Source organism: Delphinapterus leucas, chromosome 17 (genome assembly GCF_059928025.1).
Source record: "Delphinapterus leucas isolate spDelLeu-1000000601 "Yukka" chromosome 17, BTC_Dleu_Yukka2, whole genome shotgun sequence".
In the NCBI taxonomy this organism is placed as follows: Eukaryota; Metazoa; Chordata; class Mammalia; order Artiodactyla; family Monodontidae; genus Delphinapterus; species Delphinapterus leucas.
The window spans coordinates 50,235,349-50,307,437 of NC_143145.1; the positions used below are offsets into that span (position 1 = coordinate 50,235,349).

Consider the following 72,089-nt stretch of genomic DNA (forward strand, 5'->3'; position numbering starts at 1 on the left):
ATACAACTCCTCAGGTACCAGCTAAAGAGTAGATGATAAGAAGCATTCAGATTTATTAAAACTCATTAAGAATATCAGTAGCCTGACTGTTGTTTCTAAAAATATAAAATATTTATCCTTCTGTTGTCAAACAACCATATTTCATGAAAAGAAGTATAAATCTTTTTTTGCTTGCAATAGAAGAACGATAATTGAAGACATTCTTCATTTGGACCAAATACCTTCTCTGAAAATATAAGTTAAAATAGGAGTTGAAATTTCCAAAATATTCTTTAGGAAATAAAACTCCACATATAATTTCAAATTATAATTTAGCTTTACCTTAAATTTAAATATCTATATTGAATTTAATTTAAGGAAGGAAGGAAGGAAGAAAGAAAGAAGAAAAGAAGGAAAGAAGGAAAGAAAGAAAGGATGGAGGGAGGGAGGGACGGTGGGAGGAAGGAAGGAAGGGAGGAGGGAAGGAAGGAAAAAGGAAAGAAAGAAAGAAGATAAAGTAAAATAAAATATAATAAAGTTATTAAATTAAAAATTACTTATTAAGAAAAAAAAACGAACGGATAGAACCTTTGGATAAATGGTGGAAGCAAAGCTATACAGACAAAATCTCATACAGAAGCATACACTTACAAACTCACAAAAAGAGGAATAGGGGGAAAAAATCATAAATCTTGCTCTCAAAGTCCACCTCCTCAATTTGGGATGATTCTTTGTCTAAATGAGGGAAGGAAAGAAGGAAGGAAGGAAGGAAGGAAGGAAAGAAAGAAAGAAAGAAAGAAAGAGAGAAAGAGAGAAAGAAAGAAAGAAAGAAGATAAAGTAATATAAAATAAAGTTATTAAAATAAAAATAATTATTAAGAAAAAAATTTTTTAAAAAACAGAACCCTAGAACAAATGGTGGAAGCAAAGCTATACAGGCAAAATCTCACAGAGAAGCATACACATACACACTCACAAAAAGAGGTAAAGGGGAAAAAATGATAAATCTTGCTCTCAAAGTCCACCTCCTCAATTTGGGATGATTCGTTGTCTATTCATGTATTGCACAGATGCAGGGTACATCAAGTTGATTGTGGAGCTTTAATCCGCTGCTTCTGAGGCTGCTGGGAGAGATTTCCCTTTCTGTTCTTTGTTTGCACCGCTCCCAGGGGCTCAGCTTTGGATTTGGCCCCGCCTCTGCGTGTAGGTCGCTGGAGGGCGTCTGTTTCTCACTCAGACAAGACGGGGTTAAAGGAGCCGCTGATTCGGGGGCTCTGGCTCACTCAGGCCGGGGGGAGGGAGGGGCACGGAGTGCGGGGCGAGCCTGCGGCGCCACGGGCCGGCGTGACTTTGCACCAGCCTGAGGCTCACCGTGCGTTCTCCCGGGGAAGTTGTCCCTGGATCCCGGGAACCTGGCAGTGGCGGGCTGCACAGGCTCCACGGAAGCGGGGTGTGGATAGTGACCTGTGCTCGCACACAGCCTTCTTGGTGGCGGCAGCAGCAGCCTTAGCGTGTCATGCCCGTCTCTGGGGTCCGCGCTTTTAGCCACGACTCGCGCCCGTCTCTGGAGCTCCTTTAAGCAGCGCTCTTAATCCCCTCTCCTCGCGCAGTAGGAAACAAAGAGGGAAGAAAATGTCTCTTGCCTCTTCGGCAGCTCCAGCTCTTTTCCCGGACTCCCTCCCGGCTAGCCGTGGTGCACTAACCCCTTCAGGCTATGTTCACGCCACCAACCCCAGTCCTCTCCCTGCGCTCCGACTAAAGCCCGATCCTCAGCTTGCAGCCCCGCCCACCCCCGCGGCTGAGCAGACAAACCTCTCGGGCTGGTGAGTGCCAGTTGGCACCTATCCTCTGTGCGGGAATCTCTCCGCTTTCCCTCCGCACCCCTGTGGCTGTGCTCTCCTCCGCGGCTCCTAAGCTTCCCCCCTCCGCCACGCGCACTCTCCTCCCGCGAAGGGGCTTCCTAGTGTGTGGAATCCTTTCCTCCTTCACAGCTCCCTCCCACTGGTGCAGGTCCCGTCCCTATTCTTTTGTCTCTGTTTTTTCTTTGGCCCTACCCAGGTATGTGGGGAGTTTCTTGCCTTTTGGGAGGTCTGAGGTCTTCTGCCAGCGTTCAGTAGGTGTTCTGTAGGAGTTGTTCCACGTGTAGAGGTATTTCTGGTGTATCTGTGGGGAGGAAGGTGATCTCCGCGTCTTACTCTTCCGCCATCTTCCCCTCCCAGGTATCCGTTTTTTCTAGACTTTTCTTTCTTCAGCTCACAAAGGGGCCCCTGAGGATTAAGCAGAGGAACGTCAGGGTTTCTTCCAGGCCAGCTTCAGCCCTGGGATGTTCAGGGCAGACTCTCATTACAAACCTCAGTTTCTGAGGCTCCTGGCTTATGGCCATTTAGTATAGAAGGAGGCTCCTGGCTGGGGAAGGCTCAGACAAAACGATGCAGGTTCTAATCTGTGGCAGTGGGCAGTGGGGGGCGGGGGGTGTCAGTGCAGGAAGAGGCATTCGCTGCCTTAGGCATTTAAACCATTGCCTTCTCTTCAGGATGACTCACCTGCAAGATTCTGTGGGGTCCGCCTCCTGCCACCATGCTACAATTGCCGGATTTTGGGTCTGGAGCAACCCAGGTCTTCGTCCGGCATTTCCGGAGAGTGCTTTCTCTTCGGAGCACGTCTGGGGACTGGCTTCTCTGCTTCCACCTTGGCTGGCGAGGCCAAAGGAGCATCTTCCATGGGGAAGAGAGGGAAGACATTCCAGTTTGGAAGAACAAAAGCAAAGACACACTCTTCTCTACCTTGTCCTGCCCCAAATATAAATTCATAGCACCTTCACATTTGTATAACTATGGACTTAAAAAGACCAAGAGATTAAGGGGCCTACCCAGTGTTACACAGGTAGTGGAGAGGTGTTCTGCTCAATGGTTAGGTTCATGGTGGGGCTCCGGATTTACAGCTGATAGGAATGTGAGGGCAAGCTCATGCCATTTCAAACATTTCCAAGTGGTACTGAGAGAGATGTTGAAGGTGCAAAATGAGGGTGCTGAATGACCTCACAAAGTGGGGATGGTGGGCCCATTTTAACATGAAATTGAAAATAAATTCATGACAAAAGGACATAATAGAAAATGACAACATAATCATAACACTCCCCTCTCCCCTGGAAGTAAAATTCATTAGAATCCTCTCTCTCTCCACCATGAAAGGATGAGATAAAGTCTCAGCAGCAGCCCCCGTGAAAAACATGGTCAACAGGGTGAAGAGGTGTCACTAAGACCATATGGTGCGACTCAGAGAAGCAAAGAGACAGCTCTGCCCTTAGCCTGATGAGGCCCACAGGAAGGAACATGTGTGGCAACCTTGGATAGTGTGGCAATGAGAGAGAACCTTCTTTAGGAGGGGACTCCCTGCTGCCACCTTGAAAAAGCAAATATGGGACATTCGTTTACTGTGGCTCTTGCAGAGGCGATGTGCCCAGAGGTTGGGCCACCCTGCTTGACAGTCAAAGCACCTTGTATTCCTGTGCTGCTTGAAAGCTCCAATCGCCGGATTTTGGGTCTGGGGCAACCCAGGTCTTCGTCCGACCATTCCAGAGAGTGCTTTCTCTTCGGAGCACGTCTGGGGACTGGCTTCTCTGCTTCTACCTTAGCTGGCGTGGCCAAAGGAACATCCCCGTAGAGCCGGTAGCCACCAACCAGGCAGTATGTCTCCCCATGCCAGCCCAACTGCGTTTCTCCACACCCGCGGTACAGGACATGGTAGTGACCAGGTGTAGGATGAGAAGCGGGAGCCACTGCTGCTGCAAAGAAAATCAGAACTGATCAGTCACTTCTGCTGTGCACAGTCTCCTGCCAGAATTTCCCTCTCTCATGTCTCTCCCAGTTTCTGGCTGAAGACCTTTTAATCTACTTGACGTCCAAAACACAGCCTTGGCGCATCATCTCTATGAGTCCCTAGAGAAGGGACACTGGCTGCAAAAGCAATCCCTAGAGCCTAGGGCTGCAGCACATGAGGAAGTCTCTTCACCATTCCCAGGGAAAACAGTAGAACCCGAAAGTAATTGCAATCATGATCCTCTCCATCTCTCCCTTCCACAACAGAGAAAACATTTCTTGCAGTCTGTCACTTCTGAGGCTTTCATGGAAATGTCTTTCAAGTTTTGGAAAAAAATAATCTAATATAAATTGGTTAAGAGCCCCGCCCACCTTGGCAACCCCTCTTGGGCCCCATTTATACTGCCTATTTCAACCACACTGAACTCTAGCTGTCTAATACTTTTATGTCGATTAGAACAAGGCCAAATACTGAGGCAGAGTGATCAGGAGACTCAGAACCGGGTTCTGGGTACCAAGTCTAGGCTCACATCAACCCAGCCTCCTGGGACACCATCTCCTCAGCCCTCCAGTCTCATTAGCACTTCATCACCGCCCCCCCTTCGTTCTTACGGTCTTCCCATCAATATGGCAACACCCTCTCCCCTAGTACTCAGCAACTCAGTAAGGGATGTGTCTGAGGGGACCGATATAGATGTCTACATGATAGCACAGTGGTGCCTGGGTTTGAAGGTGCGGTTCAAGAGTGGCCCTGTTCCTCAAACCGCTCCATTTGCAACTTGCCAACAAAAATGCGCTTGTCTTTTGTTAAGAGGCCAATCAGGAAAGGGTCTGAATGGAAGCATCCTGTAGCCCAAAGGGTAAGGCTACATTTATAAAGCTCAGAACCGTCCTGCACACTTGTCCAGGGATGAGCTCTCACTTGTCCTCAGCAGTGAGAACTGGGCGTCCCTGAAGGCGTCCCAGGTCACTGGTATTACTTACATTTGGGGGGAAAGTGCTCAGCTGTACGTAGTTGGCAACCCCCACAGGAACATGTGCCAGCCGGGTGAGGTTGTGTGTATATCACACCTCCTGTAGAGTTGCCCTGTCTGGGTGTACCTGCTGCACTGCCCACCCAGGGAACAGAGCACAGGTTAGAGTACACATACACTACCCGGTCACACATTCTCACACAGACAGCCAAAAAGATTGGTATCTGGTGGAGAACGGGTAGAGTAGTTTCTCTGAGCGCAGCCCGTTTGCACAGTTATGCTGCCATGGAAACCCTGAGAACGCCTGTGAGGGCATCACTACCCAGTGACGTCATATATGGAACCTTTGACTTGAGGGGCAGGCTTGAGGAGGAGGGGCAGTTTTGTGGAGGAGAACAGGGTAGAGGCAAAGGTACTCTGCCTCGCCCCTCACCCCTGGGCCTCCCCACCCACGCCCCAGCCTAGTAGACACCCCACGTGGGGCGTGCCGGTGGGCTGGCACAGCCGCAGGGGCCACAGGAGGGCAAGAGACACCCATATTCTGAGTTTGGCTTGAGAGACAAGATTAACGTAAGAGACAGCTAGGTTGTATGGCACTGACCCTAAGAGGCAGAGATTTGTGTGGCCTGGGGAATCAGGGAAGGCTCCTTGGCAGTCGGCCTGAAGGACAAGTGAGATTTGGACCCATGCGGAAGAGAGGGAAGACATTCCAGTTTGGAAGAATAAAGGAAAAGACACACTCTTCTCGACCTTGTCGTGCCCCAAATATAAATCCATAGCACCCTCACATTTTTACAACTGAGGACTTAAAAAAACCAAGAGGCTACGGGGCCTACCCAGTGTTACACAGGTAGTGGAGAGGTGTTCTGCTCAATGGTTAGGTTCATGTCGGGGCTCCAGGTTTACAGCTAATAGGAATGTGAGGACAAGCTCATGCCATTTCAAATATTTCCAAGTGATACCGAGAGAGATGTTAAAGGAGCAAAAGGAGGGTGCTGAATGACCTCACAAAGTGGAAATGGTGGGCCCATTTTAACATGAAATTGAAAACAAATTCATGACACAAGGACATAATAGAAAATGACAACATGATCATTACACTCCCCTCTCCCCTAGAAGTAAAACTCATTAGAATCCTCTTTCTCTCCACCATGAAAGGATGAGAGAAAGACTCAGCAGCAGCTCCCATGAAAAACATGGTCAACAGTGTGAAGAGGTGTTTCTAAGACGATTTGGTCCGACTCAGAGAAGGAAAGAGACAACTCTGCCCTTAGCCTGATCAAGCCTACGGGAAGGAACATTTGCGGCAGGCTTTGATAGTGTGGCAATGAGAGACAACCTTCTTTAGGAGGGGACTCCCTGTTGCCGACCTCGAAAAAGCAAAGGTGGGACATTCGTTCACTGGGGCTGTTGCAGAGGCGATGTGCCCGGGAGGTAGAGACTGCTTCGACCACCATTTTAGAGGTTGGACCACCCTGGTTGAAAACCACAGCACCTTCTATTCCTAAACTGCTTGAATCAGCGGGTGCACGTTAGGACACACGAAGTCAGGCCCCATTTGGAGCAGATTGCCTTTGGGAGTGGTAGAATGTAAAATGTGAAGGGGAATGCTCTGGAGGAGGTTTGTCATGGCAGGTGGGCCAGCATGAGACCATTCAGATTCTCCAAGGCTCCAGAGATTACTTGGCTGGGAGCATCCCTCTGATGTGGTGGGGGAACTTCTACCTTAATAGGACCTGGCTGGGCATCTGGGGGAGGCAGAATAAATGGTTTATTAACTACGAGAGCGAGAGACTCACCTGGGGGGTTCCACAAAAGCACTTAAAAAGACTTGTACCTGGATTCTTGAGCCAACCCCAAGAAAACTTATCTAGATGTGGAGTAGGGCTCAGGAAGCTGCACTTTTAATAAGCTTCCTGGGCAGTCCCACCACAGTGGTCCATGGATAGAATGACCAAATTATTGTGTATTCTCGGTTGCTTTTGGGAGTCAAAGTGGGCAATATGAGAAACCGCAGCAGCCCTACGTATAAACAGGGAATATTCAAGGCAAACAGAGGTGTTTAGTTATTCTATGCATGAATCAGATTTGAGAAAAGCTAGCCTGCTGGTTAAAGAACACAACCCTTACGACAGACAGACCAGATTCTGTCCTACTTACTTGTGTGATTTTGACCAAGTTCTTTTATCCTTCTGACTGTTTCTTCATATGGAAAAGAGCTATGGCTGTACATTTAGCACAATATTCTCTTTTGGCAAAAGTTGCTCTGGGTCCATGTGTGCTCTCTGCAACGTAATCCTTTACAGTGCGCAAGCATTTTTAAGTTGTTTGGTGAAGTACTACACTTGACTTTTAACTGTTCATTACTTCGGGCAAAGCTTATGTAGTGCTGCAGAGACTAGAACCTATGCAGAGATAGTGAGAGGATGTTATAAGCTTATTCTGCCGGTTTATGAAAAACTTTAACCTTTTCTCCTCTTCCTCAACCTGCCACCAAGAGATGAGAAAGAAGGCAGAGCCTGGAAATGCACACCAAGCGATACTTCTGGGGAGTTAGTTGGAGCGGGAGGGCTGACGCCTGAGCCCAGCTCCGCTTAGCCGTGCGGGTCCGCGGCGTGTCCAGCGGCTGTGGCGGAACCCGAGGGTGGTGGGCGTGGGCCCGTGTCGCGGCTGCACTGGAGCGGTGAGTGAGGGCCATGGGCCGTTCTTGCGCGGCCGCCACATTCCCAGACCGCCCGCCAGCCCTCCTGGTTCCTTCGCCGCTCCCCGCCGCCGGGAGCCGGGAGCCCAGAGAAGCCCGCAAACGGGCACCTGCGCCCTCCGCCCGGAGATACACCAGAAATACATCTACACGAGGAACAACTCCTACATAACACCTACTGAACTCTGGCAGAAGACCTCAGACCTCCCAAAAGGGAAGAAAGTCCCCACGTACCTGGACGTGTGGATGAAAGGCTCTTGGTGCTGCAGCCAGGAGGCAGTGCTGTGCCTCTGAGGTGGGAGAGTCAACTGCAGGACACTGGTCCACAAGAGACCTCCCAGCTCCACGTAATATCAAATGGCGAAAATCTCCCAGAGATCTCCATCTCAACAACAGCACGCAGAATCACTCAACGACCAGCAAGCTACAGTGCTGGACACCCTATGGCAAACAACTAGCAAGACAGGAACACAACCCCACCCATTAGCAGAGAGGCTGCCGAAAATCATAATAAGTCCACAGACACCCCAAAACACACCAACAGACGTGGACCTGCCCACCAGAAAGACAAGATCCAGCCTCATCCACCAGAACACAGGCACTACTGCCCTCCACCTGGAAGCCTACACAACCCACGGAAACAACTTTAGCCACTGGGGACAGACACCAAAAACAAAGGGAACTACGAACGTGCAGCCTGCAAAAAGGAGACCCAAAACACAGTAAGAGAAGCAAAATGAGAAGACAGAAAAACACACATCAGATGAAGGAGCAAGATAAAAACACACCAGACCTAACAAATGAAGAGGAAATAGGCAGTCTACCTGAAAGAGAATTCAGAATAATGATAGTAGAGAGGATCCAATATCTTGGAAATAGAATAGACAAAATGCAAGAAACATTTAACAAGGACCTAAAAGAACTAAAGATGAAACAAACAATGATGAACAATGCAAGAAATGAAAATAAAAATACTCTAGATGGGATTAATAGCAGAATAACAGGCAGAAGAACGGATAAGTGACCTGGAAGATAAAATAGTGGAAATAACTACTGCAGAGCAGAATAAAGAAAAAAGAATGAAAAGAACTGAGGACAGTCTCAGAGGCATCTGGGACAACATTAGACGCACCAACGTTCAAATTATAGGGGTTCCAGAAGAAGAAGAGAAAAACAAAGGGACTGAGAAAATATTTGAAGAGATGATAGTTGAAAACTTCCCTAATATGGGAAAGGAAATAGTTAATCAACTCCAGGAAGCACAGAGTCTCATACAGGATAAATCCAAGGAGAAATACGCCAAGACACATATTAATGAAACTGTCAAAAATTAAATTCAAAGAAAACATATTAAAAGCAGCAAGGGAAAAACAACAAATAACACACAAGGGAATCCCCATAAGGTTAAAAGCTGATCTTTCAGCAGAAACTCTGCAAGCCAGAAGGGACTGGCAGGACATATTTCAAGTGATGAAGCAGAAGAACCTATAACCAAGATTACTCTACCCAGCAAGGATCTCATTCAGATTTGATGGAGCAATTAAAAGCTTTAGAGACAAGCAAAATTTGAGAGCGCTCAGCACCACCAAACCAGCTTTACAACAAAGGCTAAAGGAACTTCTCTAGGAAAGAAACCCAACAGAAGGAAAAGACCTACAATAACGAACCCAAAACAATTAAGAAAATGGGAATAGGGACATACATATAGAAAATTACCTTAAATGTAAATACACTAAATGCTCCCACCAAAAGACACAGATTGGCTGAATGGATACAAAAACAAGACCCATATAGATGCTGTCTACAAGAGACCCGCTTCAGACCTAGAGACACATACAGACTAAAAGTAAGGGGATGGAAAAAGATATTCCATGCAAATGGAAACCAAAAGAAAGCTGGAGTAGCAATTCTCATATCAGTCAAAATAGACTTTAAAATAAAGACTATTAGAAGAGACAAAGGACACTACATAATGATCAAGGGATCGATCCAAGAAGAAGATATAACAATTGTAAATATTTATGCACCCAACATAGGAGCACCTCAATACACAAGGCAAATACTAATAGCCATAAAAGGAGAAATCGACAGTAACACATTCATAGTAGGGGACTTTAACACCCCACTTTCACCAATGGACAGATCATCCAAAATGAAAATAAATAAGGAAACACAAGCTTTAAATGATACGTTAAACAAGATGGACTTAATTGCTATTTATAGGACATTCAATCCAAAAACAACAGAATACACATTTTTCTCAAGTGCTCGTGGAACATTCTCCAGGATAGATCATATCTTGGGTCACAAATCAAGCCTTGGTAAATTTAAGGAAATTGAAATTGTATCAAGTACCTTTTCCGACCAAAATGCTATGAGACTAGACATCAATTACAGGAAAAGATCTGTAAAAACTACAATCACGTGGAGGCTAAACAATACACTACTGAATAACGAAGTGATCACTGAAGAAGTCAAAGAGGAAATCAAAAAATACCTAGAAGCAAATGACAATGGAGACACGACGACCCAAAACTTATGGGATGCAGCAAAAGCGCTTCTAAGAGGGAAGTTTATAGCAATACAATCCTACCTTAAGAAACAGGAAACATCTCGAATAAACAACCTAAACTTGCATCTAAAGCAATTAGAGAAAGAAGAAGAAAAAAAGCCCAAAGTTAGCAGAAGGACAGAAATCATAAAGATCAGATCAGAAATAAATGAAAAAGAAATGAAGGAAACGATAGCAAAGATCAATAAAACTAAAAGCTGGTTCTCTGAGCAGATAAACAAAATTGATAAACCATTAGCCAGATTCATCAAGAAAAAAAGGGAGAAGAGTCAAATCAATAGAATCAGAAATGAAAAAGGAGAAGTAACAACTGACACTGCAGAAATACAAAAGATCATGAGAGATTACTACAGGCAACTCTATGCCAATAAAATGGACAACATGGAAGAAGTGGACAAGTTCTTAGAAATGCACAAGGTGCCAAGACTGAATCAGGAAAAAACGGAAAATATGAACAGAACAATCACAAGCACTGAAATTGAAACTGTGCTTAAAAATCTTCCAACAATCAAAAACCCAGGACCAGATGGCTTCACAGGCGAATTCTATCAAACGTTTAGAGAAGAGCTAACAGCTATCCTTCTCAAACCCTTCCAAAATATAGCAGAGGGAGGAACACTCCCAAACTCATTCTACGAGGCCACCATCACCCTGATACCAAAACCAGACAAGGATGTCACAAAGAAAGGAAACTACAGGCCAATATAACTGATGAACATAGATGCAAAAATCCTGAACAAAATACTAGCAAACAGAATCCAAGAGCACATTCAAAGGATCATACACCATGATCAAGTGGGGTTTATTCCAGGAATGCAAGGATTCTTCAATATACGCAAATCAATCAATGTGATACACCATATTAACAGATTGAAGGAGAAAAACCATATGGTCATCTCAATAGATGCAGAGAAAGCTTTCGACAAAATTCAACACCCATTTATGATAAAAACCCTGCAGAAAATAGGCATAGAGGGAACTTTCCTCAACATAATAAAGGCCATATATGACAAACCCACAGCCAACACCATCCTCAATGGTGAAAAACTGAAAGAATTTCCACTAAGATCAGGAAAAAGACAAGGTTGCCCACTCCCACCACTCTTATTCAACATAATTTTGGAAGTTTTAGCCACAGCAATCAGAGAAGAAAAGGAAATAAAGGGAATCCAAATCGGAAAAGAAGAAGTAAAGCTGTCACTGTTTGCAGATGACATGATACTATACATAGAGAATCCTAAAGATGCTACCAGAAAACTACTAGAACTAATCAATGAATTTGGTAGAGTTGCAGGAAACAAAATTAATGCACAGAAATCTCTTGCATTCCTATACACTAATGATGAAAAATCTGAAAGTGAAATCAAGAAAACACTCCCATTTACCATTGCAACAAAAAGTACAAAATATCTATGAATAAACCTACCTAAGGAGGCAAAAGACCTATATGAAGAAAATTATAAGACACTGATGTAAGAAATTACAGATGATACAAACAGATGGAGAGTTATACCATGTTCTTGGATTGGAAGAATCAACATTGTCAAAATGACTCTACTACCCAAAGCAATCTACAGATTCAATGCAATCCCTATCAAACTATCACTGGCATTTTTCACAGAACTACAAGTAAAAATTTCACAATTTGTATGGAAACACAAAAGACCCCAAATAGCCAAAGCTATCTTGAGAATGAAATACGGAGCTGGAGGAATCAGGCTACCTGAGTTCAGACTCTACTACAAAGCTACAGTAATCAAGACAGTATGGTACTGGCACAAAAACAGAAAGATAGATCAATGGAACAGTATAGAAAGCCCAGAGATAAACCCACACACATATGGTCACCTTATCTTTGATAAAGGAGGCAGGAATGTACAGTGGAGAAAGGACAGCCTCTTCAATAAATTGTGCTGGGAAAACTGGACAGGTACATGTCAAAGTATGAGATTAGATCACTCCCTAACAGCATACACAAAAATAAGCTCAAAATGGATTAAAGACCTAAATGTAAGGCCAGACACTATCAAACTCTTAGAGGAAAACATAGGCAGGACACTCTATGACATAAATCACAGCAAGATCCTTTTTAACCCACCTCCTAGAGAAATGGAAATAAAAACAAAAATAAACAAATGGGACCTAATGAAACTTCAAAGCTTTCGCACAGCAAAGGAAACCATAAACAAGACCAAAAGACAACCCTCAGAATGGGAGAAAATATTTGCAAATGAAGCCAGTGAGAAGGGATTAATGTCCAAAATTTATAAGAAGCTCATGCAGCTCAATAACAAAAAAAACACAACAAAATCCGAAAATGGGCAGAAGACCTAAATAGACAATTCTCCAGAGAAGATATACAGACTGCCAACAAACACATGAAACAATGCTCAACATCATTAATCATTAGGGTAATGCAAATCAAAACTACAATGAGATATCATCTCACACCAGTCAGAAAGGCCATCATCAAAAAATCTAGAAACAATAAATGCTGGAGATGGTGTGGAGAAAAGGGAACCCTCTTGCACTGCTGGTGGGAATGTGAATTGGTACAGCCACTATGGAGAACAGTACAGAGGTTCCTTAAAAAATGACAAATAGAACTACCATATGACCCAGCAATCCCAGTAGTGGGCATATACCCTGGGAAAACCATAATTCAAAAAGAGTCATGTACCAAAATGTTCACTGCAGCTCTATTTACAATAGCACGGAGATGGAAACAACCTAAGTGTCCATCATCGGATGAATGGATAAAGAATATGGGGCACATATATACAATGGAATATTACTCAGCCATAAAAAGAAATGAAATTCAGCTATTTATAATGAGGTGCATAGATGGAGAGTCTATCATACAGAGTGAAGTCAGAAAGAGAAAGACAAATACCGTATGCTAACACATATATATGGAATTTAAGAAAAAATAATGTCATGAAGAACCTGGGAATAAGACAGGAATAAAGACACAGACCTACTAGAGAATGAACTTGAGGATATGGGGAGGGGGAAGGGTAAGCTGTGACAAAGCAAGAGAGAGGCATGGACATATTATACACTACCAAACGTAAAATAGATAGCTAGTGGGAAGCAGCCGCATAGCACAGGGAGATCAGCTCGGTGCTTTGTGACCACCTAGAGGGGTGGGATAGGGAGGGTGGGAGGGAGGGAGACGCAAGAGGGAAGAGATATGGGGACATATGTATATGTATAACTGATTCACTTGGTTATAAAGGAGAAACTAACACACCATTGTAAAGCAATTATACTGCGATATAGATGTAAAAGAAAAAAAAAAAGCAATACCTCTGTGTCAGTTTGAATTTTATTCCTCTGCCAGTACTTCACAGAGAGATTTCACCAAAAGTGCCTAAGCTTGCCATGGCCATTGTTGTGAAGAAAGTTCTCTCTCTTTCTAGTCACATCCACTTTTCCTTCTCCTGGGGGCTTAATGGATGTTTGGGGGCAGGAAATAAAATTTAAACTAAAATATCAAAAACAAAAACAAAAAAAACAATTGTTCAAGTGTTCTTTTTTTTTTTTACATCTTTATTGCAGTATAATTGCTTTACAATGGTGTGTTAGTTTCTACTTTATACCAAAGTGAATCAGTTATACATATACATATGTTCCCATATCTTTTCCCTCTTGCGTCTCCCTCCCTCCCACCCTCCCTATCCCACACCTCTAGGTGGTCACAAAGCTCCGAGCTGATCTCCCTGTGGTATGTGGTTGCTTCCCACTAGCTATCTATTTTACGTTTCGTAGTGTATATATGACCATGCCACTCACTTTGTCATGGCTTACCATTCCCCCTCCCCATATCCTCAAGTTCATTCTCTAGTAGGTCTGTGTCTTTATTCCTGTCTTACCCCTAGGTTCTTCATGACATGATTTTTCTTAAATTCCATATATATGTGTTAGCATACAGTATATGTCTTTCTCTTTCTGACTTACTTCACTCTGTATGACAGACTCTAGGTCCATCCACCTCATTACAAATAGCTCAATTTCATTTCTTTTTATGGCTGAGTAATATTCCACTGTATATATTTGACACATCTTCTTTATCCATTCATCCGATGATGGACACTTAGGTTGTTTCCATCTCCTGGCTATTGCAAATAGAGGTGCAATGAACATTTTGGTACATGACTCTTTTTGAATTATGGTTTTCTCAGGGTGTATGCCCAGGAGTGGGATTGCTGGGTCATATGGTAGTTCTATTCGTAGTTTGTTAAGGAACCTCCATACTGTTCTCCACAGTGGCTGTACCAATTCACATTCCCACCAGCAGTGCAAGAGTGTTCCCTTTTCTCCACACCCTCTCCAGCATTTATTGTTTCTAGATTTTTTGATGATGGCCATTCTGACTGGTGTGAGATGTGTAATACCAAGAATGAACTGCAATGTAAACTATGTAATGTAAACAGATGTAAACTATGGACTCTGATTGATTATGATGTGGTAGTGTATGTTAAACAGGTGTAGTAAATGAACCACTCTGGTCGGGGGATGCTGAGAATAGGGGAGGCTATGCATGTGCAGGGGCAGTGAGTATAAGGGAAATTCCTGTACCTTCCCCACAATTTTGCTGTGAACCTCAAACTGCTCTTTTAAAAAGTATAAATAAATAATAAAAGAGAAAGCATATCCTTCAAGAACAAAGAAGTGGGGGAAGAAGGGGTACGTCTCCGACAGAGAATTATTAGCACTACTTTCCCTTCTACTTAGGGCTCTAAGGCATTAGGGCCATATGCTACAAACAACGTTCAATCCAAAATAACAAATGAAAGATTACCACTACTAAGATGAGAAAGTGAATGTGTTCAGATGGGGCAGAGTGCTGAATATATCTACTTCCTTTCCCTGATGGTTCAAAACACTGCTAACTCCCTGCCACATCCTGGTAAAGAGGCTGGAATCACACACTTTCCAAACCGTAAAATCTAGAAATACATATTCCAACAAAACCTTAACTAGATATAAAATTACTCAAGCAAATTGGAGGTAGTATGGAATTCATTTTTAAATTGGCTTTTGGCTGAATATAAAAATCAGCAGTTTAAAGGCCCAGAATAATTTTCAGCAAGTAAGGCTTACGCATAACTTAAGAAACTCATTAGCTTCTTAAATTCTTAAATTTTCAGAGCCTGTGAAAGCAGTATAGCCTGGCTATATATTTCAACCAACACTCAAAGCACGTAACACCAGGTAGCATCAGAAAATTTTTTAAGAAATTGATAAAATGCCTCAGCTGCCTGCTGGAGCAGAGGGAGGAAACAGAGCAGAAAAAAACAAAAGACAAATACAACCAATAACAAAAGCAGTCATCTCACAAACTTTTAGCTGAAGGCCTCCCTCCAGACTCTTGCATGATTTCCTCCTTTGCCTGATTCCTTTTAGATGTAAACATTTATATGGTGATCCTACGGTAAAGATTTATGTGAGTCACCACTTTGTTCTATATGTCAAACAACCTAGTGCCTTCCACATATTCTTCTCCTGTAACTCAGAGCAGAACAAGACAGGAAACCTGTACTCTCTCAGAGACAAGACTCTGCCAACATAGGCCAGCTTCCTGAGAAGATGAGGGTTCCCATCTTTTTAATTTGCTGGTAAATTATTGTAAAGGCAGACTTATTTTGTTCTTTGTTTGTTTTGACGGGACACCTAAGTCAGCTTGAAATTACCTTTGATTTCAAACTCAAGACTAAACTTTATCAGACAGAACAGGAATCTGCCCAGTTCTGCCACTTGCTAACCAGGTAACATTGGGAAAGTAACAGTAACTGAGTGTTTGCTACTAAAGCACCGTTCAAACTGCTTTACTTAGATTCATCCATTTAATCCTCAAAAAGACCCTTTGAGGGGAGACCCAAGGAGACAAAGTAACTGTGTGAGAGAACAAGTAACCCACTCAAGATCACAGAGCTGGTAAGACAAAGAACTAGGATTAAACCAAGGTAACCTTTTTGCCAGAGCCTGTACTCTTAACCACTTTACTGGTGGGTTTAAAATTTTTTTAATGTAACCCACTATAAGAAATATGTTCTACAGGGCTTCCCTGGTGGCGCAGTGGTTGAGAGTCTGCCTGCCGATGCAGGGCGCAGGGGTTCGTGCCCTGGTCCGGGAAGATCCGACATGCCGCGGAGCCGGCTAGGCCCGTGAGCCATGGCCGCTGAGCCTGCGCGTCCGGAGCCTGTGCTCCGCAACGGGAGAGGCCACAACTGTGAGAGGCCCGTGTACCGCAAGAAAAAAAAAAAAAACAATAACACATAACATTTATTGGACATTTACCATACAGTAGGCATTGTGCTGAGTGCTTTACTTGCTAACTCATTTCCTTGTTGAGAAACCAAGGCTCCAAAAGATCAGAGAGTGTCAAAACTAGGTGTGCCTGACTTCAAAGGTCATGCTCTCAACCACTTGACTACATAGTTAGGTACTAGATGTGTGTACAGTTAGTGGTTTGCAACTTCTCCCCAGCAAGTACTCCTTTTTCTCTTTCCCCGCAAGAACCATATTTTGAAAAATTCTGTATGTTAACTTTTTTCATTAATCAAAGATAATTGTAACAGCTGATAGCTTTGAGCTAACCTCTTTGCCTCTTTGGATTTATATAGTTCCAGCCAAATAATGCAGCTTAATATTTTATTTAACATATTTTGGCATCATTTTGGGATACTGAAGCATAACCCACTTTGTAGATGCCTAGGAGTTCAGAGAAGAAGGAAATCAATGGGGATGGGTGGAGCAGTCAGAAGAAATAGGGTCTGACTTCAGTCTCAAAGAAGCACAAATTTCACATAGACTAGAGAAGAGAAAAGATCATGAATGAGAAGTGAGAACAAGTACATGTAGGAATGAGACATAGGGAGCTTGTTAGGAGAACTGGACAAAAGAAATTAAAGAAGAATAAATAAAACATTGAGGCTTTGAAAGATAGGTAAATAAGGTTAAATTTAACCAGACAGGAAAATGCAGAAGCTGGAAAATTTCTGAGCAGGAGCCCTTGGGCTTGGGGAGATTAATCGGCTAGAACAACAAAGAGCATGAAAGGAGGAAGTGAGAGACTGGCAATTGTAATTCACCTTCCAGGAGGGAAATTGGTGGCTGGGAGGCATAGAAAGGGGTAGAGACTAACTTTTCACTATACCCCTTTTGATTCTTCTAAATTTTATACAATGTACATGTATGAACTAATGTCATATATAGATACACATATGTAATATATATAATGTATAAGTAACATATAGAAGCAGACATGTATGTACGACTATCATTACTGACCCAAAATACCATATAATAAAACTACACATCTACTTTTAGCACACTTAAGAACTAAGGATAAACCACTCCTCAGTTGTACTCTGCACCCCGCAACGCCTGGCCTGAGTAGAGCAACTTCAGCAATTTTCTCATTGGTTTAAAAAATTGATCCTTTAGTCTCTGTCTACCTACCTCATCCTAAGCATCAACTCCAGGCTGGGCTGGTGCCCAAGCAATTATATACTGCTCTTACATGTTTGCCCAACTCGAACGAGAACCTACTTCAGAACTGACTCAGAAATCTCACAGGATGTTGCCATTCACCCCCAGGATCAATGATCAGTAAGAGAGTTATAAGGTCTATACCTCCTGACCCAGCTCAAGGTCCTGACTCAGACAATGCCTGCTAGCTGGCCTCATCCCCACATGAGGAGCCCCTCATCCCCTAGGCTCCACTTCATCACCAGTGTATTGGCATCAATATTTATCTTTTCAAAGGAAATTGTTTACCTCATAAATCAATAGGTATCCTGTTGTTATCAGTTGTTTTGTTTTTAAGAGCTAATTAATGAAATAACTTCATCAACGATTTTGTGGGAAGATGTTGAACCTTTGTACTTTCTGAATAATCTATGTTTTATTTGTAGTGTTAGAAAGTTCAGCAGTGAAAGCAAGTACCCCATACTGCCCAGGCACACAACCTGCTGCATTAGCGCTCTGAGCAGTAACTGAGACAAATGGACAACTACAGAATTATTCTAATGTTTTGAGGTTTAGGGAGAGTTGCATTAGAAAACAATTCCTTCATCATACTGTGACTTCATTACATTCAAAGCCATAGTGGCTAGCTCTTATAGTTTAGAAGTTATACATGAAGATGACATAAATAAATACAAGATACAGCAGGCAGAGGAGAGAGATAATAAACCAAAACTGACTGACACAGCTAGATCCTAAAAGCCAGCTTGGTTACTCTTTGAACATGTTGCCAATTTTCATCTGTAAGATAACACGCTATATTGTATGAATGAAAGTGTTACATCTAATTATTTGATCTGCCTGTCTTATGTTAGTTACTGGAGAAATATTTATTGAGCTCCACACAGATGAGTAATTTTAGAAACCATGTTAGTAGGGAAACATCCAAGAGTGGAATAAGTGCTAAGCCTCTAAAAACTGTTCTCTCTTTTCTTAAAACTCCTGGAAGGCAGGAAATACCCTGTGTTTTTCTATATGTGCCTTGTGCAGTGCTCACCCTCAAATGACACTAAACTAGAACAAAGAAAACCTTAAAGAAGAGCCATGATTCAAAATTAAAATTAATTAGTATGTCACAGTTCATAAAGTACTTCCCTTATGGATGAGGAAAGCAAGTTTCAGTAAGGATAAGCAATGCAGGTACGAAAATAGAGACTGGGGTTAAAACCAAACATGATCTTGTTAACGTGTTTTTATATGTGTGATTAAGGCCAAGCCTTTGCCCATCTACCCACAAATTATAGGTAAGATGTTACAAACTCATATTATGGAACCTGACTCTTAAAACATTTTATTGCCCAGAGTGTAGTGAGGTACACACTTCATTCAGCATGCTATTGCTTCTTTGCAACATACACACCCACCAGTTGTCCTGGTGGGACGTGGTTCTCATTCTTGGATTTTGTAGCCCTCTCTAAAATGTACCAAAAACTCTCTGGAAACAACGAAAAATGATTCTCTCCTTTGAACTGACCTTCAGATCACCTCTTTCTGTAAGTTTTTCTCAATCATTTACACTCTACAAAATAATAGTGATTAAATTCCTCGTTCACTAACTCTCTGGTAACTTCCATACTTCAGCATGAATATAATTGAACCTTTTTACTGTGTTTCTGTTAAATATTTGCGTGCATAAACATATGTACACTCTGCTACGTCTCCAATGATAGCTTCTTAATAACTGAGATATTTCAGGCATTTAATTCAGATGTATGCACCATTTGAGTACTCACTAAATAAAAATATATACAATGCTTTTATTCTAATAAGTTCATTACCTCATCACAAAGCAAATATAAAGAAAGCTGCAAATTTATGATATTCGGCTCTAACTTTTACATGTATAGGTCCTGGTTTTACTGTGATTCTAGGATACTATATCGTGTACCTCATTAATAAGAGCCCTCTGATAAACCTGAAATAAACCATCTGGTTTACTCCCAGTTCTATCACCTTTTACTTGTAATACTTGAAGCTAGTCAATCTACTCTTAGACTTAGTTTTCCCATCTTTAAAATGGGAATTGTTGGGGAGAACACTTACCACCATCCCCTCATTCCACGTATTTTCTTCCAGGAGGAGTTCTTTCACTGGAATAACGTACCCAGGCTCTCACTGTACCATCCACTCCCCTTCCTTCATCAGGCCAGTACTCCTTCCTAGGGGAAGAGAAGTATCTTACCTGACTTGTAGGTTTGGTAACATAGTAGCTTATCTTTTTTCTTCCCTTTCTTTTTGGAATCTTCCTGTCTTTATAATATCATTTATTAGCCCCATCATATCTCAATAGAGATAATAATTACAACACAAGCTTGTCTTAATGATATTGTATTTGGTAGAATGTAAAACATTTTTATGTGTGAGAAGTTAGTATTTCAATTTTAATACTTCTTTCATCTATTTATTTCATAATAAGTTTTTAAAGAAGATTGATATATTCATTCAATCAGATGACTAAGTTTTCACTAAATCTACTAAAAGGAATAAACTTAATACCTAATTATGCTTGAAATCAAATATCTTCCATCCAACATATTCAGTCGTACATGGTTTCTTTAATAATATTTTAATTTTCTAAATAGGTGAAAGAAAATACTACTGCTACTTAGACTACAGTCTAAGAGTTTAGAGATAAAGTTTAGATTCAGAGAGTTATCAGAATATTGGCTGCAAAGATTTTTAAAAATCTGGTACTTTTGTCGTAATTTTACCTTTGTGTTGGTGTATTGAGTGAGTTACTCTATGGAAATTGCTTAGAAGAGTCCCTGACACGAAGCAACATTATATAAGTGTTAGGTTGTTGGGGTTTTTTAATTAATTAATTTATTTATTTATTGGCTGCATTGTGTCTTCGTTGCTGTGCGCGGTCTTTTCTAGTTGTGGCGAGAGGCAGCTACTCTTTGTTGCGGTGTGTGGGCTTCTCATTGCGGTGGCTTCTCTTTGCTGTGGAGCACAGGTACTAGGCACGTGAGCTGCAGTAGTTGTGGCACGTGGGCTCAGTAGTTGTGGCTTGCAGGCTCTAGAGAGCTGGCTCAGTAGTTGTAGTGCACGAGCTTAGTTGCTCCACAGCATATGGGATCTTCCCGCACCAGGGCTTGAACCCGTGCCCCCTGCATTCGCAGGCGGATTCTTAACCTATAAGTCTTAGTTATTATTGCTGTTGTCGATATTGTTGTTGTTGTTGCTGTTTTAGAAATTCAGTACCTCATGTCCATATCCCCATAATCCACAAAGGACTTGAAGGGGGATATTATGGCCAACCAGAATCTCTTCCTCAGGAGTTCTGGGCTATGAAAAAGAACCTACACCATAGCTAAGTCCCTAGAGAAGTTAGAGGAGCCAGTTCTTTAACTGAAATGCAGACAGTGAGGGCTCCAGGCTGGGTAATAACTGCTCTATGAATCTGCCAATGTCTTCTATCCAAAGATCACCAGGAACACATCTGCAGTTCTATAAATCTGGGTTTACTGACTCATTGCAAGCAGGAGTTATGGGTACCATGAGGAATCAGGACATCTCAGTAAGAGGATGTTAGAAATAATTTATTATAGGATTTGGACTTCTTGTAGGTGATTCTGTGGAGCATTCAAGGAAATGGGTATCTTCCCTGCATTGGATGCTGTCTGGAAGCAGGAGTGATTCTCTGATCAGGTATCTCAATAATTTATATCTAGACAGTGAGAATAATGAAATTGAGATAAAGCTATAATTGGTAAAGAAGAAGCAGGCACTTATTATTAGCCAGGAAAGGGCAATGTTTGCTCATTTTTGTGGTTTGAACAATGTTTTTACCTCTGTCTGTTCAAACATGATAATGAAGTGGTCTTATTTTTTCTTGCTCCACTACAGTGACAAAATAGTCCTGACTGAGGTTGATGTTCTATGAAAGTGTTTATGTTGAACAGGAGAATGCCACAGATTCACTGGGAGTGCCAGGCCAGCTTCCAGCTAATAAAGGCTGCTTTTCTCTTTTTTAAACTAGGTAAGAATGCTTTGCTTGAGGGGCAGAGCTGGCCAGGAAAATAACTATTATTATTATTATTTACATAGATTGACAGGTTTATAACTTATAAAGTTCTTTTATATTCATTGTAAAACTTGAGTCTCTCAGAACAATCCTGGGAGACAGGTAGGCTATAGGGCCTCCACGTCGCACAACTCTAGGGGGCCCATTCATAACGTATTCCACGTGAATGGCACCTCCCCAGTGTGAACAGTGTCCTTGGCAGGAGTTGTGCAACAAGGTTTCCCTGGCAGGGCAGACATTTCTATTCCTTTTTACAATTATAAAAATTAAGTCAAAGAAGCTTCCTGAGTGTTCCTTAGTTCCCAATAAACCTTAAGAGTTCTCTCTGGCAACCTGTTCAGCTGCTGACATTGGATCTCTGCTTCAGTCATGTTTCCGATTCCAAATTGCACCAGCCGGCGCTGTTATGACCTAGACCAGTGGTCCCCAACCTTTTTGGCACCAGGGACCGGTTTTGTGAAACACAATTTTTCCCCGGACTGGGTGGGGGGGATGGCGAGCGATGGGGAGCGATGGGGAGCAGCAGATGAAGCTCCGCTCGCTTGCCAGCCGCTCACCTCCCGCTGCGCGGCCCAGATCCTAACAGGCTTGTGCACCGGTACCAGTCTGCGGCCCGGGGGTTGGGGACTCCTGAACTATATTGGCTACTACAATAAGAAAAGCTCTGCCTTCTTCCACAACTTTGTCTATGCTTGCCCAAAAAAGGACACTAAAAAGGGTACTGAACTTATAATCTCTTTCATATAGCCACTGCCTAAAGCAGAAAAAAAAAAAGTGTGTCTTTGTGTGTGTGTGTGTGTGTGTGTGTGTGTATGTGTATTGCCTAAAATATATATCTTAGTATATTTTGCCTACAAGCTAGGAGTGACAGCTGGAGAAAATGATTTTGAGTTCTGAAGACATTTGAAAAAGCAAAATATCCTGCTTAATTCAGGAGCTAAAATTTTTAAATGCAGATTGAGCTACTGGTAACACATCTTTCCACACTCTTGGAAACCTGCCAAGTAAAATGTCAAAGAAAATGAAATTTCCCGTGAAATGTCCATTAATAATAAATTTTTGTCCATCACTGTCTTTTTGTAGCTGGGAAATTCCCTCTTGCTACTAAATTCCTCTCCTGAGATATCATATAAAGTGAAACTGAAAATGTAATACCCTAGTGACACAGCAAGCAGTTTCTGGAAAGAATATGAGCTTTAATTCAAATAGATTTGTGCAGGAATCATGTCTCTGTAGTTTAAAAACTCTATGACTTTGGGCAGTTTGCCTTACCTCTCTTCATTAAATTACCATGCAGGCTTCTTTCCCCTAATTTCTGAGTGTGCCCTGGACTTCCCTACCAGAACATTTATCACACTCTACTGTAATTGTATGCTTAGGTTCTATCTCCCTTAGAACACTAAAAGCATTTTAAGGACAGAGACCATGTGTCTTTTGTTATCCCTGTATTTCCAGCACCTAGCATTATGGCACATAATATTTGTTAAATTTATTTGTTGTCTTAGGGAAGGTGAACTGGAGATCTGAAGAATCAGGAAGCCTTACTTCTCCTTTACATACCTTTTTATAATTCTTGTGGTTCTTTGTTATGGCAGTCCCTGGAAACTAATACACCCAGGTACAACTTTTTAAAACTTTTTAGTTGGAGATAATAATAGACTCACAGGAAGTTGTAAAAATAATACAGAGTGGTCCCACATATCCTTCACCCATTTTCCCCCAATGGTTACCAGATGCTTTCAGACCAAAAAATAGAAAAAATTAGGATATGAGATGTTTTTAATTCTTGCATTTGCACTTTTTTAAGTGGTTTATTTTTCAACTTTTCTGTCTTGTTTCTAATTTTAAAGACTATGAGATATATCCCCTCTTTTTTTGGATTTCCTTCCCATTTAGGTCACCACAGAGCATTGAGTAGAGTTCCTTGAGCTATATACAGTAGGTTCTCATTAGTTATCTATTTTATACATAGTAGCAAGAGTGTATATATGTCAATCCCAATCTCCCAATTCATCCCCCCCCCACTTCCACCCTTGGTGTCAATACGTTTGTCCTCTACATCTGTGTCTCTATTTCTGCTTTGCAAATAAGATCATCTATACCATTTTTCTAGATTCCACATATAAACGTTAATATATGATATTTGTTTTTCTCTTTCTGACTTACTTCACTCTTTATGACAGTCTCTGGCTCCATCCACGTCTCTACAAATGACCCAATTTCATTCCTTTTTATGGCTGAATAATATTCCACTGTATATATATACCACATCTTCTTTATCCATTCCTCTGTCCATGGACATTATATGTATACATATAGCTGATTCACTTTGCTGTACAGCAGAAATTAACACAACATTGTAAAGCAACTATAGTCCAATAAAAATTAATTTTTAAAAAAATTAGAAAAATAAATAAATATAAAGAACTTACAGGAATAAAAGGCATTGAAGTTAAAAAAACAAGCAAAACAAAAAAACAGACTATGAGAGATTTCAAGCATGCCATTTCAAGCTACCGTGTCCCTAAAACAGCACATGCAGATATAAATAACGTTTATTCTCAGTAAATGGAAAGTATGACTTAATATGATTCTACAGAATTTTGAATAGATGAATTCAACATATAGGTGTGAGGCTTGTTTTTAAGCCTAATTTGCATAATTATTCTCATGTTTTTTGTTTCTCATTTAGTTGATGTAGTTTAGCATCAGTATTCTTTAGGTTTTCTGTCATTAGCCATTCATTATAGGCATTAATTAAACAATCTACATATCACTAAGAATACATATTTTTTAAGCTGTATAATGGTGAAACTATCATGAAAGCTAAAGTTTGAGGTTGTGATAAAAAAATTGAAGCCAGGTATTTAGAAGGTCTGCAATAAAAAGAATCTTAGCATTTAAATAAGTTTAGAAGCACTGAAATACAGGAATCAGCAGATCAATATTATACTATCTATCTTGAAAAGAAATGAAAGAAGGTGTGTAGAAAAACAGCACTCTCATTTGTCTGCAGAAAAAGAAAACTGGAACAACCTCAGTGAAGGTCAATTCAACAATACAAACCAAAATTACAAATGAACATAACTCTTTTGTCCAGCAGTTCAGCTTCTAGGACATATATATGGATACACTTACACATGTATGAAATGACATATGTAATGATTACTTATTGCAGCATAATTTGTAATAGTAAATATGTGGAAACCAGCTAAGTGTCCACCAATGAGGGGTAAATTATGGCATATCCATCATTTAAAAAAAAAAAAAGTTGAGAAAGCTTTTTATGTATTTGTATGGAAAGATATCTGAAATAGATTACTAAGTGAAAGACAAGCAAGGTGAACAGTATATACTGTAATACTAATTAAATAAAAGTAAGAGACATAATATACACCCACATATATTATTTATTTTGTATTTAAACCTATTAACCTTTTATTGAACATATATATATATATATATATATATACAGAAAAGTGCACATTGTGTAACTTCAAAGAATTTTCATAACTGAACATACCCATGTAACTGGCACCAAGAGTCTAGGTCCTAGATCAAGAAACAGAATATTTCTATCACCCCAGAGGCCTCATCCTGTCCCTTCTAGTCACTATGACCACTCTACAAAAGTAGACATTATCCTGATTTCTAAAAGCATAGGCTAGTTTTGCTTACTTTTGTACTTAATAGGAATTGACTCATAAAATGTATACTCTTCTGTGTCTGGCTTTTTCATCCAGTATTGTATTTGTGCAATTCATCAATATTGCACACTGCTCAATATCATTGCTGTTTAGTATCCCACTGTGTAAAAAAATGGGCCACAAATCATTTACTCATTCTACTATGTATGGATATTTGGGTAATTTCCAGTTTGAAGCTATTATAAATAGCACTACTATGAACTTTCTAGTATATGCATATGCATGTCCATATACCTAGGCAAGGAATTGCTGAGGATCCTCATAACGGCAATTTTAATAGTACTGCCATACAGTTTGCAAAATTGATTGTACCAATTGACACTCCCACCAGCAATGTACAAGAGCTCCAATTGTTACAAAACCTCACCCACACTTGCTGTATTCTGTCCTTTTAATTTTAGTTATTCTTGTATTTGTGTAGTCATACTGCACTGTGGTTTTAACTTGTAGTTCTCTAATGACTGATGATGTCGAGCACCTTTTCACATTCATGTACTATTTGCTATTTAGATATACCCTTGTGTGAAGTATCTAGGTGTTTTGCCTAATTTTCTATTGAATTATCTGTCTGTTACACTTTTAAATTTTGAACCATGTGAATACTAATTTTTAAAAATTTTAAAGTAATGTGATTAAAAATATACATAAATTTCAGAGTGCTCTATGCTGCATGTTCTCTCCTTCGAGGTTTATAATACACGAGTATTTCAGAAGCTCTAAAAAGTCTTAGAATTTTCACCACACAACAGTTGGAGAAACGCTGTTTCCATTCTTGTCTAATTTTTAGTTTTCATGGAATTAATAATTGCTTCCGTTTTTTACTTGCTTATATTTTTTAAGTTCTCTCTCGAATTTTATCACGTATTTCATTAGATCTATCAAACATCTATCAATATAACTACCCAAATACTCAAAATTAGTAATCTAAATAAATTCAATTACACTAACCAGTCTTTCTTCTTGGAGTCTGCCATCTTCCTTCTCCGGTGAAAACGATTGCTCTCTAATTCTGCCACATATCTTTCACCCTGGCATTTCCCTTCACATTCTCCTGGTCCTTTTTTCTGGATCCCATGTCTTTCTCTTTCTTGTCTTGCTCTCATGTTTTGTTGGAGCACAACCTCTAGTAACTTGCCCTAAAAAAAAAAGAAAAAAAAAAAAAGGTGGATGGATGGAAAATAAATGTTTTCATCCTTGTATATGTGAAAATGTTTTTATTCTACTCTTACACTTGATGGATAGTTTGACTACAGGATTCTAGGTTGGAAGTTATTGTCTTACAAAACTTGACATTTCACTGTAGTGTTTTAGCATAAAAGTGTTATTGTTGAGAAACCCAATGCCATTCTAATTCCCATCCGTTTATTCCTGCTTCTTCCCTCTAAAAACTTTTAGAATCCTCTCTTTATTCTTCGTGTTCTGATCTTTTTAACGGTGTGCTTTAACATAGGTCCTCCTTCATTCACTGTGGGTAGCTGGTGGGTCCTCTAAATATGAAGATCTTTGTCTTTTGGTCCTGGAAGAAATCCTTGAATTATTATTTTGATCATTTCCTCCCTTCTTAATTTTTGTTCTCTTTCTCTAGAGTTCTTAGTTTGTAAACTGACTGGATGAATGAATGAATGGGAAAAGTTTTCTGAGCACTTTTTGTAGCAAAAAGCTTATTAAGGAATGAACCACAGATTATCAGACCATATCTTTAGAGCTAAGTATTTTATTTTAAATTATCAAATTTTAAAACACACTCTTTCATTACAGCTTCCATTTATTGTGAAATGTAACACTGCTACTCTCATTTCAGGCAATACAAAAATACAGGAAGCACTGATTTTCTGTAGGCAGAAATCCCTGATTGAGGTCAGGCATTCCCTATTACTTTTGCTTTAGAATTCATTAAATGCCTAGCATGGACTTGGTATTGTGTATAATATTTGCACCACACTTTGCAAAATAATCATTTCTGGTGTAGAAAAGTGTTTGTTTAAGGTAAAAAGATCTTTGCAGTCTCTTCTGAGTGGCATTAAACACCGCATTCTTCCCAGATCTATAAGAAAGTAATGTTTGCAGTCTTACCTGGAATCAAGGGAGGGACTCTCTCAAGGTTACTTTTCAATCTGTGTCTGTAATTATGCATGTCAGGAGAGAAAAAAAAAGTCAGAAAAATAGGTCCCTAGTAGAGAAGCACCCAACAGGAACTAAACATCTGAACGTTTAGACAGGATTAAACTCTGACAGGGCTTATCAGCCACCCCCACACGACTAATGTAGTTGGAAGTGAGGTTAGATTGGAGTCCAGATAAGCAAGTGAATCTACAACCCTACCTGACTCACCGGGCTGAGAAGTGCGGAGCCCTAGTAAGTCACCACTGCACGTCCTCAAAGGGCTTTCCAATGGCAGCTGCCACACCCACCCCACTACCTCTGTCTGGTGTTTGGTGACTCCCGGAAGACGCGCCGATGGGACCACGGGAGATTCCTCCTGGGTGGGAGGGTCCGCTGACTGGGTGTGAAGCTGGGAAGAGGAAATTTCCCCAAAAGAAAACCTTTCCAACCTAGTGGGTTGGGTGGAGAGAAGACAAATTGAGCACCCCTGGCTCACTTTCCCACTCCCAAGCCCCCGCCCGAGCCCTGCCGGTGTGGCACACGTCGTCGCGGGCCAGTGGCCCTCATCCCCGCCTCGGCATCCGCCGCTGACGTCGCCTGAGAAGTCTGGGGATGGTGGAGCTCTGACAGGCGGGCTCCGGTGGCAGGCAGCGCCTGGGAGGGCCAGGTCGGAGAGAGGAAGCTTCTCCCCTGTGCGCCCCGCCGCCGCAGAGTTGACCAGTCTCTAGAAGAGAAGAGTCCGCTCCGGCTCCGGATAAGCAGTGGCTTGGCGTGGGCTGCGCGGAGAATGGACGGCCTCGTGACCTCATGTCCGGCAGGCTGTAGGGCCTGCCGACCCGGCTCGCGCAGGGGGTGGAGCCGGGGGAGCGGCGGGCACTTCCGGAATCGACCAGCTGCCTGAGTGCCCGCGCCACCCGCTACCATGAACGAGGAGGCCATCTGCAGCGTCCTGCCCACCATCCCGTACCACAAGCTCGCCGACTTGCGCTACCTGAGCCGCGGCGCGTCCGGCACCGTGTCTTCTGCCCGCCACGCAGACTGGCGCGTTAAGGTGGCCGTGAAACACGTGCACATTCACACCCCGCTGCTCGACACGTAGGGCGCCCTGGCGGCTCCACCTCGGAGCCCGGAAATGTGCGTTCCCCACCCCACTGGCTCTAATCCCGTGCAAGCGGGCTTTGAAGCCCAAGCGATGGTGACCCTTTAGGATCGGCCGCACACCTCGTCACCTCTAGGCAGCCGTTCAACGCTTGGGCTAACATGGTGGGGAGAGCAGGCTTCTCTGGAGATGCAGCAATCACGCTTCTTTTCACTGCCCTCTCCTTTTTTTCTTACTCCTGGGCCTCCTTTCTCCGGACACCAAAAATCAGCAATCACAGCCCAACTCTAAACGTCCTCTTTATTGAAATTGGGTTCTGTTTGCTTTGTTTTTCCCTTTTTTTTTTTTTGAAGTCGAATTCTAGGGCTGCAGTGCCCAATAGGTAGCTCTTAGCCACAGGTGGCTATTACTTTTTTTTTTAAGTGGCTATTAGAAAATTTCAAATTGTATATGTGGTTCACATTATATTTTTATTGAACAGCACTGCTGTAGAGTCTGGGACGTTTTGGTTTGGGCTTTTTGTTGTTTTTGGTTTACACATGTAGGCATGAAAGTTTAGATATCAAACTCAATTAAGTTTCTCCTCTTACCGTCACAGGGAAGGAAGCCTGTCTCTAGAGGAAACTTGTATTATTTTTGCTAACAATAAACGGAAATCAGAAAGCTGTTAAATGACCAAAACTTTTGAATGTCTCTCCCATCCTGGAACAAGTTTAGTGCAATGTCCAGATTTCAAGCGAAGGCTAGATTAGTTCCTGTTTCCAGAAAAACCTTTCAACCATATATATTAATCAGTGAGTCTAGTCACTAGCCTTGTGTATTTTCCTTCCAATAGGAATTTAACTAGGCCCTGCATTCAATTCTTAGTGAGTTAACATCCATGATTGCAACATTCTCTTCTCCTCCCCCTAGATCTAAAGTGAAAATACATCATGCTAGATGCCTGATTAGCCAGAGGCTGTGAGTATCCAACAGGAGATAAATTCCTCAGCTTCAGCCCTGCTAATGGTATTGACTTTCATCTGCCTGTGGCTTTTACTTGCTCTCTTGCGATCAGGCTTGGATGGACTAGATCTCACAGTAAGTTTGAGACACCTCTAGAAATTGTTCCCGCTTTTTGTGTACCATAATCCTGATTTAGTGATATACAGGGTATATTTACCCTGGGTCTTGAATTCTGTGGAGCAATTACTGGGAAATTATGTGTATCTAGTCAACTTTGAAGGGTGGTGGTTGATTAGAGAGGGTAGATGTATTTTAGAATCAACTATTAAAATATATGGAAATCTAGCACTGATGGACTCCTTAGGTATTTTAAAGGAGACTGATCCTCCCATTTTGGATGCTGCTTCTCAAGATTTTAATTTATCTAAGTTTTGTGCCATTTGGGACCAAGAAATGAAGGGAGCTCCCTTTCGTGCTCATTAACAATTTCATAATCTAAAATTCTTCACTACATCGGGTAGGAAATTAATTCTGCCGTCAAAGAAGCCATAAGGAACAGTGCAACACTCTGGCATTACTGCATCACATTTTTCTTCCACTTGTTTCCTAGAATGTTAACATTAGCGGTATTTATGTAGTCTGAGCATAGGACTGGGCTATGCAGTTGACTCACAGGGTGTCTTATGTCCTCACTTATGAAGTGGGAATAACAGATACAGGTACTTCTTGGGCTCTGGTGTGGATAATGTTTGCATTGTTCTTTGAGATCACAAAAGAAAAATAAGTTTATGTGCTGTAACATGTTCTTATTTTAGTGATTGGTGAATTATTCTCTGTAACCTGACTTCTGCCCATGAGAGGACCTTCCCCAACAATCTCCCAACGCCTTATGAGTAGGTGAGTCTGATAGGTTGTTCAAATACCTTGTGTAAACAGTGTAACTGTTTAGTAACTGAAATTTGCTATGGGTAATTTTGGTAATATGTCTATAAAAGCTGTTTTACATTTTAATTTTTTTAATATAAAAACCTATTTTTAAACTGTTTTGGCTTTCTCTGTTTTCCCATTCATTCTTCGTGAAATCTGACTTCAAGAATTTTCCTTCTCTGATTAAGCAGTGAGTGGAAAAAACAAAGGCTTTAGAGTCCCACAATTGCAATTCAAATCTGACTCCAAATCTGCCACTTATTGTTGGCATGACCATTAGAAACTATTAATTTATGTGAGCCTTAGTGTTCTCATATATAAAGTAGGGATAATGAAACCAACTGTAGTAAAGTGGCCAACACATAATAGGATCACAAGAGAAGGAAGAATGCATCATACTCTTAATGGGAGGAGGAATTAGTATATTAAGTATCACTAAGATATCCCCTAGCATGCCCTCTCTATAATTCTTTCTCAGAGTATCCAGGAACCTTCCCGGCAAAGGTGCTACTCAATAACTGTCTTGTTGACCTACATTTCATGAGGCAAATACAGACCTGTTTCAGCTTAGGAAATATAAATTTAATTAAAACAGGTCTCACAAACTGGTATAATTGGGTGCCTCACAGTTGGGATATTAAGTGGCTGAAGAGCAGGGAGAAGAAGAGAAACTCTTTATGCATTCTTGTAATTCTTGAATTTTGAAACATATAAGTATATTACCTATTCAAAACATAGATGACTAAGATTTTTTTGGTTTATTTTGCTTATTGTTTGCTTATTGTTTAGAGCAAACTCTAAATTTTCAGCTTTCTTCCAGTAAAACCAACTGGAACACTTCACACATAATGGAGAATAACCACCATTTTCAGGTTTGGGATTCAGTGAATTGCTAGGGGTACTAAGGACAACTTTGTTTTAATACTTTTTACACCCAAATCCCTTCTATCGTGATGAGGCATAAGTGGCCTTTTACCTTTCAATTTAGTGCTTACCCTTATTAAATTTACCAGTCAATTGGCTAATATTTAGAGAAAGAGCCTCTGCTCTATGTATTACCAGAGTTGCCACCAGACCCTTGCTCAAAACTCACCAATCCCTCCTTTGAACAGGAACTAACGTATATCTTTAAGTCACAGGGTCTGGACACAAAGGAAGTTATAGGAAGAGAAAAAAAAAACTGGTTAGAATCAGCTGAAACCAAAATGGCTACGAATCTGACCTCCAGCAGACCCTGAGTCTCATTTTATGCTGATTTTACTATATAGTATACTATATGACACACCTACAGGTGACTATGACCGGATGTCACAAAGCAAAAAAGGACAGAAAAGGGGTGGTACCCCATTTCCAGGGAAGCCCTGCTTCTTTCCCAGAAAACCAATGCACGTGCCTCACCGTCATTAGTCTCACTCCTACCCTCATCGTCCTTATTCCTTAAAAGCAAATCCCTCTCACCATTAAGGTGAGAAGTTGATTCGTGAACTAAGTTTCTACTTCTCCATTCTCTGACCATTGAATAAAGCTGCTTCAATCTCAGCCTCGGTTTTATTTTGGCTGCATGAACTCAAAGGGAGAAAGAACCTTCCCCACTGAGGCAGAGGGCCTCAGCAGGGCTAGGGAGCAAGCAGGGGTCCATAAGACTTAATTTCGTAAAGTATACATAACAGTGCTTTGGGAAAATTCCTTTAAAATAAGTAATGACATGAATGTTCACAGAATGCATAAAGCTTGAAGGTATTCCTTTCATAGAATCTTTTCAAGAAGTAATACTTATTCTGATAATACTACTGTTACTAAAAAATATTTTTGAACCATTTGTTTGGAGATGTCTTTAGACTCAATTTACAATCTCATGTTTGCACAGTTATAGCTAATATAGACGAGTAAATAAGAGATGATAAGTCCACCATAGTTTAGAGTAGGAAAAACTCATTTCAATAGAGATTGACTAAGGAATGACAGGGCATCTGCTCCACACAGAGCAATCAGCTCACTGCTTTAAGGGAATATTTTAAAAATAATTTGTTCATTATAAAACTATATAACAGAATATGTGCATCCATGAATGATTTTCTTTTCAGAATTATCTAGGTAAGCAATATAATAATACTATGATTGCTAAAATATTCTTAAATTAGCCATTTAGTGTGCCTTTAGACTCAGTTTACAAGTAATGTGAAAGACTTAATCTCATTTTTGTTTGGTTATCATTAATGCAGGACACTAAATGAAAAGATAAATCCTAATATAATTCAGAGCTAAGAGATAGCATTTCAATAGACATTGGCCAAGAAATTATCTATGAAAGAAGTAAGATTTAAATTAGACCTTGAATACAAGTACCATTTGGAGATGTGTAGAGAGATAAAGATAGCACTCTATGCGGAAACAACTGTGTAAACAAAGGCATCAATACTGGACAACTCAGATTCTGCTCATGAGAGAGTAAATAGATGTAAGTGAAAACAAATATGTAAGGGAAGACTGAGAAACAAAATTAGGGTAAGAGTTTGTACGAAATTGTGGAGAGCTGTGGGCATATATGAGCTTTGATTAGCATGATGCCACTGGTAGCCATACACCACATTCAAAAACCATTTTTATTATTTTGCTATAAGGCTTTCCATTAGCAGTTTGATGGGATTCATTGTTTGGTAATACTTCAGTCTGTATGCTGCTTTCATTAGCTAGTATAAGCAAGATTCCTATTAAAGATTTTTTATTTCCTATAACATTTCTATTTTAATTTGTTAGATATTTATAGTTTAAAATATTTGATGAAGACTCTATGACCTTTGGAAGATCAGAATAGGAGAGGTATGAAAAACAAATGACTCCATTCATTAAAATGTGAAAAAGTAGCTTATTTTCCCAAGAGTGGTGCATGAAAGGCCACTGTGTAGATTACATAATCTTGCAAAGAAAACAACAAGCCTGTTTTTCACCAAAGCGGATCTGTTGGAGTTTTCTTCTAGTTCCTACTTCATTCTTTAATTCACAGTTGTATGACTTCTTTATTCTCCTTGTTTTACATTGTTTACTATTTCTTCCTGTCTTGACTCTTATTCCACTAACTTGTCCTAAAGCCTCAAAATCTCCCACCTACACCGTTATGTTAGTCACCACGGCAATGCTTAGGGCAGGTTATAATATATAGGCAGATACTGCCTTTATCTGGCATGTTCCCTTTGTGAGTACTTTTCAAACATCTTTCAGTGTTTGGTACTTTCTTCATTCCTGATCATTCAGTATGCCCATGACCTCAAGTGAAATCACTGTAACACTTTTACTAAGTATTATGAGAGATTGGACATGATAATATTATGGGACTCTCTAAAGGAAGTAACAAATCTGAACTAGAAATCATTATGCAAGGCTTCCTAGTGGAGAAGAAACCTAAGGTTAGCCAAAGTGATAATCAGGAGCTACCCAGGCAAAATGTTGAGGTAAATAAATGCTGTCAGAAAGCATGGAATAAGCAAGTGTTCAGAGGAGAAAGAGCTGACGGTTTTGAGGGAACTGCAGGTGACTTGGCAGAGATGGCACATGGGCAGTGAATCTGAGATGGGCGTGAGGAATGAGGCTGACAGGGTAATCAAAGCCTGGGTTGTGAAAGGACATGGATGCCATAGGATAGATGATGTCTTTCATCCTGAAGGTAAAAAGATGCTACCGACAAATTTTAAGGAGGAATATTACATGAAAACATACAAAGTTTTAGGAAGATTTTTCTAGCTTCAATGTAGAGAATGTGTTAGGAGTGCTCAAGACAGGAGATAAGGAGTTCCACTCAGAAGATATTTTAATATTCTGAATGAGAGATGATAGAACCCTGAAGTGGAAATATGGTAGAAGGAATGGAGTGAAAGGGAATACTCTAGTGATGTTATGCGGGTAAAATGAACAGGATTTTGTGCTTAATTGAATGTGAGGAGTGAGTGAAAATAAAATTTAATCTCTGAGAATTAAAAAGTATAATATATGTAATGTTTTCTTCAAGCTAGTATTCAGAAATATTAGTTTTGATTTAAATTCTGTTTATACCATAGTGTTCTATCCATTATAGGGATAGAATTTTGTGTAATTTTATAAAATTGACTTCCACTTAGTCTGTATTTGTTTCTAGTACATTTTTAAAGATTCTTCATTATGTGTCTAGTTTGATGAATTCCTATGATAATGTCTATTAACTGTCTTTATCCAGGTATTACTAGACTGGCAATGGCTTCTATTTTTGTAGCTTGAGAGTCTCTCTCTCTCTCTTTCTCCCCTCACCTTCTTCTTTCCCTCTCTCTGTCTCTGTCCCTCTCTCTCTGTCTCTGTCTCTCTCTAATTACTTTCATTACTTTCATTTCATCTCTTCTCATTGCTTTCTTATTTCCAGGTGGTAGTGAGTGGGATTTAATCCTAATTGGATCCAAGCTGAGGCCAGATCCTTTCTTTCACAAATTATGGGCCCCGTTTCATACCAATTCACTTTGGTGGGTGTGTATGTGTGTGTGGAGTGGTGGTATTTTTGAGCCCCTTGTATGGTGGGCTACATAAATACAGTAATAAAAATTTTTTTAAATAGAATTTTTATGAAGAAATAAGAGCAATTCATATCCTATAAGAAGCCTATAAATAACGTTTTCCTTCTCCTTCAGTCTTTGCCAGACTGGCTAAGCTGCCATGACTTAAACGAAGGGTCTGCAAAATGATCTGAGACAGCAGAAATAAGCCTGTTTCTTATATGAGACACAGGATTTATTAGATCCACTTTAGAGATTCTGTGAAAAGTTTTAATTTTAAATGGATTTTTAAATGTCCTCCCCCTTTTCTTCTTTTAAAATCAATATTTTCTGCCTCGTGTCTGTATTTTTTAAGTGTTAACCCTCAAATTGAATATACCCTGTGCTTGGCAAATGAATATTAAATGATTTTTCCTGGAAAATGTGTTTGCTCTTTAAATTTGACAGTCATTGCTTATATGGTAAATGTTGTCAGTGCCAAGAACTACCTGGCATGGCTGCCAGCTACAGGTCCATTATTTTCATTGCCTTTAACCTATAATAAATATTTACTGCTTTCCATAGAAAGAGACTGCGTAGCTAAGCAGGATGAAAAGTAAGTTTATTCTTCTGAACCTTAGTTTCTGCTTTCACATCTAAAAGATAACATTAAACGCTTCCTCTGTGTACTACTGTCTTTACAAAACTGTTTCTTACCACTTATTTTGTGAAATGCTCACATCAGCCAAATCATGTCTATTTGAAATGACAGTTTGAATTTATGACTAAGTGAGACCCAAATTCTGCTTCATCGTGGAGTTATCTACATTTTTTGTTTTGTCATTGGGAGAAGGTTCTGAATTTTAATAGAATTTTTTGAGGAATGTATGCCTTTAAGTATAAAATCACCAGGATTTGCTCCGGGAATTTGGAGAAGAACTAAGCCTACAGGTAAAAATCAAGAGATCCTAATTGGGAAGAGGCAGAATTCAAAGGCTAGGAGGATGCTTTGATCTTTTAGATATGCAGGCTGGCAATGGGGACCCACTGAAGACGATTAAACTGAGGCATGGCATATAAATGTCATTGTGAAATGATTACTCTGATGATATGTGGAGACTGAAATGGTAGAGTCAGGAAAAGTGGGGTTTAATATAAACAAATACAGTAATTGAAAGAAATACAGCAATATTGTACATCAGGAATATCATAATAGTGTATGTGTGTAAGTACCTAGGCTCATGAATTTTTATTGTGAGAATTTTTATAATAATAAATATTTGGAAAGAGCTTAAATTGTCAAAAATCAGGGATTGGTAAAATAAATATGCTACTCTCCACTCTAATGAAGCCACTGAATTTGATTTCTAAAAAGCATATTTAGTACACAATGTTCACGGTACATGGTTGACATAAAATAATGTTCATGACACATTAAGTGAAAAATTGAATATCTATATGACAGGTTCATATTATATGCAAATAAACACATCTAGATGGAAACACTAAAATGTTATCTCTAAATGATCAAGTTATAGTTGATTTTATTTTCTCCTTTTATTGGTATTTAGATTTATTTTCTCAATTTTTATAACAAGTGAGCACTGTATGCATGATTTCTGCACTTGTCCACATGCTGAAATATTATAATGCAGCACTATGGATGTGGTCATGAAATTTGAGAGAAGGGCACAGTTTTGGAAGTCAGTGTTAGATTGAACTGGAATTTGATGACATTGAGTTCATCTAGAATTCTAATAAATTTCATGTGATTGACCAATGTCACCACCAATGAAGCTCTACAATGTAGTCATTTCTCAAATATTAACTTTATGTGTATCACAACCTTACTTCATGGGAGAGAAAATGTGTGAACAAAGAAAACAGCCTTACAGTCAAGGAACTTTTGTATGGTAATGTCTTATAGTATAGTCTCTAACTACATAGGATAATTATATCGGGCAAGGATAATCTACCACTAGCAAACCTTTGAAGTTTTCAGCTACAAAGAAATTACGTCTCTTTCCAAATAAAAGTTTAAACTCCCTTATATTCTAACAAAATATTTTCAGTTAAAATAGACAATGAATTAAGTGAAAATGTATGGCATCAGCCAAACATCATGTATGCTTACTATAAAAAAATTTTTTTTCAGTCACACACAAAATACACCAACCAGTGCATTATGATTTACTTCATTCAAAACATATTTTCATTATCTATCTTGTGCAAGGCACTGTGCTAAGCCCTGCAGAGCATACAAAACTTATGAAATATAGTATGATCTCAAGGAGGTAATAGTCAGATGAAATGACATAAGTATTGATAGCCAGAAAGCAAGGTAAATATAACAAGGTAACTATAACAACAATAAGAATCATACAGACAACTAGTTTAACTGAATAAGAAACAGAACTCTTTAAGTTTTAGATTTTCATAAGAAGCTGAGAACAATGCAATAGGTATTGCGTACCCTGCCACTTCAGAGGGTGGCAGTAGATGCAAGACTTTCCAAGAAACTATGAGAGCTGTTATGCCATCATTAACCCACCATGTTCCTATAGACAAAAGTAACCCACTTTACTGAATGGAAAGTTTTCAGCTCAAAGGGAGGTTGTATAGAGGAGGATTTTGAGAAACTGAAAGAAGTGAATTATGTTCTCAATTATTAAGTATGTAACTGGCAACAGATAGCTAGCAAGAAAACCTGATAGATCAGCTCCTCCGCAGTCCTAGGTCTTGAGTGAGTAGCAGTAAGAATCTACACACATAATTTTAATTGTCATAAGAAAATATTAATTTCTAATTTTGACTATGGAGTATATACTCACAGTCCCAAAATCAAGTGATTGCTGATGGTTTCAAAATACTGCTTCATATAGTAGATACAAAGTTTACACCTACATGGATCATATAACTAAGTCCTTAAGAGTTTAAGTCATGATACATGATGGCATAAGCTATATATATATACACACACACACACACACATATATATATATTAAGAGTTAGAACAATGATTCTGTGATATGAAGAGTTAGATGATTTTTTTCAGAACAAGGTTTGTTCTCACAGGTTACACCTATTTTATAATCACAAGATTATAAAAGAAAATTTTATAAGAAATCACAAGGATTTGAGGAGCAATCTATTTATTTTGAGTAGAATGGGGTAAAATTCTGCCATTGTGCATTTCAAATCCGGGAAAGGGAAGCTGAATTATTATATGTAAAAATACATATTTTTGAGACAAATAGCTCACTATTTGGATAAAATAAAGCAAAATCCATACCTCATTCTTTGTAACTTCCAAATTGCTCAAATGGCTAAAATACTTAAATACAAAAATAATCCATAAAAATAGCATAAGAAATCTTCCTAGGGTTTAATTTTTTGAAAGTACTCTAAGAATGGGGAAGACCTGAGTACAGTAATAACTTCAGACAACATAAAAGATAAATTTGAAAATATAAACATTTTCAAGAGTTTTTAGGGGACACACACTCCAAGTCAAATACATAGAAAAAGTTGTTCTATATCCCTCATAGATACACAGTTCCTGAGGTGGCTCCTAATGATCCTTATCCTCGTGTATTATCCTTCTCTTAAATGTGGTCTGGATCTGGTGACAGTTTCCAACAAATAGAAAAAGCAAAAATGATGGATGTTACGTTCATGATTAAATAATAAAGGACTGTATCTTCCTTTCTCTGGCTTCGACACCTTAGACTGCTGCCATGTCATGAGGACATTCAGGGAGCCACTGGAGAGCCCTATGTGACAAAGAAACAAGACCTGACAGCAACAACATGAGCAATCTTGGAAGGGGACTCTCCCCCAGTTGAGCTTTGAGATGACTGTAGGCCCTGCCAATATTTTGATGGCATCCTGCCTGAGAGCCGGAGCCTGAGGCTTTGACACTCCCAGCTAACTTGCACCTGTTTTCCTATATCTGTTTCCATAGAAACTGTGAGATAATAAATGTCTGTTGTTCTAAGCTGCTAAAGTTTTTGGACTATTTGTTACACAGGAATACATAATTAATAAACCTCTTAATTCTTTTTTTTTTAACGTCTTTATTGGAGTATAATTGCTTTAAAATGGTGTGTTAGTTTCTGTTTTTTAACAAAGTGAATCAGTTATACATATACATATGTTCCCATATCTCTTCCTTCTGGCATCGCCCTCCCTCCCATCCTCCCTATACCCCACCTCTAGGTGGTCACAGAGCACCGAGCTGATCTCCCTGTGCTATGCGGCTGCTTCCCACCACCTATCTATTTTACGTTTGGTAGTGTATATATGTCCATGCCGCTCTCTCACTTTGTCACAGCTTACCCTTCCCCTCCCCATATCCTCAAGTCCATTCTCTAGTAGGTCTGTGTCTTTATTCCCGTCTGGCCCCTAGGTTCTTCATGACCTTTTTTTATTTTTCTTAGACTCCATATATATGTGCTACCATATGGTATTTGTTTTTCTCTTTCTGACTTACTTCACTCTGTGTGACAGACTCTAGGTCCATCCATCTCACTACAAATAACTCAGTTTCGTTTCTTTTTATGGCTGAGTAATATTCCATTGTATATATGTGCCACATCCTCTTTATGCATTCATCTGCTGATGGACACTTAGGTTGCTTCCATGTCCTGGCTATTGTAAATGGAGCTGCAATGAACATTTTGGTACATGACTCTTTGAATTATGGTTTTCTCAAGGTATATGCCCAGTAGTGGGATTGCTGTGTCATATGGTAGTTCTATTTGTAGTTTTTTAAGGAACCTCCGTACTGTCCTCCATAGTGGCTGTATCAATTTACATTCCCACCAACAGTGCAAGTGGGTTCCCTTTTCTCCACACCGACTCCAGCATTGTTTGTAGATTCTGACCAGTGTGAGATGATATCTCATTGTAGTTTTGACTTGCATTTCTCTAATGATTAATGATATTGAGCATTCTTTCATGTGTTTGTTGGCAGTCTGTATATACTCTTTGGAGAAATGTCTATTTAGGTTTTCTGCCCATTTTTGGATTGGGTTGTTTGTTTTTTTGTTATTGAGCTGCATGAGCTGCTTGTAAATTTTGGAAATTAATCCTTTGTCAGTTGCTTCATTTGCAAATATTTTCTCCCATTCTGAGGGTTGTCTTTTGGTCTTGTTTATGGTTTCCTTTGCTGTGGAAAAGCTTTGAAGTTTCATTAGGTCCCATTTGTTTATTTTTGTTTTTATTTCCATTTCTCTAGGAGGTGGCTCAAAAGGGATCTTGCTGTGATTTATGTCATAGAGTGTTGTGCCTATGTTTTCCTCTAAGAGTTTGATAGTTTCTGGCCTTAGGTTTACGACTTTAATCCATTTTGAGCTTATTTTTGTGTATGGTGTTAGGGAGTGATCTAATCTCATACTTTGACATGTACCTGTCCAGTTTTCCCAGCACCACTTATTGAAGAGGCTGTCCTTTCCCCACTGTACATTCCTGCCTCCTTTATCAAAGATAAGGTGACCATGTGTGCGTGGGTTTATCTCTGGGCTTTCTATCTTGTTCCATTGATCTATCTTTCTGTTTTTGTGCCAGTACCATACTGTCTTGATTACTGTAGCTTTGTAGTATAGTCTGAAGTCAGGTAGCCTGATTCCTCCAGCTCCGTTTTTCATTCTCAAGATTGCTTTGGCTATTCGGGGTCTTTTGTGTTTCCATACAAATTGTGAAATGTTTTGTTCTAGTTCTGTGAAAAATGCCAGTGGTAGTTTGATAGGGATTGCATTCAATCTGTAGATTGCTTTGGGTAGTAGAGTCATTTTCACAATGTTGATTCTTCCAATCCAAGAACATGGTATATCTCTCCATCTCTTTGTATCATGTTTAATTTCTTTCATCAGTGTCTTATAATTTTCTGCATACAGGTCTTTTGTCTCCTTAGGTAGGTTTATACCTAGATATTTTATTCTTTTTGTTGCAATGGTAAATGGGAGTGTTTTCTTGATTTCACTTTCAGATTTTTCATCATTAGTGTATAGGAATGCCAGAGATTTCTGTGCATTAATTTTGTATCCTGCTACTGTACCATAGCTCTAGTAGTTTTCTGGTAGCATCCTTAGCATTCTCTATGTATAGTCATCTGCAAACAGTGACAGCTTTACTTCTTCTTTTCCGATTTGGATTCCTTTTATTTCTTTTTCTTCTCTGATTGCTGTGGCTAAAACTTCCAAAACTATGTTGAATAAGAGTGGTGAAAGTGGGCACCTTTGTCTTGTTCCTGATCTTAGTGGAAATGGTTTCAGTTTTTCACCATTGAGCACACTGTTGACTGTGCGTTTGTCATATATGGCCTTCATTATGTTGAGGAATGTTCCCTCTATGCCTACTTCCTGCAGGGCTTTTGTCATAAATGGGTGTTGAATTTTGTCGAAAGCTTTCTCTGCATAGATTTAATTCTTAACATATAAGACATTAGAAATAATTATTCATTCACACATCCTATTGACAAAGAATGAAGGTTAATGATGCCCATTCTTGATAAAGTGTGGGAAAAGAGACTTTGCTTACTGTTTATAATGTATAAATTCTGTCATTTTTAAAGGTAAGATTTTTAATGTGTCTATGGTTTTAAATGTTTATACCCATTCACCCAGCAATTTATTTGAAAGAGTATGTATGAAAGTACCCAAACTATGTGTCCATCAATAGATGACTGATTATATTAGTCATGAGTCACACATGCGATGGAATATTTTGTGAAGAATAAGATACATCTAAATGCTAATGTCTAAATTTGCCAAGGAAATGATGCTGTTACCTTTGCTTTATTTTCTATTTCATTTTGCTCCGTTTTCTAAAGATTCTTCCCCCTTACCCTAACATTGTTTTCAGCAATGTTTATTCTAACTTGTAACAGGTTAGTTTCGAGACTAAGTTGTTTACTTTGGAACCAGATTATCTGAGTTCATATCTCTTCTCTGCCCCTTCTTTTGTGACCTTGGACAGGTTACTCTGTGGCTTCTTCATCTGTTAGTAGTAACTGTTTCATAGGTATATTGTGAAAATTAAATGAGTCAATATAAGTCAAGACTTACAATAGTATTTGGAACATAGTACAAACTGCATAAGTGTTGATTCTTTTCTAAGTTGTAGTTTTGTCTAGGTTAGATATTTCCTAAAAAATAATTTCAGAATGTTTTAGGGGATAGATGAGCAGCAGGCACATTCAAGGATGTGGTCTTAGAATAGTCTCATCAGGTCTGCTCTTGGTACATCTCTTATTGGTGTCCTCTGGGTTCAATGTTTTTCTCCTTCTTGGTTACCAGGAAACCTGTGGATTGAGTTAAACCCCCTACTTTAGAAGATTTACATGAGATGCTTTGGATATTAAAAATTATTATTTTCACTGGTACTGGCAAAATATGCTACTACTTTCACTTTTTAAAAAAAGAAACAGAGTGTCCTTTGACCCACAGATGACCTCATTCCATTTCCAGATGAAACCACCATTACCAAAATGCTGGTATCCAGGCACCACCCTTAGTCTGGAGACCAACTCGGAAATGCCCATGGAATTTTACAGCATTAAGGATGGAATGGACTAAGACTAAAGTACAAGGGGAACATTGCTGATGGGGCAACTGCTTCTGTGCACAGGAGTGGGAAATTTTTCACAGAATGTATCACATGTAAGATAAGATATTAAGAAAGTGTCTGGTAGCCATAGAGAAACTGGAAAGAAAGACTGGACCTCAGTCAAACTTAAATATTAGAAACGACTCATATGTAAAAAAGAAAAGTGCTATTAATACTACAATTTTTAGATGATAATTATGAAAATGGTATAGAAGATTGTTCAAATTGCATAGAGGTTGATGGTGGAAAGCCAGCCAAAGGAAGAGGAAGGCCTAAATCAAGGCAGTGGCAAGGAATGGAGCTGGATTTCAGAAACTCATCTGATGTGAATAAGAGGCTATATAAATGAGATGAGGGTGTGGTTATAGATATATATGAATGTGGAGAGTTTTACTATAAATGTAAAGAAAGGAATTTATTTAATTTGTATTAGATACCTGTGAAAACACCTGTCAATCATGGTTCCATCTACTTATAATACAACTTTGACTGTGCACGATAAGTGTATGGAATCATTTTAGAATAAGTTTTCTAGCGTAATCTTTAAAAAAATAATACATAATGTATATCTATTTCAATATTAAGATGGATCTATATTGCTAGCACATTTATACCAGCCCAGATGAAACACTATTAAATTTCTTTTATGTAATGTTAAAAGTAAGTTAAGCATTTCTAATTTTATGGCATGTTTGTGTAATTTCCCCTTGCCCCCAAGTTCCACAGGGGTGGTGTGAATGAGGTCAGATGAATGCCTGCCCATGCAGTAGCTTTAGTGCAGGAGAGGAACTCTGAGCTGACCGAACCTGACTATATTTGAATGGGCAGAAAGAATGCTGCCCTTTGCTCTGGAGGAAGACGTTCTCTTTAACCTATTGCAGAATAACCTAAGCATGCCTGTTTTTGCTGCAGCAGGAGACACTATTTCTCTCTATCAAGGTATACCAAAATCTTTGAAAATACAGTTTGTTAACAAAGGACAGTTAATTACAACACAGGTTTGGACTGCTAGGGTCCACTTATACACTGAGTTTTTTCAATAATAAATAACATAATACTACATGATCCACACTTGGGAGAATCCACAGTTGTAGAATTACAGATACAGAGAGCAGACTGTAAGTTGGCTGACTATAACTTATATGCAGATTTTCAACTGCTAGGGGGTTAGGGCCCCAACCCTTGTGTTATTCAAGGGTTGACAGTATTTGTTTGCAAAACATGCAGAAATGTGAGCCACCCATGGAGAGCTGTCTCCAACAGACAGTGTAAAGCAAAAGCACAATATCACAGTTGGTAACCATAAGTTTGTCTTCTATGTCTGTGAGTCTATTTCTGTTTTGTAAATACTTTAATTTGTATCATTTTTTTAGATTCCACATATATAAATGATATATGATATTTGTCTTTCTATATCTGGCTTACTTCACTTAGTATGATAATCTCTAGGAACTATATATCAGAATAACCTATAATGGAAAAGAATCTGAAAAAGAATATATATACATATACATACATACATATATATATATATATACACACACACAATATATCACTTTGCTGTACACCTGTAACACAACATTGTAAATCAACTATACTTCAATTTTAAAACAGCACAGTATCACACTGCCAATTTCACAAATGTTGTTCTAGTCCTGTAACATTAAATCCCCAGTGATGACAGCAATCACCTAGTGATGACAGTTTGATTCGGATCAATATTGTGAATAACAAAACAGTATTCTAAGTTGGCGATCTCTAGTGGACATTATTTATTTAGATCATATTGCCCCAAAAGTTTTATTTAGTTACTATATTTAATATAAGAGAATTCAATAAAAGTCAATTTATAAAAATAATTCAGAAAATTATTTTCAACTGATATCTATGCAAATATGGCTTAGCATGAGATGCATGATTCCTGCAAATTAAAAATAAACTATCAAATAAAATATGGCACTGATATATAGGAAAATTTATACTTCCCAAATCATTTGAAGGAGCAAGGGAAAATATACTATTCAAATTATATGGATTTACCTGGATATATCTAGAAATGCTTGGCTTATTTTACCATTCTATCTTGGTATGATTACATACAATTTCTGAGCACCTTTCTGTGATAAGTTCTTAAAACATATATCTACCATCTTCCTTTCACAAAACACAAATAATACTTGCAAAATATTTCATTTAAAAAAGTAATTTACTTAAGACACCAGGTTTATGCCATTCTGTGGCCTGGTTAAAATATGTCCAAATCAAGAAAGTTACATTTAGACAGTTCTTACTTTTCATTTCTTCCAACATTCTATAATAAAAAAAATTCAAATAGAAAATTGAAAGAAATGTACAATGAAAACCTGTGTACCTTTCAGTGGAACTAGTATCCTCTTTTTTTCAGAACAATTTGAAAGGCCACAGCCATCAGAGAAGAAAAAGAAATAAAAGGAATCCAAATTGGAAAAGAACAAGTAAAACTGTCAGTGTTTGTAGATGACATGATACTATACATAAAGAATCCTAAAGATGCTACCAGAAAACTAGTAGAGCTAATGATTGTATTTGGTAACATAGCAAGATACAAAATTAATGCCCAGAAAGCTCTTCCATTTCTATCAAGTAATGATGACAAATCTGAAAGAGAAATTAAGGAAACACTCCCAATTACCATTGCAACAAAAAGAATAAAATACCTAGGAATAAACTTACATAAGGAGACAAAAGACCTGTATGCAGAAAACTATAAGACAATGATGAAAGAAATCACAGGCGATACAAACAGATGGCGAGATATACCATGTTCTTGGATTGGAAGAATCAACATTGTGAAAATCAACACTGTGGGTAGTAGTATACTACCCAAATTAATCTACAGCTTCAGTGCAATCCCTATCACACTACCAATGGCATTTTTCACAGAACTAGAACAAATAATTGCAAAATTTGTATGGAAACACAAAAGACCCCAAATAGCCAAAACAATCTTGAGGAAAACAAAACAGAGCAGGACGAATCAGGCTCACAGACACTAGACTGTACTACAAAGCTACAGTAATCAAGAGAGTATGGTACTGTCACAAAAACAGACATATAAATCAATGGAACAGGATAGAAAGCCCAAAAATAAACCCATGCGCATATGGTCACCTTATTTTTGATAAAGGAGGCAAGAATAAACAATGGAGGAAAAACAGTCTCTTCAATAAGTGGTGCTGGGAAAACTGGACAGCTACGTGTAAAAGAATGAAATTAGAAGTCTCCCTAACAGCATAGACAAAGAGAAACTCAAAATGGATTAAAGACCTAAATGTAAGGCCAGACACTATAAAACTCTTAGAGGAAAACAAAGGCAGAACATTCTATGACATAAATCACAGCAAACTCCTTTTTGACCCACCTCCTAGAGAAATGGAAATAAAAACAAAAATAAACAAATAGCACGTAATGAAACTAAAAAGCTTTTCCACAGCAAATGAAACCCTAAACAAGATGACAAGACAACCCACAGAATGGGAGAAAATATTTGCAAACGAAGCAACTGACAAAGTATTAATATCCAAAACATACAAGTATCTCATGCAGCTGAATATCAAAAAAAAAAAAACAACCAACCACTCCCAAAATTGGCAGAAGATCTAAACGGATATTTCTCCAAAGAAGATATACAGATTGTCAACAAACACATGAAAATATGCTCAACATCAGTAATCATCAGAAAACAAAGCAAAACTACAATGAGGTATTACCTCATACTGGTCATCATCAAAAAATCTACAAACAGGGCTTCCCTGATGGCGCAGTGGTTAAGAGTCCGCCTGCCGATGCAGGGGACACGGGTTTGTGCCTCGGTCCGGGAAGATCCCACATGCCGTGGAGCGGCTGGGCCCATGAGCCATGGCCGCTGAGCCTGCGCATCCGGAGCCTGTGCTCCGCAACAGGAGAGGCCACAACAGTGAGAGGACAGCTAATCAATGAATTTGGTAAAGTAGCAGTATGCAAAATTAATTCACAGAAATCTCTGGCATTCTTATACACTAAAGATGAATAATCTGAGAGTGAAATCAAGAAAACACTCCCACTTACCATTGCAACAAAAAGGATAAAATATCTAGGAATAAACCTACGTAAGGAGCCAAAAGACCTGCATGCAGAAAATTATAAGACACTGATGAAAGAAATTAAAGATGATAACAAATAGATGGAGAGACATACCATGTTCTTGGATTGGGAGAATCAACACTGTGAAAATGACTCTACTACCCAAAGCAATCTACTGATTCAATGCAGTCCCTATCAAACTACCACTGGCATTTTTCACAGAACTAGTACAAAAAATGTCACAATTTGTATGGAAACACAAAAGATGCTGAAGAGCCGAAGCAATCTTGAGAACAAAAAACGAAGCTGGAGGAATCAGGCTCCCTGACTTCAGACTATACTACAAAGCTACAGTAATCATGACAGTATGGAATTGGCACAAAAACAGAAAGATAGATCAATGGAACAGCATAGAAAGCCCAGAGATAAACCCACGCACATATGGTCACCTTATCTTTGATAAAGGAGGCAGGAATGTACAGTGGAGAAAGGACAGCCTCTTCAATAAGTGGTGCTGGGAAAAATGGACAGGTACATGTCAAAGTATGAGACTAGATCACTCCCTAACAGCATACACAAAAATAAGCTCAAAATGGATTAAAGTCGTAAACCTAAGGCCAGAAACTATCAAACTCTTAGAGGAAAACATAAGCAGAACACTCTGACATAAATCACAGCAAGATCCTTTCTGACCCACCTCCTAGAGAAATGGAAATAAAAACAAAAATAAACAAATGGGACCTAATGAAACTTCAAAGCTTTGGCACAGCAAAGAAAACCATAAACAAGACCAAAAGACAACCCTCAGAATGGGAGAAAATATTTGCAAATGAAGCAACTGACAAAGGATTAATCTCCAAAATTTACAAGCAGCTCATGCAGCTCAATAACAAAAAAAACAAACAACCCAATCCAAAAATGGGCAGAAGACCTAAATAGACATTTCTGCAAAGCAGATATACAGACTGCCAACAAACACATGAAAGAATACTCAACATCAATAATCATTAGAGAAATCCAGATCAAAACTACAATGAGATATCATCTCACACCAGTCAGAATGGCCATCATCAAAAATTCTAGAAACAATAAATGCTGGAGAGGGTGTGAAGAAAAGGGAACACTCTTGCACTGCTGGTGGGAATGTGAATTGGTACAGCCGCTATGGAGAACAGTATGGAGGTTCCTTAAAAAACTATAAATAGAACTACCATATGACCCAGCAATCCCACTACTGGGCATATACCCTGAGAACATCATAATTCAAAAAGAGTCATGGACCAAAATGTTCCCTGCAGCTCTATATACAATAGCCTGGAGATGGAAACAACCTACGTGTCTATCATTGGATGAATGGATAAAGAAGATGTGGCACATATATACAATGGAATGTTACTCAGCCATAAAAAGAAACGAAAGTGCGCTATTTGTAATGAGGTGGATAGACCTAGATTCTGTCATACAGAGTGTAAGTCCGAAAGAGAAAGACAAATACCGTATGCTAACACACACACACACACATATATATATATGGAAATTAAGGGGAAAAAATGTCATGAAGAGCCTAGGGGTAAGACAGGAATAAAGACACAGACCTACTAGAGAATGGACTTGAGGATATGGGGATCAGGAAGGGTAAGCTGTGACAAAGCGAGAGAGAGGCATGGACATATATACACTACCAAATGTAAAGTAGATAGCTAGTGGCAAGCAGCCGCGTAGCACAGGGAGATCAGCTAGGTGCTTTGTTACCGCCTGGAGGGGTGGGATAGGGAGGGTGGTAGGGAGGGAGACGCAAGAGAGAAGAGATATGGGAACATATGTATATGTATAACTGATTCACTTTGTTATAAAGCAGAAACTAACACAGCATTGTAAAGCAATTATACTCTAATAAAGATGTAAAAAATAAAAAAAAGAAAAATTCTGTGGAGAACGAAAAATGAAGCCGACCACGGGCTGTCCCATTCCTGCCCCAGAATCTCATAGAGCCTGGCTGTACAACCTAACCCCAGGTTCCATGCAATATCCCTCCACGCTCTCAATACATTTCCTTTTCATCAGCAATAGCTATTAAGACTGTGGTTTAAATTGGTTTCCTACCCACCCCTTTCTCACAGGCTGGCTTCCGCCCTACTAAAGCACCCTCACCAGCCCCCCAGTAGATGTATCCCTATCCCACCCGAGGTCCTGGCTGTTTTCTCGGTCTGCTATTCTTCATGCTCCACAAGTACGAATAGAATCTGACTGCCAAGTCTTCACACTCTGTCCTCTGTTGGTTTCCATGACATTGTGCTTCCTAATTTCAGCCTCTTCCCACGTCTTCTCCCAGCCCCTTCTCTCTCCTCGGTGTCCAGTCCTTGATTGATCTTTGGCTCAGTCCATGGGCTTCTACTCTTCTTTGTATATAGTCTTTCTAGTAATTCTTTCTCTTAGTGGCCTTACCCAATACCAGGCCTATGGTTTCTAACTGTATTGTGTAGCTCTTACTTGTCCATGAGCCCGCTGAAATTCAATACGTACAAAGCAAAACTATCTCTGCATCCAAATTTTCCTCAGTTACCTGCCCTTTTTCTTTCTTCAATTTTCTATACACAAGAGACCTCAGAACTTATTTCTGACTCTACTCTATCCCTTAAGTGGAATCTGTACTATAACCTTGCAGGTTTTCTCTTCCAGATAGCTCTCAGATTTGTGCTATCCTCCCCGTCCCCAATGCCATTACCTTTGCCCTAGCACATATTACTTCAACAGACTCTTAACTGGTCTCTTGTTTTCCACAGCCTCTTAATCATGTCCATTCTGTACATCACTGCAAAATCTCTCCCGCCTCCCTTGCATTGGGCATGTGATTCCCCTATTCAGAACCAACAGTGGATTCCCCATCACTAGTATCCACAAATATTTACTGAATTCTTACTATGGATGCTTGCGTGTACAGATGCAAAACATCTTCTAGGAGCCTATGATACAATTATGGAAATTACAGAGGACATAAGTTTTAAAAGATGTAAAACCACGGTAATATAATGTATCAAATTAATGGTGCAAATAACAGTGCCAAATAACCTCCATTCTATGGAGGATGTAATTACAAGGTTGGGGAAGTTAGAAGAACGGGAGACATGACAGAGAGGCAGTAAGAAAAACATTCTATAGAGAAACTAGCATCAGCAAAGATCAGAAACTCTCAGTGTATTTTCAGGAAACAGGAAGAGGAAGACAGGCTGGTGAAGATAGAGGGGAGGATATGCCATGTAGAAAAATTAGAATAGTCAACGAGGCAGGAAGTTACCTAATTGGTTGGAGAAGAGTCACCAACAGCCCCATTAGTCAAGAACGTGGGACTAAGACATTTTGTCTAGTGCGAAGACGTTCTGTAGTGTGAAGAGTGCCAGAAGACAGCATTGGAAATTTTGATGGAGAATCCAGAGTTCACTGGGAGCCACTGAAGGCTTTAAGACAACCGAAGAAGGCCATCAAAGAGGTGTTTCAGGGCCCCGAGGACAAGGACCAGATCCAGCCTGCTAACATAGTGCTGAGCACGTCAGAGGTACTTAATATTCAGTGGTGCCTGTCAACGAGAAATGTGATCCTTAGGGGTAGGGGGAGAGCTAACTTGGGGGTAAGGAGGGTCATGATAGAAATAGAAGACTAAATAGGAAATGCCACTGGCAAAATAAAAAAAAGAGCTGTGTCGGACCACACTGCTTATTTATACTAATCACCATTCTTCAAGCAGGGTAACAATGAGAGCACAAGCTTGTGGGCAGGAATAAACATAGTTATCATCATCACGTTCATCATTTTAAAATAACAACAGGAACCATAACTTACATGTACTGAATGCTTACTGTATGCCAGACACTGTGCTAAGTGCTTTTCTCCAGGCTGAAATGCCAGCTATTACGATACTGAAATGTTGTCACGTGCATTACCAAGCAGCTATTACGCTGAGCATCCTTAGGGAGCCCCCACTGCCCTGATCATCTGAGCTCTCCCCACTACTAGAACGTCCTGTGTCCCCTCCCTCCAGGAACTAAAAACATAAAAGGAGTCTGCTAGGACCCCTCTTCAGCCTTGTGACCTGTGCCTCTTCTGATTGGTCAATGCCCCCATTGAATATTTTGAAAATCAGTGCTGTATTCCACTCATTAGCCAACTTTATTCTTACACTAGTCTTATATTCTGCAAGAGCAGACTAAAGCTCAAAGAGGTCGGAGACTCGAAAGGTCATAGCTCATTAGGGACTGAGCACAGATTCTATCTGACCCCAGTTTGCACTCTTGGTCCCCCTCGTAGGGCAGGTTTTATGCTGGAGGTTGTAAGACCTCAGGCTGAAAAGAACGGCCACACTAAGTACAACAACAGAGGAAACATGATTTCCAGAAACATCCTGTTCTAACAGGTCATAGAAATCCCCAAATTCTCTTAAGAACATCAGGCTCCTTAGCCCACAATCCATACTAAATATTGTTAAGCCTGCTGGGTGAGCCCGCACTGCTAAGTTTATGCAGAGGGTAACATTGCCTTCGGTGGTGACATTCAGAGTGGACTGTTTCATCTTCATCTTGCAGAAAAACCCAAATTCTTTTCTTCCATTCTTAAATTTAACTGATCTCACCCCAGATGCTATGGTTATTTGCCTCTAGCTTCCAAAACACAAGTAAATGGCAATACCATCTGTTAACAGCCAGCTATATGAAAAGGTCACCAGCCTCTCCCATTGTCTCTTTACTCCAAGTTAAGTGTTATCAAAACAGAGAGATGTTTATTTAGTATGAACTCTTGAGTTTCTTCTGGTGGTAAAAGGAGGGTCAGAAAACAGGACTCAACTTAGGTTGCCATAATATATGACCATGAAGTCAGAAAAAGGACAGCAAAAGCCTAAGGAAAACAAGAAATACTTACAATAGGAAAAAAGCAGAAATTAAGGAATTCGAAAACCAGACTAAGTCTTTATGTAAGAAGTCCATCAGCTTCTATAGGAAAACATATACAGATCAATAAATATGTAGACAAATACTGTTTTTCATTGCTTCAATAGGTCAATATAGAAAATGCTCAATAGGCTGTATGACCATTTCAAAGGGCTCCAAAAGGCACTTGAGGAAATGCAACATTCATTCTTGAATTTTTTTAGACAGGTAATAATATATATGCATAGCGAAATACCCAGAAGGGTATACAGAGAGATATTCATCAAAATGTTAACAGTATTTATCTCTGGGTGACAGAATTTGGGGCCATTTTTCTGTCTTCTTTACACTTCTCCATACTTCTTGAATTGTTTACAATGAGCATTTATCATTTTTATAGTCAGAATAAAACTTCTAAAGCCATGTTCATTTTTCTAACTGTCCCAAACATGATTCAGTGTGAAACAAAATACACACAAAAAACTACATCAAATGCAAAACCAATCATAGTCGTATTTGCTTTGTGACAAAGTAAGAATCACACATTTTGTATCGCAATGGAGAATAAAAAGAGAGATCTCATGAAATGACCTACTACTCTCCTGTCAGATTACTCCCCAACACGTGGAGGGCAGTGGGGTCCCGATGAGTGAGTGAGCCCAGTGGCCTGAGAAAGCCAACCACAGGCTGACCTCACCTCAGAGACGGGGCTGATAGAGCTCACAGGGAGCTTCACCTGAATGTCACTGTGCTAGCACCTAAAACAAGACCAAATGACCACAGTTAATTTTTTATAAACAAGTCCAGTAGAACTGAAGACTAGTGGATGAAGTTAAGTTAGTCTAAACTACCCTTAAATTAATAAGCAGACTTGGGAAAAACACTCCCTCTCAAATTTTTAAAGGCCTCTTTCTAGTCATTAATGGAAAGTGCATGAGGGCGACATCTATACATTTGTAGGCACAAACCCCTTCTTTATGTGGGGTCACAGGGATGGGCATGCGACCCAGACCTGGCAAGTTATCTCACCCAGTACAGGGATTGGTCCAAGAGATGGGCACATAACCAACAGGACCAGTCGGTATCCCAGCATTAAACCAGAGACTGGGAGACTCTGGGATCACAGGCTTTAAGGACCATGTAAGCCGGCAGCCAGTGGGGCTCATCTTACCACCACTTGGAGATGTACCTAAGAATGAATCCAAGGGAAAGCAAGCAGTCTAGAAACACAGAGAGACAATGCTGAGGAGTTCTTACGACATGCCAAGCACTATTCCAATCACTTTATGGGCATTAACTCATGAACAATTTTAACAATCCTATCCCCATATTACCTATGAAAAAGGAGGCACAGAGGGCTTCCCTTGTGGCGCAGTGGTTGATAATCTGCCTGCCAATGCAGGGGACACGGGTTCGAGCCCTGGTCTGGGAAGATCCCACATGCCGCGGAGCAACTGGGCCCGTGAGCCACAACTACTGAGCCTGCGCGTCTGGAGCTTGTGCTCCTCAACGAGAGGCCGCGATCGTGAGAGGCCCGTGCACCGCGATGAAGAGTGGTCCCCGCTCACCGCAACTAGAGAAAGCCCTCGCACAGAAACGAAGACCCAACACAGCCAAGAATAAATTAATTAATTAATTTTAAAGAAAACAGACATAATTGGCTATAACATTATAAAAAAAGAAAAGGAGGCACAGAGAATTGAGTAATTTGCCTGACCTCACTCAGCTAGTAAATAGCCCAGCCAGGATTTAGACGCAGGTGCTAGCCACAATGCTGCAGTTGCCTCTCCAGCCCAGGCTTACACTCAGCCAAATCCATCGTCATATTTCCTACTTGTCAGTTTTATGGTATGTGACCCCTGGTCTGCAGAGTGGTGCCACTGGGTTATTGAACTGAGAAGGGCCTGTTTGTCCTCTGCCAGGTTTTAAGCAGCCTTCTACAGGGGCACGTAAGAGGTGCTCCCAGGGTGAGGCAGAACCCAGAGTATCCATGGCTGACAATCGCAGCTGTGGAGACAGAGTCACCACTATCCTTGCACATCTGACCTCACAGTTACAACACAGTCACCAGCCTACCTGACGCTCAAACACAGTAAGCCTCACACAGACAACAAACGAAAACATAAACTGGAATTCGTCAAAATTAGAAACTCTTGCACATCAAAAGACACTATGAAGAGGGAAAAAAACAACCCACAGAATGAGAGAAAATATTTGCAAACAATTACATCTGATAAGGTATTACTATCAAGAATGCCTATGGGCTTCCCTGGTGGCGCAGTGGTTGAGAGTCCGCCTGCCAATGCAGGGGACACGGGTTCGTTCCCCGGTCCGGGAAGAACCCACATGCCACGGAGCGGCTGGGTCCGTGAGCCATGGCCGCTGAACCTGCGTGTCCGGAGCCTGTGCTCCGCAACGGGAGAGGCCACAACAGTGAGAGGCCTGCATACCGCAAAAAAAAAAAAAAAAAAAAAAAGAATGCCTAAAAACTCCTATAACTCAACAACAACAATATAAGTAACCTGATCCAAAACAATGGGCAAAGGATTAGAGTGGACATTCCTCCAAAGAAGACATGAAATGGCCAAACACATGAAAAGATGCTCAAAATCACTCATCTTAGGGAAGTGACAATTAAAACCACAATGAGATACCACTCCGTGCCCATTAGGATGGCTATTACCAAAAAAATGGGAAACCCCTATATATTGCTGTTGGGAATGTAAAATGGTGCAGTAGTGGAAAACAGTCTGGCAATTCCTCACAAAGTTAAGATAGCATTATCGTATGATCCAGCAATTTCACTTCTAGGTATATACACAAAAGAATCAAAAGCTGGGACACAAAGACACTTGTAGTCAATGTTCCTAGCAGGTGGAAATAAGGCAAATGTCCATCAACAAATGAATGGATAAACAAAATGTGGTAGGTATACACACACACACACACACACACACACACACACAACTGAATACTAATCAACCTTAGAAAAAGAATAAAATTCTGAAACAGGCTACAACGTGCATGCACCTTAAAAACGTGCTAAACAGAAACAGAATCACAGACATAGAAAACAAACTTACGGTTACCAGAGGGGACATGGGGGCAGGGGGGAGGGATAAAGTAGGAGCATGGGATTAACAGATACAAACTACTGTATATAAAATAGGCAAACAACAAGGATTCACTGTAGAGCACAGGGAACTAAATTGGATATCTTGTAATAACCTATAATGGAAAAGAATCTGAAGCTGTTCACCTAAAACTAACACAATATTGTAAATCAACAATAAATAAAAACAAACAAATACTAATTAATAAATACCTTGTGCTAAGTGAAATAAGCCAGCCACAAAAGGACAAATATTGTATGACTCCACTGAGATGAGCTACCTAGACTAGTCAAATTCACAAAGACAGAAAGCAGAATAGAGGTTACCAAGGACTGAGGGGAGGGGAGAACGGGAAATTGTTATTTAATGGGTTTCTGTTTGGAATGATGGAAAAGTTCTGAAAAGGATTAGTGGTTATGGCTACACAACACTGTACAAATTGTGAGTTACTTAATGCCACTGAATCGTACACTTAGAAATGATTTAAATGGTAAATTTTATGTTGTCTATATTTTACCACAATTAAAAGAAGCATTAAGCTATACAGAAAATCTCTGCCCATTCAAAATCAAATAGCAAAGTCTGAAAAGGGTCAGGCGACTAGATAGAAGAGAATCTATTCATTTAGCCAGAAGGATAGAAGAAAAAAAAATATTTAGGCAACAAACGGTCAGCAAAAATTGGTAAATCTTCAGGACACACGAACAGAGCTTTAAAACACAAAAAAGCAAAGAGCCTAGAAAAGAAACTTTCAGAAAGAATTAAATACAATAATGTTTACTTATTAGATATATGCTCACAAAGACATGTGCCAGGATAATAAAATAAATGTTCAAATTTTCAGCTACCAAAGCAGTGGAGAAATGAAGTTAAAATGCCCTGGTTTCACATGGATCTGAATGCAGAATAGAGCCTGAACATTTTAATTACAACCAAAGTCTATCCAGGGAAACTGCAGTGTCCTTGGGAGCTTTCAATCCTTTCCAAAGGGCTAACACAAAAGTTTTAAAATATAAGTCTGCCATAAAACTATCCATTAGAGACCAGCATATTTTAATAAAATGAGCTGCGAACTCCATAACTGCAAAGCAAGGTCATGGGATTGTAAATTACTCTGCAATCCTCTGTCTTCGACTGGAGCATTTTGGATTCTCCCAAACCTTTAACTTGGCCCACATTGGGTAAATGGGGGCTGGCGAGTCATAACACTACAGGAATATTGGTTTATTTAAGAGGAGACTAGATTCAACCCCAGGATGTGCCATTAAGTTACTGGGTGACATTGGGCAAGTCACTCAATGTCCCTAAGCACCAATTTCATTTGTGTGAAATAAAGAGACTGGACAAAATAACCTCTGAATTCTCTGTAACACACTATGAGTCATATTTTTTAGGATAACTTTTTGTTCAATTTATTTATTTAAACTAAAAAACAAAAGGACAAAAAACAATATGAGTCATCTTCTGTTCCATCTTTTCCCTTGGTGACATCTTTTTGCTTCTCTTTTCTAAATACGTCAGTATCCGAATTGAAAGCTGCAGTGTTTCATAAACTTCTCATAAAAATGTTATTCATTCAATCCCTCTAAACTTACTCTCCTCATCTCCCAGTTGTCTGCACCCAAAGATGATTAGAGAAACCTCTCTTCATTGTACTTATTTGAACACATCACTTCAATCTGCAAGAATTTGCACCTAATTTCATTTGCTTCTAAAAATTTCAAAATTCTCTTGTATGAATACTGTGCATAATCTTATTTTAAGACTAAATCCTTTTCACCAAAAAAAGTGCACGCTTTAAAGTGTTTACTTGTTTTATTTTTTCCATTAAAACAGGAAAGTGACATATGGATAAAGAAGGATGCTAAATGAATGCAGATTGGATACGGATGATTTCCAGCCAACTGCTGCCCTTTCTGTCCTGGCTTGATGGCTAATCACCAAAATACATTTCAGAGCTGTTCTCTTTCCTCATATATTTCATTTGAGAATGAATTCATTTCTGTTTCAAATGGTCCCATTTGGGAAAACCTAGATCCCATCAACAACAGCTTGAGAATACAATCGAGGAGTAGAAAGGCAAGAAAGAAGAGAGGCATGGACATATATACACTAACAAACGTAAGGTAGATAGCTAGTGGGAAGCAGCCGCATGGCACAGGGATATGGACTCGGTGCTTTGTGACCGCCTGGAGGGGTGGGATAGGGAGGGTGGGAAGGAGGGAGACGCAAGAGGGAAGAGATATGGGAACATATGTATATGTATAACTGATTCACTTTGTGATAAAGCAGAAACTAACACACCATTGTAAAGCAATTACACCCCAATAAAGATGTTTTAAAAAAAAAGAAGTTTTAAAAATTAAAATAATCTTTCTTCAGTCTGTGTACAGAAAGGAAACTCTGGCGATCAGTGTGCAGTCAGTCTATACAGGGAAGATTCTATTCTTCTTTTGTATTAAGTAATCAAACAGTTTAATAACATTTATTAGTCTTTAGTCAGGACTAAACTCCACAACTGACCTCCTTCCCCTGGTGCAACCACAGGCGGCGGCTGAGCTGTTAATGCAGTCCTGGTCTCACGTGCACCTCATAGACCTGCCATGCCTGGAATTTTCTCAATATAGCTAGAAATTGTGTTTTGCAGAATTTTAAAAACAGAAAGACCCCAGCTTTTAATTATATAGGCAACTATACTTATACCAGCATCTGTATTTTATATGAAATTTCTTAAATTATTATTACAATAACAGTTTAAATAATGAAGACTATAAAGCTAGATCTATGGAAATGCTATATGAACCAATCCAGGCTCGAACCAAAGTGGAACTCAAGTGTCAAAATAAATCACAGTAATTTGATTCATTCATTTATTCATCAAACACAGATTGAGCAACATCTTTTTGCAACTATTCTAGGCATTGTGGGGGACCTATAAAGCGTACATCATCACATCCCATGGCAAAATGTAAAAAGTGCTTCTGGGAGGCATAAAGACAGTTCCTTCTCTGCTGCCCCTGAGAAGCCCCTTACAAAGATTCTGATGACCTGGGAAACAGAGGTGAGGTCGTAGCTTCCTCCAGACTCTAACAAGCCTGTGCCAGAGCAGGCATTATGACACCTTTGACCCAAAGATGGACGTCAACATGGATATACGGCTGAGGGGAAAGCTGAGCTTACCTCAGGACAGACAGGACCTCTGCATGTAGAGCCAGTCCCTCAGCTCTTCGGCCCTGACCTCCCCTGGAATCCCAGAAGTTGAGAGAAATGAGACACCTCAGAGAAGCCATTATGAGAAGAGAGGAGAATAGAAAGGCAAGAAAGAAGCCCTACCAATAAAATTCATCTTTCCTCAGCCTAAATCAAGACAGGATGATCTGCCTCTCAAGAGCTCATTCCATCCAAGAAGCAGAGAGAAGATGAAACACAAACTAACTCTGAGCTAAAAGAAAGAGGAGTAATGCTCTCTGAGGGGTGGGAGAAGAGGAAGGAGTAACAAAACGAGCCCACATTCCAGAAAATCCTGGTTTGAACTGTGGGAAGAAATAACACATCGGAGGGAAAAACAGAACAGCCCAAGCTGCCAATGAGTGACCAAGAGATTAAACAGCCTGACGAACTGATGACAAGCAGATTTCCAATTACAGCAGTGATATAATTGAGCACACAGGATCACTCATCCCCAAAGACTAGAAAAGACTCAACTCAGTCTGAAGGCAAGTTTTTACTTTAGAACTCACAAGTTGCTCTTGTAAAAAATTCTGCCCCAGCGTTTCTTCTCCATCCAGATCAGATATGTGCCCCACAGACAGCCAGGAGGTGAAACGAGTGTCAGCAAGTACTGATGAGTGCCTTGAAAATCCAGCTTTTAGAACCTCTAAGTACAGAAGTCTCACTCTCAAGAGAGGGAGATTAAAAGAAGTTGGGAGTGAAAGGACTCACCAGTTGTCTGTTTGGGTTGGGAATAGAAAGACACTGAAGAGCTGGAAGAGCAGAGAGAAGCCAGGAGTAGAAGTGCCAATGTTGGGCAGAATTATCATTGGCAATGGAAGGCAAGGCTGTGAAACACCGTGAGTCATAGTCTTAAAGTTAGAAGAGCCAAATGCACCCCACACCCCAAAATCTGCATTGCTCAGCTAGACCCAGCAAACAGACCCATGATCATCTTGTCTAGAAAAGCGTATGATAGCACTCCCTGTGGGACATAATCCCTTTACTGATACTAGCTTTGACCCAATTCCATCCTCCCTTGGGCTTCCAGTAAAATCTTCTGAAACTGTAATTTTCAAAAAGTGAAAAACATGACTCTCATCCAAATATCAAATGAACATGTGTCAAAGATGTTATCCAACTTGTTAATTAATGAGGGAAACGTTAAGATGGTTAAACTCCTTCAAAGAGCATTTTCAGGATCTAGATTTTCATAAGCATGTGGAACAACATTAGAACAAGATCACGATGTTAAATACAAAACTGGCTAATGACCTAGAGAGCAATAAGCCATAACCTTTGGGGTTATCTATTATACTGAACAGAAATTATTTGCCAGATCTACATGTTAACATGCGACTTCACTGAGTCTGGAAATTTTAATGAAAAATAATGGTTGGGATGAACAAAGCATATTCTCCTGCCTAAATGCCCCTCGGGTGGAGCTGCTAAACTATGCCCCTAGATGATGTTAAAAGGACATATTACCTATCGTTCTGTCTTACTTCCAAGTTTTAAATAAGTTTTCTTAACTCCTTGGTGCTTTATTTTATAATAGAGGGTGGGCAAATCTCATTAACCACAGAAGCTAGAGAACCTCCCCTCCTCAAATTTTTAAAAACTGGACTGTCCATAGAAAATGTTGACCTTGGCCTTGACTGACTGGCAAGAGGAATGGTGTATGAGGAAAGAGAAGAAATTCCTGATTTGAAAGGTCACTCAGATGGCAATGGGAAACAACTAACCCCCGCTAATCTTAGCCACCTGCCAGCCTACCAGACCTTACTGACTATGACACTCTTAAGTCTGGAATTCAGAAGGGGAAGTTGTTCACCTTCCTCTGTGCTGATCAACCACCTGAGTATAGTTCCCTCAGGATGGAACCACTGCAGTTAGAAATCCAAGGGCATCCTCTGCAGAAGCAGCACTTCTCAGGTGGGTGAGGTACAGACTACCCTTTGAGTGTGGTACAAAAAGCAACTTCAAGCATCCCTCAAAGAGACCAAGTGTTTAAATCAGTTGGTGTGGATCTCCAGACGTCTGTCCAGGAAGATGCTCTTGGTGCACCCAACTCCACATAGGACCAGGAGTAATTAACTATGTCACCTAGAACCTCTCCCAGAGAAAAGAACCCAGTATCTTTCGGTGAATATTGACCAAAACCAAAACACTTCCCTCCTTGAATCTTGGCTTTCATACCCTTTTTTGCATATGATTTTTTTTTAAGTATTTTCTGTTACGACAAACAAAGGGTCAGTAAAAGACATTTCACACAAAGACACAGAGTTGTACCCTAGGAACAAGATTGAGACAGGCGTGAAAGTAAGTGGCCAGGTATACAGAAGAGATTGGTGGTTCAAATGAATTTTGCCAAAGGATTTGCCTGGCATCTATTAGCTCTTACACTGGCTTGGAGTGGTGGTAATATGAAAGGTACCTTGTTACTTCCTAAAAGTAAGAATCAAAACCACAATGAGGGACTTTCCTGGTGGTCCAGTGGTTAAGACTCCACGAGGGTTCAATCCCTTGTCAGAGAACGAAGATCCCACATGCCGCATGGCAAGACCAAAAAAAAAGAAAAGAGAAGGAACCAAAACCACAATGAGATACCACTTCATATCCACTAGGATGGCTGTAATCCAAAAAAAACAGAAAGTAACAGGCATGATGAGGATGTGGAGAAAATGGAACCCTCATACATTGCTGGCAGGCATATAAAATGGTGCAGTGGCTGAGGAAAAAAAGGCAGTTTCTCAAAAAGTTAAACGTAGAATTACCATAGCAGTTCTACTCCTAGGTATATGCCCCCAAAAGTTGAAAACAGGTACTCAAACAAATACTTGTACACATATGTTCGCAGCAGCACCATTCACAATAGCTAAACAACAGAAACAAACCAAATATCTATCAACCAATAAATGGATAGACAAATTGTGACATATACATACAATGGAATGCAACGGTATTCAGCCATAAAAAGGAATGAAGTATTGATACATGCTACAATGTTGATGAACTTCAAAAATATTATGCCAAGTGAAAGAAGTCAGTCACAAAAGGTCATCTGTATGATTCCATTTATATGAAATATCCAGAAAAGGTAAATCCATAGGGATGGAGAGCAGAACCATAGTTGCCAGGGACTAAGGGGAGAAAGGAATGCGGAGTAACTACTTCATGGATATGGGATATTTCATTTGGGGGCAAGGAAACTGTTTTGGAACTAGATAAAAGTGTTGTTTTTACAACACTGTGAATGTCCTTAATGACACATAATTGTACACTTGAAAACGATTGATTTTATGTTATTTGAATTTCACCGCAGTTTAAAAAAAGAGAGGAAATATCAACAATTATAAAAAGAGCGTAGATTTCAAACAGAAAAGAGCAAGTTTATACAATGGCCTTCAAAACGTAAAAATACCCAGAGTAGGGTTTCCCTGGTGGTGCAGTGGTTAAGAATCTGTCTGCCAATGCAGGAGACACCGGTTTGATCCCCGGTCCGGAAGATCCCACATGCCGCAAAGCAACTAAGCCTGTGTGCCACAGCTACTGAGCCTGCGCTCTAGATCCCGCGAGCCACAACTACTGAGCCCACGTGCCACAACTACTGAAGCCTGTGTGCCTAGAGCCTGTGCTCCGCAACAAGAGAATCCACCACAATGAGAAGCCTGTGCACTGCAACGAAGACCCAGCAAAGCCAAAAATAAATAAATTAAAATAAATTTTTTTAAAAAAAGAAAATACCCAGAGTAAACTAGAGTTTGGACAGAAGAGGGAGCAAGAAACACACATTTACATGAAAGAAAAGTTCTGAAAATACAATGATTTTTTTTTCCCCCAGGATCATGTCACTACTCTCCTCCTTGGATGAATTGTTGTATCTTCTAAAAATCGAATTTAAAAATAAATAAACTCTTCAATACTGAGAAAGAAATAGTGAACACTCATGGAATTTACAGCTTGAAGGGTTGGCCTGAGAGGTCATTCAGTCCAGCTGTCCTTATTATACAAACGGGAAAGCAAGAGAGACTCAGAGAGACTGCCTAAATGCCTTTCCCAAGGTCGCACAGCAGAGCTGGCGCTAGCAGCAGCCCACGGTTGGTTGGAGACCATGCTTTCCAAGATAGAAGCTCCAATTATGTTCTCTGTGGTTTTATTTTTTTCTCTTGAATCACATATCAAAAATGCTTCCAGGCCTATAGCAAATCAGTGTCAGCCACCCCCTCCTCAGCTTGCCAGTATTCACATCCAAGGACAATCAGGTTAAAATTAACATCGCTAGAGCAGCCTTACGTGGAAAAGGCCCAAACACGCAGCCTAGCGTGTGTAAGATGTCAGCAGAGTACGCCAGCGCACTCTGGCCTTATTCCCAGGGAGGGGATGGGGGATTAAGAGACTGTATGTATGTGCAGCCTACCTGTCAACTAGGGTCAACACATCCTTTGAGAGTCCGTCCAAAGGGCTTGAACTCCTCTCTCAGATCCTGTCATCCAGATCATTCCTTCCAGCCCTTGCCTTCTGCACTAGAGGGCTGATTAAGCAATTTTCCCAAACAATGACCATTCTCTCCCAAGCCCAGCTGTCTAAATAACGTGGCTGGGGTTTTTTTCCCAACTGCATATATGTCCTGGGACTTCTTTTGAACTTGCTGGTGCATTCCCTTCCTCCCCTCCCTACACCAGTTACCAGAATGGGTCACTTCTTTATGGGGCCTCCACAAAAAGCAGAGTCTGCAGTAAACAGATATTTTGACTCAAGGTTATAATGCAGATAAGGAACAGTCACAGCCAAAGCATAACTTGAAAGTTTCCTACCCCAAGAGGGCTACCACAAACTGGATACCAGCGCCTCAAACACTGCTATTTAATTTTGCTAATGTCTTCATTAAATTTTCAAACTTTTAGCTCCTGAAATACAGTTTTCTTATTAAATGTGGATTTACGTCAGTGCCACGAGGAGCACCTAATCCAGCATAATGTCGTGCCAGAAAGGCCTCTCTCCCCGAATTATTTAATTTCGAATAAAAGTGGGATTTTATTTTGGGATTAAGAGTGGGCTCTGGAATTAGAATATTCATGTTCAGATTTTGGCATCACTTATATCTATGTGGTCTTAGGCACCATACATAACCTCCTATGACCTCAGTTTGCTCATCTATAAAATGACATAACAACGAGCACCTACCTCTTAAAGCCACTTTGAGAAAATAAAAAGTTTGCAGTACATATATGAGTGCCTGGCACATTCTAAGAGCTCAGTAACTGTTATCTATTGTTATCCTTCCCTAGGCGGGGCATGGTAATTACTCTTCAGTCAGGGAGAAGAACCTGCCTGCAGTCAGGAGTACTCTACTGCTAATATTCTTTGGGCAATTGATCTTCGGGAACAGTTCATACACTAACCTGTCTGTTCTGAATTTCCACAGGCTCCAAAACGATTCATGAGTTGGAAAGCCAGATCTACAGCCCTATGCAGATCTTATTCCCTTTCTAACATCCCAGAAAACCTCTGCTTGAATATCTCCAGCAAAAGGAAACTGCCCCTTGGCTGTCCATGTGACTTGTGGATGGCCTACTCTTTCTAATTTTGTCCCGTGGGTCCACCCAGCAGAAGGTACTTAGCCCCTCAAACATGTAAATACATTATCAAGTTTCTAGGCTGAATAACCCCATGTTCCTAAAGTGTTATCCCAGGGCCTGATTGATACAGTCCCTTCTACGGGAACTTCTGCTTGTTAATACGCTTCAGAGCCACCCAATTCCTGGAAGGGAGGCTGCCCAGCTCTAAGGTGAGGCCAGGCTGGGGAGAGGATTGTAAAGAAAGCCAGGGGACCAGATCTTCTTCATCATTCTACCCACTAACGCGCACCCCATCACTCTACACTTCTGAGAATCTTCAGAGATATGGCATCAGCTTTTTTCAAACATTTCCTGAGTTGGAGGAGATGTCAGTGATCTTGCAGTGGGGTACCCTAACTAAGCAATTTATCCTTTCTACATAACTTTAGGAAGGGAGGAGAAAGGAAATAGAGAGTGTTCAGTGAATATTATGTGTCAAGCTCCATGCTGAATTTTTTTTAATTGTATTTATTTTATCTATTTATTTATTTTTGGCTGCGTTGGGTCTTCGTTGCTGCGCACGGACTTTCTCTAGTTGCGGCAAGCAGGAGCTACTCTTTGTTGTGGTGCACAGGCTTCTCATTGCGGTGGCTTCTCTTGTTGCAGAGCACGGGCTCTAGGTGCGTGGGCTTCAGTAGTTGTAGCACGCGGGCTCAGTAGTTGTGGCGCACGGGCTTCACTGCTCCGCGGCATGTGGGAGTTTCCCAGACCAGGGCTCGAACCCGTGTCCCCTGCATTGGCAGGCGGATTCTTAACCACTGCACCACCAGGGAAGCCCCATGCTGAATATTTTTCATATGTTACTTCATTTAAATAAACAACAAACATAAGGGGCATTCTAGTTACATTCCCCATTTTAAAGATGAGGAAACCGAGACTCAGGAAAGTCTAAAGCTTGCCCTCAAGCACAGAGTGCTTAAGCAAGGATATGAACTCAGGCCGCCCAATATAAAGTCCCTTGTGCTCTCCTCTCTACCAGACCTGTCTTCCAGGGCTCATCTCAACTTGCTCAAGGACTCAGCTACTACACAAACTATTCACTTACACTGAGCCTGCAATTGCTGGCCTTGACTGGGCTCCACCAAGCTACCATAGTACTGAAGCATCCCTCTAGACCAGGGCTCAGCAAAGCACAGCCTGTGGGCGAAACCTCACCATCGCCTCCTTTTGTAAATAAAGATTTATTGGAACATAGCCACGCCCATTTATTTTCATACTGTCTATGGCTGTTTTCACACTACAATGGCAGAGACTGTATGGTCTGCGAAATCTAAAATATTAATGAGGTAGCCCTCTCTTTGCAGACAAAGTTTGTCAACCCTGCCCCAGACCCACATTATATTGGCAAATATCTCATTATCCCATGGACAATCGTAAAACCACAAGCAAGAGAACAATGGAATCATAACCCTTTGTTATTTCTCTCATGGATCTTTCTTACGTATATGTCTATATGCTGGTACTTTTTCCATATTAACCATAATCTACTTTTCTAGGATAGGCTACACCACCTCAGAACTATTGTAACACCTGTTTCAATCTCTATTTTCATGTGGTAATTTCTCATTTGCCATAAGAGGTGGTGTGTGGACAGTGGTTTCTATTTTTCCAGCATCCAGGCAGTTACCTCTCCCACCGTGTGCAGCTTTGGTAGGACTTTCAGTCAAGGTGCCCTGCCCTCCTCTAACCAAAGATAGGCTTGAGACCCAAATGGCCCATTAGGACTCCTTTCCCACAATTTCACATCTGGAATATCATGACTCATGGACAGAAATTTAGTGAGAGTTGATTTGTACCTGCATCAGTGCCCTTCCAAGACTCTTCATTCCTGCTGCTCTGCAAATTGTCCTTTCCAAGCCTGGTTCTTCAGATGTAAATTCCTTTTTAAATTAAGTTGGCCAGATCAGTGTGTCACTTGTAACCAGACCCAGCTGATACAATAGCTCCACAAAAACCTGCAGGGTAGGAGAATTTGTCTCTAAGGAATCTGATTCCTTCTGAACAAAATAGGACTAGGGGAGAGAGGTCTTGATTTGAATGTATAAAACCTTAGAAGAGGGCTTCCCTGGTGGTGCAGTGGTTGAGAGTCCGCCTGCCGATGCAGGGGATACGGGTTCGTGCCCCAGTCCGGGAAGATCCCACATGCCGTGGAGCGGCTGGGCCCGTGAGCCATGGCCGCTGAGCCTGCGCATCCGGAGCCTGTGCTCCGCAACGGGAGAGGCCACAGCAGTGAGAGGCCCGTGTACCGCAACAAAAAATATATATATATATATATATATTTTTTTAATTCAAGTATTGAATGCAGAAGCATATAAAGGAATATGGACACCATTTCCCAGATATTAAATTAGTCCCGTAGTTCATGCACAGTGATCTCCTATTGCTGAGGTAATTTTAGTTCCTTAGGACTAGCAGCTGGTTGCTTTGTGACAACATAGTACACCATCAGCATTAAGCATCAGAGACACCTCTCCGTGGCTTCCCCTTGGCGACATCTGCTCATCTGTGATGGCAAAGGCGCGGGTGAGGGTTTTTAATGCCTTTAACATGGAACTGACAACATAACAAAGCAGAGCTCACTACATCTGATTCTTGACATTCACACCAGAGGGTGTTTGGGGATGCTGGGAAGGTTCCCCAAAGGAGAGAAGAAATGAAAATTTCCTCTGCGAAGGCAATTCCTGCATCACTTGAACTGTAGGAAAGAACTCTCCAGATCATTTAGCCCACCGACTATCTGAGGAAGGAATCCCCTTCAGCAAAACCCCTGAACAATCACGTGTCACTAGAGCCGTCCAGGTGAATACCATCAATGATGGTGAACTCATTACCTTTAAGGCAGCTTGATTCATTTTTAGATAGCACAAATTGTTAGAAACTTCTAACAACTCTGAATTGAATAAAACCACACACACAAAAAACGCTACTCCCTCTCCCTTGTGGCCATCCTTCACACCTACCTTGATCATACTTTTCATAGCCCACTAAATCTTCTCAACTCCTAACCTACCACCACAGAAGCTCCAAATCATTTTTAATGTGGCATGCATTGAGTTTTTACTTTCCTACCTGTAGAGGTCAATCAGGTCCTGTCAGGAAAGGTATGGCACACTGCAATTTAGTAACTTGAGGACAGTTTAACAAAGGGACCATTTACAAAAGTGTGAGCACAGGGTAGGGAAACTAAAAGGGATTGTACAATACCCCAGGGTATTACCACTCCAGGCTTGAATGAACAAGGAAAGCAGTTAGCAGAACTGGATACAGGGCCAGCCAAGTAAAGAGGATTGCCTGGCAGGAGCTGTAACCTTCAGCTTCAGATGGCAGCCTCACAGGACAGGCCTTGGTGGAATAAATACCCCTCCCTCACTCTTCTCCTTGACTCTAATCTCCTGCCAGAGGTTTTCACTGGTTAAACGTAATTGGAAACTTGAGGGAAAGGGAGCACATCAAAGCACTTTATACAAGTTAGATTCCTGGGGCACAGAGCAGAGCGGTGAGCAGACCTGAGGGGCAAATGGAAAATATCCAGCACGGAAGACATCTCATATCTTGTCTGCCCAACATGCATTCACTTTTATTCTGGTAACAATACCTCAATTTTCTTCTAGGGAACCACTTCCCACCCACTCTCCTGTCACATGATTTAAGCCCAGTTGATCACACCTCGAACAGCAGGAGAGGTCATGTGACTCAGGACTGAGGCCTGTCCAATCAGCATCACAACCCTCTTAATAATAATGATTGACTCAGAGATAAACATTGACTCAATTAAGGACAATGCGAAGCAAACACTGTTCTTCTGCAGGAGAGGAATGTTCTCCTTTCCCCCAGATTGGTGGATATTAGCCTGGAGCTACTGGAAGCCACAGTGCCCCCCAAAAGAAGAGCCTGGATAAAGAGAAAGTTAACTCAGAGGAAGGCAGAGCCAAGAGAGAGCAAGACTCAGCCCTGATAACATTGTTTGAGTTCCTGAATCCAATTGTGCCTGAAATCTACCCTGACTATCCCAGCCTGAAATTTAAATGATATTGAAAAGAAAAGTTCCTATAGTATAAAGAGCACAGTTGGGACATAAGTTCAAAGTCTGGCTCCATCACCTTCTAGCTAGGCGACATTGGGAAAACCCTTCACTTTATGATCTTCAAGTTCCTTGACTTTAAAACAGGAAATTATAATGCCCTGCCACCCTCCTAGGCTTATTGTGAGTACTAAACAAGATCACAGATTTAAAGGTCCCTTGTAAACTGCACGGCACTGTGCAAATGTCCCAGATTCTTCTTCAGGTCACCCCCACCTTCAGATGTGCCACACTCGGGACATTGGTAATGCAGTGTTCCAGTCAGGGGCACACAACATTCTACAATTACTTCCAAGGCTGAGTAATGACATATTGGAAAGCAGCTGTCAAGAGCAGTGGCAATCTCCACATTGCCAAATAGAAAAAAAAGAAAGAAAGAAAGAAAGAAAGAGACACACTGGAATCGGCAACTAAGAAATAAAATAATGAGAAAAATTCCACCGAATTAAAAACTATGTCTGAAACAATGTCAGGGCAGAGAAGATGAGAAACAGGCAAACTGAAGAAAAGTGGTCCATGCTCTGGGGTGCTGTGATTCAAGCTGCAACAGTCACAGCTGGGTAGCAACAGAGTCAAAATCAAAAACCAGGGAACAGACAAGACGGAGTGCTTCCCTGAGGACAGAGAACTGTTGAAAGGAAAAGCCCATACGTTACAACTATAAAATACTGGGAAAGAAATAAAGCCAGAGGCCAGCAAGTGCGGCAGTAAACCCAAGCTCAGAAAAACAGAAAGATATCAAAGGTCTCACTGCTGAAGCCAACCTGATGGTGAGCAGGGAAGCTGAGAGCACTTCACCAAGTGGCTAAACCCCATGTGGAAATTTCAAAACTGAAATGGGAAAAATCCAAAGCACAGCTAGGAAAATGTGTTACCACAGAGGCAAAAGAGAAAAACATATGTGCAAAATGCTTCAATGTGCTTCTCAGTAGCTCACCTCACAAATACAAATACCAGGCTTGGATAAAGCACTTGGCTTTTTGCTGGTCCAGCAACTCGATTCTACTGTAGACTAAAAGCAAACAGCAGAGGAAAAATTAACTTGAATTTATAATCCATATGCCATGTGCACCATATTTACCAATGGACTAGAAACTGAAAGAAGGGTTAAGTCCAAAGGAAAGTGAAATCTTTCTTGTCCAGCTGAAGAAACATAAAGTGCTCAAAAGAAATGTATATTTCAAAAATGATTTTCAACATCTGAGCAAAGGACTGTGCTAAGTGCTACATAGGACGGGAGATGAAAGCAACATAGTCCTTCCCCCTGCCCCGCCTCACCCCCAAACAGCTAGTGATCCAGTTGAGAAGGAAAATCCCACTAGACAAGACAGAATGTAGAATGGAACACAGCGAGTAAGACAAACCAGGCTTAGGTGGCTATAGAGCAGGTTTCTGCTCAGTGAAAATCATGAAAAAAGAGACTCACATGACAATTTTCTTCCCTTGTTTGAGTGGGCAGAGGAAGTGAATAAATCAGCTTGAAAGCATTGGTTGATACTTTCCTCTGCCTCCCAACTACCCCTCCCCCAAACACAGCATCATCAAGTCCTGCCCCTTCCACATCCAGACTGTACCTCGAGTCCTTCTTCCCTCAACCCCTGTTGCTCCTACCCTTGTTCAGGCCACTGTACTCTCTTGCCTGGACCACCTAGATTATCAGCTTATTCCCATTCTCTTTCCCTTATTATCAGTCTTCTACCCAGCATCCAGAGTAATGTTTTTAAATGTAAACTAGAGCAAAACCCTTCCATGGCTGCCAAGACTACAATGAAATATCAACTCCTTCAAGACCCTGTATCTTCCAGCCTCTGACCACTCCTTCAGGTGCATTTCCTCACTCACTCCAGCTTCACTGACTGCTCAGTTCTCTGAACACCCCACACTCTTTGCCACCAAAATACTTTAGCATATGCTGTTCGCTGTCTGTGATGCTGTTCCCTCCCACTCTTCCCATAAGTCTTATTTGCCTGGAAGTCTCAATTTAAAAGTCACTCCCTCAGACAAGTCTTTCTGAGCCCCCACCATAAACTAGGTCTCAGAGCACCATGTACTTTCCTTTATCATAGTTGGTAATTATGTATTTATTCTGTGTCTTACTCCTCACAATACTAAAAAGCGAGGAAATTTTCTTCTTGCTCCCCACTCTACACCCGGGTCCTAGAATAGTTTGTGGCACCCAGCAGGGGATCAGAAAATATTTGCTGAATGAATATACACGCTCAGCACTAACATGATGTACAAAAGTAGAAATTATGTCCTCTTTATTCAAAGTGATTCCAATCTAATATATGCAAAACAAATGGAAGCAGAAAAAAATAGAAGAAAATCACATGTAGATCAGATTATATGGAAAGTGCCATAGAGGTGCATAGGCAGTCCATGTATCTTTTTTTTTTTTTTTTTTATGGTACGTGGGCCTCTCACTGTTGTGGCCTCTCCCGTTGCGGAGCACAGGCTCTGGACACGCAGGCTCAGCAGCCATGGCTCACGGTCCCAGCCGCTCCGCAGCATGTGGGATATTCCCGGACCGGGGCACAAACCCGTGTCCCCTGCATCGGCAGGCGGACTCTCAACCATTGCACCACCAGGGAAGCCCCCATGTATCTTATAAAACACTAAATAAAGAAAAGATATTCTTTTAGGTCATGTCTATCTTCAGGGAAATCCCCATGGAGTCACTGGTAACCACAATTTTCTACAAAGGTAGAACCAAAAATAAAGAAAAACAAAAAGCAAAATAAAACCCACCTACTTGTCCATAAGCAGAGACCAAAGGATCTTGGCTTACCAACCCAGGATTGCAACAAACGGATAGCCAACTGTGCCAGCAGCACTGAAGCTGTGCTGGCCACCAGTGCAGGTCCCAAATTTGCACCACCTGAGCAGTACAGAAATTAGAAGAAGAAAGGAACGCCAAAATTGGTTCCACTTGGAGACATAGCATTGGAAAGCATCACACCCACACTTACAACAAGGAACAAGCTAGACAAACGGCAAATTAACAATTTTTCATGAACTCATCAGAAAGCGGAGGTCACGGAGCCAATAACCAACCCAGAATCTGAGGAAAAACAGGCATCCACAGGAAGAAACAGGACCCAGGCCTTTGCCTGGCTGCGACAAACACCTCTGGACACCATATAAGCCATTAGGAAGAATTGAGCTCGAAATGTTTAACAAATTGCTGAAGGCCAATCGTAGGCTTGCTAAGGGCTGCAGTAATAGGAAAAGCTGGGTGAACAGTATGTGGGAGCTTCCTGTACTATCTTTGCAACTCTTCTGTTAAGTTTTAAATTATTTAAAACAAAAACTGATGGGGGACTCATGAACACTACTGAGCATGGACACAGGCAAACAGAAAAAAACATCTCATGGGAGGTCTCCCATCCCAGGCATGCATGGTCCTCTCAAAAGAATATCCACGTAGATGACCTCACTCACCAAAACTATGAAAAAAAAAACAGGAATTCTAATGACTCAGCCCACAGAACCAACAACTAGAAGTTCTTCACCCTTGAAAAAGTACAGATATATTTATTTTGCATTCCTAGAAATTATAATAAAGGTTCATATCACATTAATGGAAATAAATTCAGAAGGGAGGTATGGGATGCATGGAGCAATGGGACACAAAAAATCAGAACACCCGTTGGTAAATTTATGTAAGAACTGACTATAAAAATAATGAGGATGGGGGCAAGGGGTATATGAGAACTCTCAATACTTTCCACTCAATTTTGCCATGAACCTAAAACGGCTCTAAAAAATAGTCTACTTTTTAAAAAATACATAAATGATAACTTTTTTGTACTGAAAAACAAAATGGAAATACTAGATAAAAATGGCACAGAAGATGGAAAAGCCTCTCACAGCAGACCATGGGAGGAATATTTAAACGAAGTTAAAGCATTCTAAAAATACTAATCTTCTTCAGGAGGAAGACAGAAATATTGATTTACTATAGACTTTGTTAAAAAATATATGATTAAGTACTTCCGTTTAAAACTCAGGTTCAAGATGGCAACACACACACTGAATCTACAGATACAAAACGAACAACTTCCTCTGAAAAAACCTAAAAACTGAGCAACTTCTATAAATGGGGCCAAGGAGAAGGCCCACAGGCAGCACGTGGGAAGGGCTGGGACTCAGTCTAGGCATAAACGCCACCCCTTCTCCTCCCCCCCGCCCCCCCCCCGCCCCAGTCAGGAGGCAACTCAACAGCCAGAGTGTCTCCGAGGAGCAAAGGATCTGAACCCCACACCAGGCACCCCAACTTCCAAGACCTGCACCTGAGAGGCGAGCCCCCAAAACATCTAGCTTTGTAAACCAAGGTACTCTTATGCCCAAGACCCACAAGGCTGTAGCGACGAGAGAAACAGCTTTTCCGGGCCTAGCGCTGGGACTCACCTGCTCCAGGGCCCCATGCGGAGCAGCCGCTGGGCGCCCAGACTTTGTGGTCGGGAGGCTCGTCTGCTTGTCCTGCAGCTTCGGCCCGAGTTCAGGCCTCTGATTTGACACACATCTGGGGCCTTAAGGGAGTGCTCTCTGCCTGGGA

The 72,089-nt window shown here is 40.5% G+C and overlaps 2 long non-coding RNA genes across 6 annotated transcripts; one reads left to right on the forward strand and one right to left on the reverse strand.

Moving 5' to 3' along the window:
* Positions 1-2,505: 2,505 nt before the first annotated feature.
* Positions 2,506-29,407, reverse strand: LOC149746996 (uncharacterized). 5 transcript variants are annotated; one of them, XR_016388432.1, is made up of 7 exons: positions 27,731-29,407; positions 27,385-27,431; positions 26,260-26,447; positions 23,771-23,936; positions 19,621-19,736; positions 3,476-3,760; positions 2,506-2,693 (listed from the first exon to the last, which is right to left on the reverse strand). It is a non-coding gene; the product is annotated as an uncharacterized LOC149746996 (long non-coding RNA). The 5 variants fall into 5 exon arrangements; XR_016388431.1 differs by having other exon boundaries at positions 3,476-3,763; XR_016388434.1 differs by lacking the exons at positions 2,506-2,693; positions 3,476-3,760 and adding an exon at positions 13,349-13,531 and having other exon boundaries at positions 27,731-28,166.
* Positions 29,408-29,587: 180 nt separating this feature from the next.
* On the forward strand, positions 29,588-38,955 carry LOC149746997 (uncharacterized). The gene is made up of 2 exons (XR_016388437.1): positions 29,588-30,355; positions 35,035-38,955. It is a non-coding gene; the product is annotated as an uncharacterized LOC149746997 (long non-coding RNA).
* The last annotated feature ends 33,134 nt before the right edge of the window (positions 38,956-72,089 follow it).